We start from the raw sequence: 72,089 nt of genomic DNA on the forward strand, positions 1-72,089 counted from the left end.
GAATGCGTTCCTTTTCACTTCTCTTCTTCAATCTCCCTCCCGTCTCCCCGTTACCTTACTGCCTCCTCTCACACCAATCCCTTCCGGCGGGGAGGGGGTGCTATTTCCTGCAGATATCATGGAAAGGGAATGAAACTTCTGGTCTTCTTGCCCAAAGACAAGGTTTCCACTGTTATTTCAGATCTTGCTTCACTGAGCTTCCTAAGAATACACTAACAGTTAAATGCAGATGGACCAAAATGGTTTGGATACGATTTGGACACACTATTGCCTTGAACATAGAGGTGAGAGCTCAGAAATCAAGTGAAATCATTCTCTGAACTGCTAGAGGTTGCCCTGAGATCTCAGGGATTAGTTATGCTTGGTATTGCTTTTATATTTCAGTCACAAGAACAGATACCCTTCTACAAGATGCTTTTAGCAAGTGATAAATTTATAGCTGTTTGGGAATTAATGTTTCTTTGTTAACCCTGTGCTCTCCTTAGGAAATTATAATCTGCAATCACCACAAAAGTCATGATAGACCCCATCTACCTGGCACTGCGTAAAGCAATGAATTATTAATAAGCAAAGTGCATTTTGGTTGACTTTCCATGTTGGCAACTATCCTATTTTCACTTCATGTAATGTGAATCTTCAGAATTAATTATTAAGGAAAACATATTTAGCGTGACAGCATTTCTCATTTTATGTTACCAACCTGTTCATTGCTGGTCTAGATTTGGGGCACATCCGTTTCGAATGGAAGTAATTCTTTGAATTTTTATTGACTGTTTTTTCCTCTTGCTCTTTGTTGCTATGGAAACCTCCCCCTTTTTATTCTTAAATCATTTGTTCCTAACATTTCCCATTAAGCAAATTCACATTTCTCTCACAGTTGCAGTCAGGCCTTGCTAACAACTGTTTCCCTAAGTGATCACTGACCAGGCATGACCAGGGGCTTTTACATATCTTCATTACACCAGAGAGAGAAAACAGTGACATTCCCTCAAAGCAACTTTCCTTGGCAGCATACGTGTGCTAAGATAGGTACAGCTCTGAGGGCTGGATTGTGCGCGTCTAGTGTGACCTCCTTCATAGCACCGGCCATAGGACTCCCTGAGTTAATTCTGGTTTGATCATTTAGAAACACATCCAATCTGGGTTTAAAAATTGCCAGTGATAGAGAATCCACCACAACAGCTGGTAAATATCTCCAGTCGTTAATTACACTCACAGTTAAAATTTGCATATTATTTCCAGTCTGAATTTGTCCAGCTTCAACTTCCAGCTACTGGATCGTCTTATACATTTGTCTGCTTGATTGAAGAGCTCATCTATTATCAAATGTCTGTGCCTCGTGTATTTATTTATAGAGTGTGATCCTCACGCCTTAACCTTCTTTTTGATAAGCAAAATATATGGAGCTCCTTGAGTCTATCACTGTAAGGCGAGTTTTCCAGGTTTTTTTTTATCATTCTCATCTCCTCTGAGCTCTCTCCAACTTGTTAACCCCCTTATTGAATTGTGCACACCACAGTTGGACACCATGTTCCAGCCATGGTTGCATCAATATTCTTTCACCTCTTTTGGCCACAGTGTCACACGGGGAGCTCATGTTCAGCTCATTGTCCACCCCAGGCAGTACTCCAATTTCTCCATTGATGGTTGCTCACTAGTTGTGGTTATTCTTCCCAGGTAATGCCAGTCCATTCAATATCTTATATCACTCTCTTCTGCCAGTTCCTCCTTGGTCTTTCCTCCCTCAGGTACCCAGTTCAATGCTTGCTTAGCATGTCTCCCATCTTCCACATGGAGAATGTGTCCCAACCACATGGCCCTTCTTTCTTTGATTATATTTTCTGTGTCCTGCTCTGTCAGCTCCCTTACTCTCACATCTGTTATTTTGTCTTTCCATAAAATATGTAGTATCTGCCTCAGCCATCTGTGATGGGCAGCCTCCAGTCTCTTCTTGTTAGCCAGGGTCATTTGCCAAGTCTCTGCTCCGCCCAGGAGTGTGGTCAGTATGAGGGCATGGTTTAATCCAACTTTTAGTTTGGTGTGGAGACCTCTGTTTGGCCACACATTATTCATCCTTCCAAACATGGTGTTTGCTTTTCCTAGCCTCCTATGACTCTCTCTATCGCAGCCATCTTCAACTGTCATCACACTCCCCAGAAAGCAGAACTCTTCTATCTGTTCAATTTCTTTTCCAGCCACGTACACATTTGCATCTGTCGTTCAGTTTCCTACCTTCATAATCTTGGTTTTCTCTGCAATCCAATTTTTGCTGCTTCCTGTTCTACTTCTGCTGTAAGTAAATCATTCCATCCACGTCATACTTAGTAAAACAATGTTGTCGGTAAATTCCAGGTTGTGTAACTCATCTCTGCTAACTCGTTTTACATCGTCCATGGTGCCCTCTATTGCTAGTTTCATCAACAGTCTATTTCTAGTGCAAAGACACCTCCCTGTCTCACTCCAATTACAATATCAAATCACTCACCCAGGGCTGTAGCTGATCTTGCTGCACATCTACTTCCATCATATAAACTCTTTATTATGTTGATCAGCTTGTCTGGTATCCGATAGCATCAAGCAATATTCCACAGGATCTCTCTGTGGAAACTATCAAATGCTTTCTTAAAGTTGATAAGTTTATTAAGATGGCTTTTTACCAAGCAGTAGCTTTTTCGGTGGTCTATTGAATAATGAATGTCCGTTCACAACATGATCTAGCTGGAGAGAACCCAGCCTGTTCTTGAAATATTTCATCCACTGCCTTCTTTATTCTGTTCAGAATAATGTAACCAATACTTTGTCCAGGATTGAGAGCAGTACAACATCTCTGCAGGTCATGCACTAAGCTCACCTTTCCAGACTCCTAGCACTTGTTTTTTCACCCATATTTTGTTACAGCATTTTGTTAGATGTTCAGTCATAATTTGTCCTCCTGCCTTTTGTACTTCTGCTTGATTTCTGTCAATCCCAGGTGTCTTTCCTCTGTTTGAAACCTTTGATGTCTATTTTAATTTCATCTGATGTTATTGGTCCCTCTTCTAACTTAGCATTGGCATTTCTCTTGCATGTGTACAGGATCTTCAGCTCTGGACAGTTTAATATGGAGTGAAAATGTTCTTTCCGTTGTCTGGCTTGTTCTTGTGTTTTCCGCCTCTGTCTGTGAGACTCCCTGATGGACGTCAACTGTGATCATTTGGTTCTTCCTGAAATGTCATTCACTATTCTATATAGCTGCTATTTCTGCCTCAGCAGCCTTCTTCTCAACCCAGCCATTTCTATCTTGCCTGCATCTCTTCTTTATTTCTTTGTATTTTTCTCTGTATCTTACACTTGTCCCTACGGGATCTGCCTTTGTCTTTCACGGTTCCCTTTTTTCCTTCAGCACTTTTCACTCATCCATTGCTGACCGTGTTCCAGAGGTAATGCATGTATCTTTTTTCACCCACTTTGGAGGCCCACTACTTCTCCTGCTGTCTTGACTACTTCCACTCTGACCATCTGTCTTCCAGACCTTCATCAGACTGGTCCTGTAAAACACTGGACTGGTTGCTAAGTGCAATCTGATCTGTGTTTTTTGTCCCTGAATTTCTTTATTGCCATAACTCTTTTTTATCCATCTTTGCGAGCTTCTGGAGTTCAAGTTAGAATCATAGGACTGGAAAGGACCTCGAGAGGTCATCTAGTCCAGTCCCCTCCACTCAAGCCAGGACTAAGTATTATCTAGACCATTCCTGACAGGTGTTTGTCCAACCTGCTCTTAAAAATCCCCAATGATGGAGATTCCACAACCTCCATAAGCAATTTATTCCAGTGCTTAATCACTCTGACAGTTAGGAAGTTTTTCCTAATGTCCAACCTAAACCTCCCTTGCTACAATTTAAGCCCATTGCTTCTTGTCCTATCCTCAGAGGTTAAGAAGAACATTTTTTCTCCCTTCTCCTTGTAAAAACCTTTTATGTACTTGAAACCTGTTATCATGTCCCCTCTCAGTCTTCTATTCTCCAGATTAAACAAACCCAATTTTTTCAATCTTCCCTCATAGGTCATGTTTTCTAGACCTTTAATCATTTTTGTTGCTCTTCTCTGGACTTTCTCCAATGTGTCCACATCTTTCCTGAAATGTAGCACCCAGAACTGGACACAGTACTCCAGTTGAGGCCTAATCAGCCTGGAGTAGAGCGGAAGAATTACTTCTCGCATCTTGCTTACAACACTCCTGCTAATACATCCCAGAATGATGTTTGCTTTTTTTGCAAAAGCGTTACACTGATGACTCATATTTAACTTGACCCCCAGATCCCTTTCTGAAGTACTCCTCCCTAGGCGGTCATTTCCCATTTTGTATGTGTGCAACTGATTGTTCCTTCCTAAATGCAGTACTTTGCATTGGTCCTTATTGAATTTCATCCTATTTACTGCAGACCATTTCTCCAGTTTCTCCAGATCATTTTGAATTTTAATCCTATCCTCCAAAGCACTTGCAACCCCTCCCAGCGTGGTACTGTCCGCAAACTTTATAAGTGTACTCTCTATGCCATTATCTAAATCACTGATGCAGATATTGAACAGAACCGGACCCAGAACCGATCCCTGTGGGACCCCACTCATTATGCCCTTCCAGCATGACTGTGAACCATTGATAACATGTTACCAAGTTGTAACATGGCCACTAAAAGATAATGATTGGAGCCTATATCTGCTTGTCTGATGACTCTGACATCCCTCAAAGAAGATGCACGTTTCTTAGAGATATGTACAGGGTCTATCTGATTGACAAGTCACATTATCCATGCAAAGTCAAGGGAGGGATATGGTTTTTCCATCTAACAATCAGTTTTATCATTCCGCTTTAAGGTGAAACTGAGCCATTTTGAATTTCTTTTGAAAACCAGAGAATGCAAAAGAGCAGAATAGCTGGGAAATGGGAGAGCCAGTTTCAAGTCTCTGCAATACCTAATTCTGAGCAGAGCCTTGAATGTGCATCTCTGTCTGAGTGTTCTAACCACAGCCTACAGGGTCAGTCTCCCTCTTTTGCCCTGTGATTATTTGTACATAGTGGGAGAGTTCCTGCATGAGACACTAAGACTGATAGACTGACTTTATAGCCTGGTGATTAGTGCACTCACCTGGGATGTAGGAGCTGTATGTCCAGAAAGGAGCTCCCTGACTCAGAGCAGCAACTTGAAGCTGCATAGCCCACGGGAGTGCCCTACCCGCATAGCTATTGGCTATTCCAGAGCCGGATGAGTCTCACTCTCTCTAGTTCATCTTCAACCTCAGAAACCTTCTGCGGAAAGTTTTGTTACAACTGTTACATGTCTGCGAAATGTTCCAGGTTTGCTGACCAGCATTTTCCAACAACAAAGAAACAACATTTTGTTGAAAAATTCCCCATCAGCTCTAATGCAAAGTCACATCCTTCATGGGAAAATTCTTCAATGCCTTTATTGCTTTCCTGTCTGTGCTGCTTCCCTGGCTGCCATTGCACATGCACAGAAGGGGCATGTAACAGAACAGCAGGTCACTCTGCTTCATCAACAGCACAAATGTGATTAAGGAACAGGAACAGAAAATGCAGACCTCTCAGAAAGTGTTTTAAATGTATCCAAACCACACCACAATACTGTACGTCCTAACAAGAGCTTGCTAATTGTACTTAATGGGCCTGATTCCAGTCTCACGTGCACCACTGCTTCCTCCATGGAGTCACTCTTGATTTACTTCTGTGTAAATGCCGAACCTGGTCAAATCATGTGATAGTGTTTGGTGTTATATTGTAAGCACCAAAACGTGTTCGAGGTGCTTTACAGAACACGTAGAAAGACCTGGTGCATGCCACAAAGAGCTTACAGCCTAATAAGGGATGTGATGCAAAGAGTGGGGGTTAGAACCGGAAGGGAGGTGGAGGAGCAGGAGAAAGGCTAAGGGATACATCAATAAGATGACCAGGTTACTCTGACACACCTACATACATCATGAGAGTTGGACTGAAAGGTTGGGGTTTGGAAATTTTCTAAACATTGTTATTATTTTATTGAATCATTTCTTCTGGGTCTCACACAAGAGGTGAGTTTTCGCAGGGGTTTTAGGTTCTGATCCAAAACCCATCAAAGTCAAAGGAAAAACTTCCATTTAACTCCAATGGGCCAGGCCCTTAGAGGAGACAGCATCTAGATGAACCAGGTGGAAGGACATCTGAGGCACAGGAGGAGGTGTGAAAAAGGGACTTTACTAAGCACATTTCCACAAGCATGGCTGAAGTACAGAGTGGAATCGGAAGGCAGGTGGGTTTCATGAAGTTTTGGTGTGGGTTGGGAATGTTTCACACACCAGGAGGCACAACATGCCAAGGAAAGCAACCCTTGCATAAATCTTTGGTCATCTGAAAAGAAAATGTTGAGTGCTCAAAATTGCCTTTCTTTCTAGCTCATGTACAGATTTGAATTCATACCGGAGTTGATGTCTGCAGTGTTGTTGTAGCCATGTGGGTCCCAGATATTAGAGAGACAAGGTGGGTGACATAATATCTGCTACTGGCCCAACTGCTGCTGGTGAAAGAGACTAGCTTGATGCCGCTATTCCACTAGCTTAGACAGTAGCATTTTCAGTGCAGATTGCTTCTGCTATGCCCTGCTAATCTACTAATTATTTTGTCCTCAGGGCTTGCTGCTTCCCTGATGTAGTCTGTGTGCCTGTGCATTCCTTAGAAAGGATGTCATGCCGTCTAGGTTCAATTCCAGCACATTACTATGGAGGGAGTAATAGAGTTTGACCTAACCTGGCTGACAGTAAAGAGGCTGAGAGCTGGTCTGACATTACAGGGAACCGCTTTGGAAGTTAATTACCCACAAAGCCATGTGCTCCCATTAATTTTCATTTAATTTTTGAACAGTGAAGATGAACTGGGTTGATATTATTTAATTTTGTCCACATCTCATTATTCCCACTGACACTAATGCCATTGAAGGGCCAGTGACCCAAGAGAATTTTGCTGTCACTAACCTCACTGCTATCCGAGCCATTCACAGAGAACACTCCAGGGCACACAACCTTGCCGAGATAAGGGCTTGCTCCAGGGAACAAGCTGAAGCCAAGGACTCAGACAAGCACTTTCAGCTACCTGAGGAAATGGTTTTATCTCTTGGAGGCCACAGGTGCTGGAGTGCTTTATTTGCATGTAATTTTAAAGTTGGGTATAATTGTATTTGAGGAGTGTCAGAGACAGAGAAGAAAAAAATAAGGCCTATAGGTTTAAAGAAACAGTCACTGAACATAGGCAAAGATTTGTTTCCAGTCAAAAGTCAATGGTAAAAAATTTTGAGATTGACAATAAGTCTCGGACAGCCAGAATGTGCTTAATTATAAGCCAGTGGGCTAGGCACATGGTTTTGTTGTTTGGGTCAGCATAGGTGAGAAAGGTAGCACAGAGGGCTGGCCATTTTTAGCAAATTTCATACACAAGTATGCTTTCCTGTGGCCAGTCCACCCCAGACTTTATGGTACCAGCTCTGTAGAATGGGGCTGAAGGGCTGCACCATTGGGCTGGCTGCAGTGAGGAGCCAGTGCCGACAGGACTGGTGTTTTTTGGTGGGTACCCACCGTCTCGGCGCAGGAACCTAGACTAAGGCTCCTCTGGCTGGTACTGCCCTGGGTACTGCTCCGGCCAGGTACTCCTCCCCAGGACCTGGGTACTGCACTGGGTACTGCTCTGGCTGGGTACTCCTTCCCAGGCCCTGGGTACTCCTCTGGCTGGGTATGCCTTCCCAGGCCCTGGGTACTGCCCTGGGTACTGCTCTGGCCGGGTACTCCTTCCCAGGCCCTGGGTACTACCCTGGGTACTCCTCTGGCTGGGTACTCCTTCCCAGGCCCTGGGTACTCCTCTGGCCGGGTACTCCTTCCCAGGCCCTGGGTACTGCCCTGGGTACTGCTCCGGCCGGGTACTCCTTCCCAGGCCTTGGGTACTGCCCTAGGTACTCCTCTGGCTGGGTACTCCTTCCCAGACCCTGGGTACTGCCCTGGGTACTCCTCTCGCTGGGTACTCCTTCCCAGGCTCTGGGTACTCCTCTCGCTGGGTACTCCTTCCCAGGCCCTGGGTACTTCTCTGGCTGAGTACTCCTTCCCAGGCCCCGGGTACTGCCCTGGGTACTCCTCTCGCTGGGTACTCCTTCTCAGGCCCTGGGTACTGCCCTGGGTACTTTCCCGGCCTGCCAGCCCTGAACAGCTCAGTTACAAGTGCCGTGTCCATTGTTGTTGGCTAGCAGTGGGGAAGGCGAGTTGCTGGGCGTGAGGACCATGAGTCAGAGGGAGGAACGGGTGTTCTCTGAGAGTCAGGCTGTGGGGAGGAGTCAAGTGGATGGTAGATGGAGGCATGGACAGGGAGAGCTGCTGCAGTGCTGGCTGAATTGGAAGAGTGAGTGGTGATTTCCCCTCCTACCTGCATCTAACTTTGTGGTGAGAGAGTTCCTGTCTGCCTGGAATTCCTCCCGGCCCAGTGTCAGGGTGGCTGGCCTGGTTAGCCACTGTACTGAGTCATGCCCCCTGCAGTAATTGGAGATATTTAACATTATAGTGGGAGGGGGTGAATCTGCTAGTGATCTTTTCCAACATATTTCCCCAAAATGTTCCATGCAAACACTCTTCAAGCCTTTTGGGGGAGATGTGAGCACACAGACACAGACAGACACATACCTAAACACTGGCTGAAAATGCTCGACTTATTAGACATGAAGGACCCTGCAAACTTTCAGAGTTCTAGGAACAGTCTTGTGAAAAATCTGAGCAGAGTGAAAGCATCTGCTGAGGTGTATGTTCCCTGAGACACAGAGTTCTGGAAGGGCCGTGACAGCTTCCTCTAAACCAGTCCAGTATTTACCCCTCTGTAATGAGCTCTAGAACCTTCCCCATTCATCCAGCCACCAGTACCCAGGAGGACTAGATATAAGTTCCTCTTCATGCATGTGTGTGCATTCTCCAGCCTCTGTGATGAGAAAACAGGGTGTCTTTAGCTTTACAAAACAAACACAGAGGTGATGAAAGGCTAGGTTCTGTTTTATTCAGATCCCCAAAGTTTGGGATATGGAAGGGTTTTGCAAAGAAGGCATCTCTTGACAAATTCCTACTAGTTATGCGTAAACCCTTGTAAAGATGTGCCTGATATCAAGACTCCAAAGCTTCCTTGACACCCATATTTGCTATAGGATACAGAAAGGTCCCCTCCTTTTCCATTGCTTAGCCTGGTTTGAAAAAGAGCCTATGTTTTTATGATTCGTTACTTGAGAGTAAGTGCTTCCATCTGGTACCACAAAAGGTATCTGTTGATAACCCCTCTGAAGCTGCATCCATTTCTCTCTCTGCACCCTCCAGAAACAGCTTGGCTGGATTATGAATGGAGGCGATGCTCTTCCCAAGGGGTATTTTGCCAGTCAGTCTGCAGAGGCAGGTTGCAGGTGGAATGAGATGCTGCCAGTTGCAGATGAGGGTAGGAATTCCATGCTATATTTAGAAATCCATTCTTCACATAGCTGCTAATAAAAAAGATATTATGACATTTAAACAAAGCAAGGAGCAATGAATAATGACTCACCAAGGCAGCAGAATAATTGTGACTTGTTTGTTTCAAACATTCAAACTTAATTTAAAAATTGCCAGTGATGGGGAATCTACCATGACCCTTGGCAGGGTGCCCCAATGGCTAGTTACCCTCACTGTTCAAAATGTAATCCTTATTTCCAGTCTGAATTTGTCTAGCTTCAACTTCCAGCCATTGGCTCATGTTAGACCTTTTTCTGCTAGATTGAAGAGCCCATTGTCAAATATTTGTTCCCTACATAGCTACTTGTTATCTAGTCACCTCGTAACCTTCTCTTTGTTAAACTCAGTAGATGGAGCTCCTTGAGTCTATGACTCTATGGCATGTTTTCTAATCGTTTAGTCATTCGCTGGTTCTTCTCTGAACTCTATCAATTAATCAACATCCTTCTTGAATTGTGGGCTCCAGAACTGCTTCCGGCAGAGCTTGCACCAGTGTAAAATACAGAGGTAAAATACTCTCTTGAGCCTCCAGCCCCTGTGTTCCATTCATGTGCTAACCGAATCGCAATGGGCTGACCTTCATTTAGAAGAGTGGGTTGATATTACCAAGGGATAAATCTCTGGATATAGGGAATTATTCCTATTGTACTATTTGTATGTATCTGACTGAATGTTATTGAAAGTTGGTGGTAGTCAGGTGCCTGTATAGGCCCGTTTCTATTGTTGAAAATTTCCCCTGAAAAGTGATGCAAGAAAAGCAGGACTCAAATCTATTTGTCCAAAGCAGCAGAGACAACCCTTGTGAAATGTACAGTGGACATGTCCTCATAAGACACTGCTAATCTCCTGCTCAGAGTGGAGGTCTAAACCATTACATACATGGGGGTGGCCCTGACCTGGGAAGGGTTGGAAGGACCATGCTAGGGAGTCCTTGGTACTGCTGTCCAGTGGCTCCCTTTGGTTGACCCAGGAACAGCTGGGACAAATTTCATAGGGAACAATTTACTCCCTTATTTACTGGGAGGAAGGTCTGGAGAAATGGTCTGAAGAAAATAGGATGTAATTTGGTAAGGACAAATGCAAAGTTCTGCACTTAGGAAGAAAATTGAGTTGCACACATACAAAATGAGAAATGACTGCCTAGGAAGGAGCACTGCGGAAAGGGATCTGGGGGTCATAGTGGACCACAAGCTAAATATGAGTCAACAGTGTAATGCTGTTAAAAAAAAAGAGAACATCCTTCTGGAATGTATTAGCAGGAGTTTTGTTAGCAAGACACAAAAAGTAATTCTTCCGCTTTACTCTGCACTAATTGGGCCTGAACTGGAGTTTTGTGTTCAGTTCTGGGCATCACGTTTCAGGAAGGATGTGGACAAATTGGAGAAAGTCCAGAGAAGAGCAGCAAAAATGATTAAAGGTCTAAAAAACAAGACCTATGAGGGAAGATTGAAAAAATTGGGTTTGTTTAGTCTGGAGAAGAGAAGACTGAGAGGGAACATGAGAACAGTTTTCAAGTACATAAAAGGTTGTTACAAGGAGGAGGGAGAAAAATTGTTCTTCTTAACCTCTGATGACAGGACAAGAAGCAACAGGCTTTAACTGCAGCAAGGGAGGTTTAGGTTGGACATTAGGAAAAAGTTCCTAACTGTCAGGGTGGTTAAACACTGGTATAAATTGCCTAAGGAGGTTGTGAAATCTCCATCTCTGGAGATATTTAAGAGTAGGTTAGATAAATGTCTATCAGGGATGGTCTAGACAGTATTTGGTCCTGCCATGAGGGCAGGGTACTGGACTAGATGACCTCTTGAGGGGCCTTCCAGTCCTATGATTCTATGATTCTATCCCACAGAGCCACCTCCGCCTCCATCTTCCCCCAGATATTCTAGACCTTCCTTGGGTAGTTCAGAGATGGGGCCACGTGTCTGCTGTAGATTGTCTGAGCTCCGTTGAAGACAATAGCTGTTCCGTTTGATGCCAGTGGTTTCCATCAAAATGGAAAGTTCTCTGCACAGTTGAGACAGGGCAGGATCTTGTCTAGCCCGGCACCTCACAGTGCCCAGTGGAGGCTGGACATGTGCAGTGTACAGAGGCTGGAAACCTGCAGCAGGTATTGAGCCACTGCTGATTAAAGAAACTGTCCAGTTTCAAACAGACCCCAGACAGTCCTCTATTATTTTGGAAATAGTCATTTTACAGTTCTCAGAGTATGATGATGACAAACCGACGGCTCCTAAGGAACTGCTGACTTCCCCATTGGCTATTGAATTCAGAATAAATGATTTCCAGCTTTGGAAAGTCAGTGTGATATTTGAGGACCAAGCACTCTGAGATGCTATTGATTGTGCAGAGACAGCTGTGCCTTTGGTTTTGCTGGCTTGTCTTTGAGACATGAATGAGAGAGAACTTTGGCACAACCAAAACATTTGAAAAACGTTGGAGTAAAACTAGAAAAAAACAACAAAATGACACCTAGCCCAGGGAGTGGGAAAAAAAGATTGCTCTTCCCCTTGGGCATTGCATTGTCCTCTCTCCCATTTATGCACCCCAAGATTACATTAGTCCTTTCAGCCCCAGGTCTAATAGGTCTAAAAAAATGCATAGGACTAATAAAATTCTAATTGGCAGCTACGTTTATAGCCATAGAGTTACCTTTGGGGGGATCTCAAGTAGAAGGAAGGAGGTAGGAGGTTATTTTACTCTGTATTTGCTACTGGTGCTGACATATAGAGCCCAGTTCTGGGACCATAATTCATATGGAGAGAAGGAAATAGTCACACTTGAGCTTTCCTGTCTCTGCTATTCTATTTTATTTCCATCTACATTTAAATCTGTTTTGATCTACTGCTCTCTCTCCAGTTTCCAGCCATTTGGCAGAGGGTACTGCAGACAGTCCAGTGTCCCACTGAAATTGTCGTGCCGACTCCAGCACTTGTAGTCAACCCTATGTCTGTGTGCAGTGTGGAACCTGACTGCGAGCAGCTCACCTGGTTGAGGGATTTGTTACAGATTTGCAACTGAGAGTGGGTCTGGGGAAAAAACCTCTAGGGTTCATCAGCCTTGCAAGCCAGCTTGGTCCCAGTTTATGGCTTCTCATTAAACCGGGCAAAGCTTGTGGTTCTGTTTGCTTTAGGTTCGATGTGGGACTTTAGTTGTGAATGTCAGGTTTGGCTGAAAGCAAACTTCAATGAAAAGACTTCCTTGGGGGGATTGAAATCAAGGGAAACATTTGCATAAACTCCTGTGAAGGGAAAATTACATGTTTTCCACTGCTCTGGTCAATACTCATTTCCGGATCTCTATGACGATAGATGGAGTATGAGCTAGAATAAAAATAACAGTGGTTAGTTGGCAGCCCACTGGGCCAGTCCCTGGCAGCGGGGTGGTTTTGTAATCCCTCAGAACCAGTGGAAAGTATTGTGTCCTTTGCATTTTTCTGCCGCAGAAGGAAGGAGAAAAGAAATTAAAACACAGAATGAAAAAAAGGTAAATAGACAAAAGACAAAAAACCCCTCTCTTAATTGTGTTGTGAGCCTTCCCTGTTTAATGGACCCCTTTGTGATGCCACAGCTGGATGGCTTATACTGTGCACTTATCTGTAGGGCACACAGAGGCTTGTAATCACCAGCAAAGAAGAGCAAAGATTTCTCAGCTTTCCCTTCACTCCAGGGACCCTGCACAAAGGCCATGTGCCTCTTTGGCATTAATTCGCCTCCAAAAATGCTTGTTGCTTGAGCCAGGGCAGCTGTTACCCTGAATGAGTCACTGTTATGATCCTCCTCTGCCCTGCATCGTGTGTCTTCATTGGCAACTGTGCAATGAGAGCAAAGTGGTTGTAGAAAGCTGCCAGACCAGAATGGTCACATGCTTACGCTCAGTCTGCAGAGAAGGAAATGACAGCACAAGGTGCAGGGCAGCAGGGAATCCGGGCTTCTGTCCTCTTAACAGTGACTAAGGAGGTGATTATTCCTGTGGAAATGAGATAGATACAGCAATTCTCAGCTCCCATGCCCAAGATCAGATGCTATGCATTGCTGTGATCTCATTTAACCCACCACAGATCTAGACCTATAACCATGTGCCATGGAGGAGGAGAAGATAATCACTGGTTTTCCTGGGCTGAGTGTCAGCACTGACACCATAGTATTCTGAATTTCTGCTCTTCCATTACATTGTATTGGAATCTCAGCTAGACTGTGCTTCAGATTAAACAGTCTCTGGCACTGGGCTGGACAAATGAGCCACAGAGACTCTCAACGTGTTAAAAACAGCACTACCAAGGGGCTGCCAGGAGCTCGTCATGAAGTGAGATGGAACCCAGGGTGAAGAAGCACACAGAGAACAAGTGAAATGAGAAGCAAGAGAATAACGGGGTTGTAAATTGAAGAGTGGAGGCTAGTTAATGCAGAGCACTGCTGGTGCATTGTGGGCAACCATTCCAGCAGAGAAAGCGCTTTGAAAGGGTTTCTCATGTCATAGTATACAAAAGTCATTCATCTCATTGACAGTTCTGATTTACAAAAATACCACTTGTTTTATAACTTAATTCTGTTTTCCTAAAATATTCAAATTTGGGGAAAAGTTTAGGCTGCCTAATAATTTAGAAGCTGGTTTTCCGTGGCAGACTTAGTGGCATTGTGTGCTGAAAGCTCAAAAAATCACTTCCTAAAATAGTACCTGGACAGATTTGCACCATGCATGTCCACGGTTCTAGAAGAGCTCCGTGTGGCTCAAAAGCTTGTCTTTCTCACCAAGAGAAGTCGGTCCAGTAAAAGATATTACCTCACCCACTCTGTCTCTCATGGTTCTGGAGCAATTCCTACAACCTATTTACCACCTCCTATAAAAAAAGTACAAATATGTACTAGAGTTTGGGTTTTGAACAGCCAACTGATGTATTAGCAAATATTGCTGTGTTTGCTTTCTGCAAAAAATCATTCAAGCAGTTTTGCTTCATCAAGTGCTCATGTTATTTGTGTTGATGCTAAAATATTTTCTTACACATTATATTTAATTAGTGTTAGCTGGAAAAATATTTTTTTTTCTGTTGAAAATTTTCAGTTTTTTTGTCAAAAAACAAAACAAAATTGAAAGTCCTGAAAGTTTTTGTTGGAAAAGCTTTTTGTTTTCAATTCTTCCTTGACAAGTAGATTTTTCCACAGCAGGCAGACATTTTCCACACAAAAAAACCACCCCCACATTTGGTTAAAAAACAAGAACAACAAACAAATAGTTTTCTGTAGAAAACCAGTTTCAATAGAAAATTTCCACCCAGCTTAAGGAATCATAGAATCATAGAAGATTAGGGTTGGAGGAAACCTCCGGAGGTCATCTAGTCAAACCCGCTGCTCAAAGCAGGACCAGCATGAACTAAATCATCCCAGCCAGGGCTTTGTCAAGCCTGACCTTAAAAACCTCTAAGGAAGGAGATTCCGCCACCTCCCTAGGTAACCCATTCCAGTGCTTCACCACCCTCCTAGTGAAAACATCTTTCCTAATATCCAACCTAAACCTCCCCCACTGCAACTTGAGACCATTACTTCTTGTTCTGGCATCTGCCTTCACTGAGAACAGCCGAGCCCCATCCTCTTTGGAACTCCCCTTCAGATAGTTGAAGGCTGCTATCAAATCCCCCCTCACTTTTCTTTTTCTGCAGACTAAACAATCCCACTTCCCTCAGCCTCTCCTCGTAAGTCATGTGCCCCAGCCCCCTCATCATTTTCATTGCCCTCGGCTGGTCTCTCTCCAATTTGTCCACATCCCTTCTGTAGTGGCGAGACCAAAACTGGATGCAATACTTTAGGTGTGGCCTCAAAGTGCTGAATAGAGGGGAATAATCACCTCCCAGAATAATCTGCTGGCAATGCTCCTACTAATACAGCCCAATATGCCATTGGCCTTCTTGGCAACGAGGGCACACTGCTGACTCATATCCAGCTTCTCATCCACTGTAATCAGCAGGTCCTTTTCTGCACAACTGCTGCTTAGCCAGTCGGTGCCCAGCCTGTAGCAGTGCATGGAATTCTTCCGTCCTAAGTGCAGGACTCCACCTTGTTGAACCTCATCGGATTTCTTTTGGCCCAATCCTCCAATTTGTATAGGTCCCTCTGTATCCTATCCCTACCCTCCAGCGTATCTACCTCTCCCCCCAGCTTAGTGTCATCTGCAAACTTGCTGAGGGTGCAGTCCACACCATCCTCCAGATCATTAATGAAGATATTGAACAAAATCAGCCCCAGGACCGACCCTTGGGGCACTCCCCTTGATACCGGCTGCCAACTAGACATTGAGCCGTTGATCACTACCTGTTGAGTCCAACAATCTAGCCAGCTTTCTATTCACCTTGTAGTCCATCCATCCAATCCATACTTTAACTTTCTGGGAAGCATACTGTGGGAGACCATATCAGAAGCTTTGCTAAAGTCAAGGAATATCACATCCACCACTTTCCCCATAAGCAAGGGACCTCTTGAGGTCCCTTCCAGCCCTGATACTCTATGAATCTATGAAATGCGGTCTCCCCAGGAGAGTGCCTCCTTGTGGCTGGATGTGGTGCAGCTGCTCTCTCATGTGCAGCACCCCCTGCCAACGGTTGCTCCAGGCCAGTGACAATCTCCCTTCCCATAACTTGGCCCTCCAGACAGGCCATGATTTAGTCTCCACCCCTTTTTGGGATGACAAAGTCCAACCAGTAAAAGTCCAGACATCCTTGCAAAAAGGTCTTTGGCCTCAACTCTGGGCCCCGTGGTCCTCACATTCTCTTTGCTGGGCTTTCCAATGCCCTCATGCCCTGCTTCATGCCACTTTCTCAGATGGCTGATAGGGGAATCCATGCCCACGGGGTCTTCTAGTGAGCAGGCAAGGTCTGTCTAGCCCTGCCCACACCTGCCACCGCTCTAGACTTTTTCATACTATAGCCTTTTAAACAGTCCCTCTGTGGAGATATAGGCCCACCTTAGACCTGGGTTAACAATGGTTTTAAATTGAGTTTGGATGTTAGCATGAGTGATAGGCCCAAATCATGTGACCAAAAAGACTAATGAAATCATGAGAAATAAGAGCTGTTTGTGTTTAACTTGTAGTGACCTGTGACATACCAGCATTATCTTATTTAAGATTTGGGCTCAGGTAATAGAAATAAATAAAACATGGTTTGCTTTAATAATTGGCTGTACAGATTCATTTAATGCATTTTTAAAAATGCCTCATCTGGCCTTAGGTAAGGCATGAAACCAGCAATGGCATCACCTGTTTATTAAAAGTATAAAAAAGCAAGGTTTTTAGGGGTTTCTTTCTCAGAACTCTGGAGCCATGATGGGAAGGTATCTCCCAGTACCAATCCCATTTTGAATATTTGGCCAATAGGTAGGCCAGTATTGTTGCTAGGATACAGTGTGAATAGGCTTATATTTGTCCTTTGGATGTAACCAGCATCAAGTGGCCTTTGGACTAATAAAGGAAAGCTTGTGTGGAAAATGAGTCTTGGTAAACCTAATACATGTACCAGGAAAATGATTTCCAACACCCTTTCCTCACCTCTTGAGGCTCACCCATCTTGCAGGGTCAGGAGTCACAGGGCTCTCCCTGGGAATCCTCTCCCCACAAAAAATCCCAACTCAGAGTACAAATGTAAACCTCCTTCTGCCCTCCTTGATCTTGACCTTTCATTCTCTTCTGTTCCCCAAATGGACCCCTCCTAGGGCTCGCTCCCTAGAAGCCCAGATCCTGCTCTGTTATCAGAGTTCCTCACCGCCAAAGCCTGCTTCACCCTGTGGCTCCTGTGATCTCTCTGGGTTGTTTGCCAGACTTCTCTGTCTAAGAGAGGCTACCAGGGCCAACTTCTCCATTGACCCTCCCAGTCTCTCCATTTCAGTCCCAAAGAGTGATCACAGAGTTCATTCCTCTGCTCCCTGCAGCCCCCTTCTGCTCCACACTTCCAGCCTTCGCAGTCACCACCCAGCTCCTCCACCAGCTGGACACTATCCCTAAGTCAGATTGGCCCACCCTCCCGCTGCAGTGAGGTGACGTAATTGGCCTCAGGCCCACAGGAAGCCTTTCACTGCCTGTCGGGGGACACACCCCATGAGGGAGCTCTACATGTAATTTTTTTTTTTACAATGAGCCATAATGTAACAATGCTGGGATGATGCCCAGGCCTGTACTGAATGCATATAGATATGATATGTGTTGCCATTGGTTTTACATTGGCGGTGGTACTCACTGCCTCAAAAGGCTGTCAAGATGTACACTCTGCTTGCATTTTAAATGGGTTGGAACTTTATTAACAAGCTAGGAAAGTGACCTGGATAATCATTGTCCTAACCACAGAGAGCCAGGCTTTGCTCATCTCTAGATTAGGTTATCACAGCTCATTCTGCCTGGGGCTTACTAGGTGGACTGTGTAGGACTGCACCTGTCCAGTGGATTAGTTCTAGCTCTGACTGGGGGGCTGATCTGTTCTCTACCTATAGCATGGGTGTTGGCATAGCAAGAGAAGCACACCTGCCAAAAATGGAACAACTGATCCCATCCCACTTCTGCTGGCCCCCAAACTTTGGGGAAATTGCCATACAGATCTGTATTTTCAGTTCAGGTCCTGCTAATAAAACCCATAAAAGTCCAGAGGCCTTATTTCCTACCACAGAAGGATGTGAAGCACCAACAAGGACTTCTAGATAGCTGGGTTTGTGATGACCGGGAGAACCGTATGGTGACTTGCCTGCCTGGTGCGAAGGTTGCGGATCTCTCGAGGCATCTAGACAGACTTATGTGTAGTGCTGGGGAGGAGCCAGTGGTCGTGGTACATCTAGGTATCAATGACATAGGGAAGGGTAGGAGAGATGTCCTGGAAGCCAAATTTAGGCTGCTAGGGAAGAGACTGAAATCCAGGACCTCTACGGTGGCATTCTCAGAAATGCTCCCAGTTCCACACGCAGGGCCAGGTAGGCAGGCAGAGCTTCAGAGTCTCAATGCGTGGATGAGACAATGGTGTAGAGAGGAGGGGTTCATGTTCATTAGGAACTGAGGAAACCTCTGGGATGGGGGGAGCCTATACAGGAGAGATGGGCTCCACCTAAACCAAAGTGGAACCAGACTGCTGGCACTAAACATTTAAAAGGTTGTGGAGCAGTTTTTAAACTAGGAGATGGGGGAAAGCCGACTGCTGCAGAGGAGCATGTGGATCAGACACAGACTTCTCTTAGGGGAGAGTCTGATGATAGAGAATCTCCAGGTTATAGTCAGGAGCAGAGGACGGAGAGGATAATGTAAGGGCCCGATCAGATGATAAACAGTCACATAAAAAAGAATCTGGCACATCAGAAAAGGGCAGACAAATAAACAGGGACAAGTTTTTAAAGTGCTTGTACACAAATGCTAGAAGTCTAAATAATAAGATGTGTGAACTAGAGTGCCTTGTGATAAAGGAGGATATTGATATACTAGGCATCACAGAAACCTGGTGGACTGAGAGCAATCAATGGGACACAATCATTCCGGGGTACAAAATATATCGGAAGGACAGAACAGGTCGTGCAGGGGGAGGAGTGGCACTATATGTGAAAGAAAAAGTAGATTCAAATGAAGTAAAAATCTTAAGCGAATCCACATGTTCCATAGAATCTCTATGGATAGAAATGTCATGCTCTAATAAAAATATAACATTAGGGATCTATTATCGACCACCTGACCAGGACAGTGATAGTGATGATGAAATGCTAAGGGAAATTAGAAAGGCTATCAAAATTAAGAACCCAATAATAGTGGGGGATTTCAATTATCCCCATATTGACTGGGAACGTTTCTTTAAATGAAAAAAATAAAATTAAACAGGGAGTTCATAAAGGAGACGCATGGTAGGGGCAGAGGCTGACCTAGTGAGGCAAGGGAGAACTCACAAGGATTGGCAGCAGCAGAGAGGCTAAAATGCAAGGATATAATGACTGAGCAAGACCGCTTGGAAATAGCCCAACACTGTGAACAGCCAACACACAACATAAACAACAACAAAGGGGAACTATACAAAGAAAAATACAAAAACAAAACATTAGTTAAAAACAAAAGTTAAAAAAAAAACAAAAAAAAAGGTAAAGAAAGTTAAAAAGCAAGTATAAAAAGATGCATGGGCCTTTGATAGACCCCATAATAGAAACCAAAATAAAAAAAAAAAAAACCCAAAAAAAAAAAAAACCAAAAAAAAAAGAAATAAAGTAAAAACAAAGAAAAAAAGTTAAAAAGGAAAAAAAAAGAGATAAAAAAAAAAAGTCAAGTAAAAGAAAGAAAAGAAAAAGAAGCACAAAGCAAACTTAAAAAAAAGCAGCCAAAAAGAAAAAAGAAAAAAGAAAAGCCAAAGAAAAGCCAAAAAAAAGCCAAAATTAAAAAAAAAAAAGTTAAAAAAACATCAGAAAAAAGGAAGCAAACAACCAAAGGGGAGAAAACCAGTGGGAAATAAAAAAGAGAAAAATACAAAAAGAGCGGCAAAGTCATTGAAAAAAAAGTAAATGGAGACTGCTAAATGGACTTTACGAGCTTTGTGAGGAGGGAGTTCTGAGAAAGCAAACCTGATGACTGGCTTTGTAGAGGACAAATCTGGAGGAACTGTCACATTTGATTAGTGTCAGAGAGGAAGTTTTGGAATTAATTGATAAACTCAACATGACCCAGTCATGACCAGAAAAGAGTTCACCCAAGAGTTAAGAAAAGAGTTCAAACTGAATTAACTAATTTGTTTAAAAACCCTTTGTAACCCTTTGTTTAAATTAAATAATGTAATTTGAATAAAAAAGCTAATGTAAAAAAATTGGCTCTAAAGGTGATCCTGGCAATTACAGACCGGTAAGTTTAACGTTAATTTAAAAATAAACAAGTCAATAAATAATAAAAAATAAATAAAAAAAACACATAGAAAAACATAAACAAAAACATATAGTCAACATGGTTTCTGTAATGTCTAATCGTCTCTTAATAATCTTTTCTAATCTATAAGGGGTCAACAAACATGTGGACACAGGGGTGTGGATAGTGACAGTAGACTTAGTTCAGCAGAGTTCCACAAGGTCCTTACCAAACCAAAGGCTCTAAATTAAGCTCATGTGGGATAATAAAGGGAAGATCCTCATGGATTGAGAGAAGGTTAAAAGACAGGGAAGGGTAGGAAGTAAAAGTAAAAATTCTCAAAATGGAGAGGGGTAGGGGTGTTCCCAAGTGTCTAAGGGTCATCCCTATCCAAAATAATTTTATTCATAAATGATCTGGATCTGGAGAAAGAGGTAAACAAAAGGTGCAAAGTTTAGCAATGGTACTAAACTACTCAAGATAGTTAAGACTAAAGCAGATGAAGAGAAAAAAAAAAAAAAAAAAAAAAAAGTGGCAACAACAACAAAAAAAAAAAAAATAAAAATAAATAAAAATAATGTAAACATTGGAAAAAAAAAAACCCAATACATACAACATACATGATAACATACAAGCTGATGCTAAGAAAAAGAAAAGATCTTGGAGTCATCATGTCATCATCATGGAGATGTCCACAGATGTTGCAGGCAGTCAAAAAAGCAGACAGGATGTTAGGAATCATTAAAAAGGGATATAGAATAAGACTGAGAATATATATATATTATTTATATAATCCCCATGGTACACACACATGAATACTATGTGTACAGATGTGGTCTCTCACCTCAAAAAAAATATTATTCTACTAGAAAGAAAGAGAAAGAAGGCACTAAAAATGATTAGGGGTTTGGAGAGGGTCCCATATGAGGAAAGATTAAAGAGGCTAGGACTCTTCAGCTTGGAAAAGAGGAGACTAAGGGGGGATATGATAGAGATCTATAAAATCATGAGTGATGTGGAGAAAGTGGATAAGGAAAAGTTATTTACTTATTCCCATAATACAAGAACTGGGGTCACCAAATGAAATTAATAGGCAGCAAGTTTAAAACAAATAAAAGGAAGTTCTTCTTCACGCAGCGCACTGTAAACTTGTGGAACTCCTTACCTGAGGAGGTTGTGAAGGCTAGGACTATAACAATGTTTAAAAGGGACCTGGATAAATTCATGGTGTCTAAGTCCATAAATGGCTATTAGCCAGGATAGGTAAAGAATGGTGTCCCTAGCCTCTGTTCGTCAGAGGATGGAGATGGATAGCAGGAGGAAGATTACTTGATCATTGCCTGTTAGGTTCACTCCCTCTGGGGCACCTGGCATTGGCCACTGTCGGTAGACAGATACTGGGCGAGATGGATCTTTGGTCTGACCCGGTACGGCTGTTCTTATGTTCTTATGTTTCTCTTGTCACAATAGTTCCTCTAGTTTCTATTTTGTTTAGAAGACAGCAAATAAAGACAGTGGGTGAGGTTATGAGGCCTGCAATGTGCAGGAGGTCAGATAAGATGATCTTGATGGTCCCTTCTGACCTTAAATCAATCAGTTTATGAGTGCCCAGCAGTGCACTTCAGCTACACCACCTTCCTAGCAAGCTGGGTTTGAAAAACAACTGACTATGTTTTCTCTTGTTGCATTTAGGAGCTCAGAGGTGAAAACTAAACCTGTCTTTCTGAACTGAAATATTTTAAACTTGTTCATGTCCAGAAATGAAATCAGATTTCTGTTTATAATGAACTGAAGAGTGATGTCTGTTTCACAGTCTGACCACTCGAATGCACTAATCCGCTTGGCTGCAGAAAGTTATTCAATATCAAGGAGAGCTTCAGTCCTATATTTATTAATGTCACCAGCAAAGGTCAATAAGGACACTGGAAAAATCACGTAGATGGCACTTGTTAATGGTATCCAGGAGAGCTCTTTGAGCACAGGAGAAAGGTGACTGTGCACCAAAGATCATTTAGTAAAGTTAATAATCTCGGCATTTCATATGTCGTGGGGGGTTATAGGCTGAAAGTGATCTGAGTTGCAAGTGCATTAGCTGACACTCCAGAAGCTGTATGTAATTATTATAAGAGGCATCCAATACGTTCCTCAGCTCTGCACCTGAAGCTCCAGGCACCGTCATACATTTTCTGTCCGTTATTTCACATTCTGATGTTGATGCCCATCACTGGAATATCTGAGCATGGATTTTAGGTTCTGTACTTATGGTGCCAGGGAAAGTTACTTTGATTAATCATTTACATAGGACTAAAAAAGGGAAAAACAACCTGTAACACAGCATATAGAATTGTAATCTCATCACATTGCTTTATGGTCTCATCTGGCAATTCCCCTATAATGGATTCTGTGAGTTTTTCTACTTCTTTCGTGAAAAGATTTATCTGGCTGATTTCCTGCTTTTTTTCCTATTCATACATTATTCATACACATAATTTAATTTGTATTAACTTGTTTGTTTAACACTTGTGTGAATGTATTTGAGGCAAAGGGTTTTTCTCATACTATTCATGTTACCTGTCTTTGGCTCTGACTATTTATTATCCACAGTGTGTGATTGGTCACCTGTTTCCCAGGCTATTATTTCTTCTGCACCCTCTGACAAGGCCACTGAAGCACCGTAAGCAGAGCAGGGGAGCAATTCCAGCACTAGTAGTGAGCAAAGCATAGACCAGACAGGAGACAAATGGGGATTTGTCTGCAGAGGAGCCATTCCCCAAACATTTGGCTGAACAAAACCCCATTTGCATGTGTCTGTGGGAAGCAAACAGAAGGGGCGCAACACGCAGGGATGAGCGGAGCAGCGATTGGGAATTCAAACCGATATTCAGTTCTGCACATGACGAGAGAGCGAGGGCAGCAATGCAGTTTGTAAAGCACTCAGGGCAGGGACTGTCTCTGTCCAAGGACTAGCACAATGGGGCCCAGACCTGTGTTGGGATCGTTAGGTGCTACCACCCTACAATTAATAAATCCCTGCCATCTGGCATTCCAATTAGAAAGGAGCACAATACAAAAATAACCTGCTATATATTAAATGGATTGGAACTTGCTAAGTGATAGATCTTAGCATGCAATTGTTAATGGGTGACCATTAGCCAGGGTGCCATAAATTGGGTCCTGCTGGACAAAGTTCACATCCTTGTGCTGTTTACCAGGGTAGGTTCTCTGGCCCATGCTAGGCAGGAGGTCACACCAGCTGCTGGTGGTGGTGGTCCCTTTTAGTCTTAGAATCTGTGAAACAGAAGAATAGAATGTGAAATAACAAGTCATTTGTCAGGAATGGCTCCGTACCTGCGACCCAGCTGAGCCACTCAGAGCTCTTTTAGTGAGATTTCTGCCATTGGCATGACTTCCAGGACAATTCCTACAGGTTGTCTTTCCCTTTTTCCTCAGGGTTTGTTCCAGGCCAACTGAGCAGTGGAGCTGCTGCCTACAAAGAAGTCACCTGGGACACCACACAGAGTAGATGTACTGGCTGTGCCAGAGGATAGCAAAAAGTGAACATCCAACTAGAGACCAAGCTAGCGGGAAGGTAATGCACAGCCAGTGCAGCATTTCCATGGGAGCATTCAGCAAATCCCCAGCTTGTCTGTCCTCCTCCGGATACAGGTTTCTTCTTCACAAAGGGAGTATCACTTTGATGGGGGCCCATAACTAGGAGTTATATGGAAAGTTTAAGAGAAAGTGTACTAGAATTCTACATGCTCCCACCATGAATACTAATCCATGTCTAGCTGAGGAGGTACTGAAGTTATAATTGTCTTGCTTCAGTCTGAAGCCAGTGGTATTATAGATATCAGCTGAACAGGCCAAAAGGTCATCATAATTTAAAGTGTTCTTTCAAATGCACAACGGATATTTTTAAAACAGTTTTGTTGGAAACGAAATAGAAAATCTTTCTTCTGAACTGTTCTTGTACAGCCGTTGATCACAGGAAATGAGTTCAGAGACAAATGACTCATATCAAAGTAGGAGGTGACCGTTACTGTCACTGGTTAATTTTACCTGCTCCCCAAACAGCCTTGGAAGAGGCTAGGGACAGTCAGTGCAGCAGGTGCCATAGCAGGAATGTTCAATGTGGGCAATGGTGACTCTCCAAATCACACGCTCTCTTCGCAGGTTGAGACGTCTAGAGCAGCTTGGGGGATTTAGAGACATCGTCCATTAGCGGTGAGGGAGGCACCTAGCCCCCTGGAGCGCTGGGTTAATCTCAGCCCAGGAGCTCAGGCCAGCTGCACTCTGGGAGTGATGGCTCACTGGTATGTCACCGCGCTGAGTCATGGCGAATGCTGCCTGCTGTGTTTCAGGCCATGCCCTTGGAAATGACCCCTCCTCCCAACCCCGGGACATGGCAAACTAGATCCTCAGGGATACACCAACAAGGGAGGCTCGGAAGTGCACATGGGGTAAGAATTTAGGGGCAGATCCTCAGCTGGTGTTAAGTGCCATAGCTACCTGCAGTCAGTGGAGCTGTGACTGTTTACCTCAGATGAGGCTCTGCCCCTAGACACCCACAGTTGTAAATCTCTGGGTGCCAGGACGTAACAGGTCCCTCCTCTCTCACACCCACCAGCACTGTGGCCACTGCTTCTCCATCCTTTACAACCCCTTGCCTCATCTTCTTTCAACAAGGGGCTGTCGCCCTCTTTCACCACAGGATTCTGGGCCTCCAGTTCTCCCTTCCTGCTGCACTCTGTTTGCTTCACTTCAGACTTTCCCAGGCATGGATGAGCTCGGTGCATCAATCGGCCCCTGACACCATGGCATAAGTCAGAGAGTAAGGCATTTAAAGGGGAAGTACTTGGCCAATGGAGATAGACAGATTAGTGACTTGCCTCTAGTCAGAAAGTGAATCAGGGTCAGAGCCAAGATTAGCTTTTGGGGATCCTGACTCAAAGTCCTGTGACCAAACAAGACCATGCCTTTTCCAATGTCAGAGTCATCAGGGTGTTCTGGGTGCTAGAGGAAAGTATTTGCCCGTCTGTGAGGGAGCAAAGAGGGTAATTAACCATTGGAACAGGATGTGGGAGATTCTGTATCCCTTGAAGTGTAAGTTCAGACTCGATGTCTATTTAACAGGTCTATTCTACCTCATCCCGAAGTACAGGAACCCCTGGGCGAGGTTCTCTGGTGGTGCTATGGTGGAGTCAGACTAGATAATGACACTGGTCCCTTCTGACACTACCAGCTTGGCTCTATAAACCATGGGAAAGTCAACAGTGTGTTGGGGTCTTGGCAAGGGCTCTGGAGAGAACTGGGAATTGGTAGGCAGCAGGTGCACTGTGGGGTTTTCCTTCCCTACACTGTACCTAAACTCTGAGGGGTGGGGGGAACCTCTTCTGTTGGGAAATGAGAGGAGATTCAGTGAGGTCAGAACTGGGTCACCACCCTTAGTTGTCATTATAAAGTTTCTAGGCCTGATTCTCACCTCAGTCACATTGTGTAAATGGAGTCAGACCAGTGTAAAACTCATGGGAGAGGAGAACTGAGCCCTAGCCTTGAATCCTCTCTAGGCACCATACTTCATAACGATCATGTGATACAGTGCAAGACCCTCTCAGCAAATCCTTACTGGCCATGTGAGCACACTGATGCTCTCTGACAATGATGGCCCGCTAATGAAAGCTGTTGTAAAGATATCAGAACCACATGTCACAATGGCAGGTTACCGAGGTAAAACTGATTGTGCTTTATGTTTGAAAGTGGTGTTAGACCAGCACAATTCATGCTGCACTATTTCAGAGGCTGTCAGCTTTCCTGTTAGAAACTCTGTCACAGAACCTGACATGATAACACAAGCATAACCATCCAGCCTGGGCGGCAGATCAGAGGGGTCCATGGGTGCTGGGGGGCGGATTTAGAGACACTTGGTTGTCTGCTTGCTCAGTACAGTGAAAGCATGAGGGAGCAGGAGAGCAGGCATGGCAGGATGTCCATTAGGAGGGTGTTGGCCACTGTCTCCCCCAGCCTGTGAGACTGGGGTGAGCTGTCCTGCAATGACAAGATTGGACCCCGAATAGCCTGAACAAAAAGTGGGACCAACATTCTAGGTGAAATCCTAGCCCAAGTGAAGTCAATGGATGTTTTGACATTGACTTTACCACAGCCGGGATCTCACCGTCATTCACCGATGGTTGGCTGTCAATGGGACTTAGTGGGTACAGGGTCACGCCCTACCCATAGCTGTACAAATGCATACTGGAAAGGTGCTGTGTACAGAGCTGTCAGCTACCCAGCCTAATAAGCAGATAGACTCTGGAGCAGCTAGCACCCTGAGGTAACCATAAATCAATGGGCTAAAAGATGTCATTGACATTTAATTCAACAGGGCATTGCATTTTCTCTGTGCTGAAAGTTTGATAGCTCTGGTCCTTTGGAAATATACAAAATATGCTTCCTGCTTTCTATGGGGAAGGTAACTATTTTCAAAGGCTAGCTATTGGCCTTCAAAAAGTCCAAAAGTCCCACTCATCTGCCAACAATGCCAGATATTACATTTTTGATTATTTGTTTTTCCAGTATATCTTGTTTCATATAATACGTTAATTACGGTGACATAAAATAGTTTCCGTTCTCATTCACATACTGATTTCTCCATTTTTTCTCAGTAAAAGAGTATCTGTATTTTTCTTCTTAAAATAGGCCAGAATCTTAGTAAAGAAAACTGCCAACAGTTCCCCAGTGCCTTTTATATTCCTCCTGCTCCAAGTACAAGGAAGTCAGTTATGTGCATTTATACTCTTTTATTTGATTGATGATAATCCACAATATACCATGCAACACCATGAGGCAAATTCTTTGTTGGTGTAAATCAACAGAGTTTATATTTATATAAAAAAAACTATATATTTCTGACCAACATATGAAACTTGAACTGAAGGGACCAAAAACCATTAGAGAGCATTATTTTCAGTCAAACCTGACATTACTTTTTGATATTATAGCTTCCTGTCTAACTTCAGGTAAAAGTTACAAATTCAGCTTCTGCTATTAGCCCTTCTGTATCCTCATTATTAAATATTTATGCTTTCTGTAGCTTCTCTCTGTGTATAGGTTATTAAAGCTCATAAAATTAGCAATAGTTACTATATGATCAACTCTTGGTATTAAAGATAAAGTGCTTTTAAATTTTGCTTCTTTATTGGCTCTGCTAGTCTAGTACCAAAGAGAGAGCTTTTGCTACACAATTTATATTAAGAAGTTGAATTTATAACTGGGAAGTGATCTCCATCTTCTCCCATGCTCTTTAAAAAGCAGCACACTCAAGTTCTGATATATATCAGAACACTAGGAAGGAGCTATCTCTGTATCTCTCTATAGATATATCTCCTGCCTAGAACTGCTGTCATTTGCTCTTCGCATACTAATTATTCTCCAGACAGATGATGCTCTAATTTTGTCACTCATGTGGGACGGATCCTGTGTATATGTGACAGGTGCCATCCTGGCCACCTTACCAGGGAGTGCACTCAGAGCAGAAGTCTCTACGGCTTGAGCTAATGAGGCAGGCTCTGAAACCGGAGTCACACTTGAGGGGACAGTTCATCAGACACTGCTCCAGGGGAAGCTGTGGGCCTTCCTACCCTTTTTCTGCTCTCCTGGGCCCATTTCTCCGGGTGGGCGAGCACTCTTTTACAAATAGACATGAAAAGCGCCGGACGGCTTTTCTCCGTAGATCCGCAAGGGGTGACCCTGAAACGCTGTGGCAACACGAGCTCGCTGGACACAGAGATTCCACTGGCATCCTGACAGTCAGGCACAGCTGACAGCAGGGCATGTGATTTGCCTCTCACTTGAGTTACATTGGGAGAAATCTCTCAGCAGATGGAGCCTCGAGGTGATGTGCTACTAATTCATCAGTCCCTGGGCATGAGGATCACAGCCCCGCTCTGCTCCCAGAGGAATCATTCTGGGCTTGAGTAGTTTGTCAGTAGAACAGTTTCTGAGCAAAAGCTCCTTCGTGCTTTGTACCACCCCTCCCCGCCCCATTGTGCTCATAGACTCATAGACTCATAGAGTTTAAGGTCAGAAGGGACCATTATGATCATCTAGTCTGACCTCCTGCACAATGCAGGCCACAGAATCTCATCCACCCACTCCTGTATCAAACCCCTAACCTATGTCTGAGTTATTGAAGTCCTCAAATTGCGGTTTGAAGACCTCAAGCTGCAAAGAATCCTCCAGCAAGTGACCCGTGCCCCATGCTGCAGAGGAAGGCGAAAAACCTCCAGGGCCTCTGCCAATCTGCCCTGAAGGAAAATTCCTTCCCGACCTCAAATATGGCGATCAGTTAAACCCTGAGCATGTGGGCAAGACTCACCAGCCAGCACCCAGGAAAGAATTCTCTATAGTATCTCAGATCCCAACCCATCTAACATCCCATCACAGACCACTGGGCATACTTACCTGCTGATAATCAAAGATCAGTTGCCAAATTAATTGCCAAAATTAGGCTATCTCATTATACCATCCCCTCCATAAAGTTTCTGCAACTTTGACTTGAAGTAATTCCAGGCCTCCTCCACCTTTAGCTCCACAAGTTCTTCAGTCCAATCCACTTCCCTAACTAATTTCCTTAATTCTTTAAAGTTAGCCCTTTTGAAATAAAAAACCCTAGTCCCAGATCTATTTTTGTTTATCCTTCCATCTAGTTTGAACTGAATTAGCTCATGATCACTTGAACCAAGGTTGTCCCCTACAACCATTTCTTCGATGAGGTCCTCACTACTCACCAAAACCAAATCTAAAATGGCATCCCCTCTTGTTGGTTCTTCAACTACTTGGTGAAGAAATCCATCAGCTATCACATCCAGGAAAATATGAGCCCTATTATTGTTACTAGCACTTGTCCTCCAGTCTTTATCTCAGAAGTTAAAGTCTCCCATGATCACACAATTCCCATTAGTGTTTACTTCATTAAAAACATTAAAGAGGTCTCTATCCATATCCAAATCAGATCCCGGCAGTTTGTAGCACACTCCAAGCACTATCTCAGGGGAGGCTGTAGTAGATTTCTTTCCCAATGTGATTTTTGCCCAGACAGACTCTGTCTTATCCATTCCATCACTTCTTATTTCTTTACAGTTAACCTCATCTTTGATATACAATGCTACTCCACCACCTTTGCCTTTATTTCTGTCTTTCCTAAACAGCACATAGCCTTCAATACCTGTCCTCCAGTCATGACTACTATTCCACCATGTTTCTGTTATCCGTATAATATCCAGTTTCACTTCCTGCACCAGTAGCTCTAGTTCCTCCATTTTGTTACCTAGGCTCCTCGCATTAGTGTACAGACATCTTAATTTTTGCTGTTTGGCTTCACTGACATTCTTTACCTGGTTAAGCACAGACATTCTACCACCAGTATCACCTATTAGACTGGTATCTACACTACCCTTCCTCCTTATGTCCATTCTTCTGCCCACAGCTGTATCCTCTCTTACTTTGTTTTCTTCCCTCTCAATGTTAAATTCTGGCATAGAGATTACCTGGACATCTCCCAACCAAAATGCTAAATGTAACAGGAGTTCCAAACCAAGGGGAAAGTCGCTATTTTGACGAGGAGATGAGGAGATCGACAAATGATCTTTGGTCTTCGACCCGGGTGCATTCATTTGTACAATAGGTTAAAGTGCACATAACAGGGTGGCCCATGTGAAGGTGGCCACCATCGCTCCAGAGACCAAGTGGTTGCATGGCCTGCACATGTCGGCAGCTTTAAATGGCTTCAGATTTTATCGACTTGTCGTCAGCCTATGACACCTCCTGCTGAAGCCATCCAACCTGCTTCAATGCACCCAGACATTTTCAACTCATTAGGTCAGTGTGTAACTCTGACAGACCCTGGTTGTCGGCAGGTAGGATCGAACCTGGGACCTCTGGAGCTAAGTGCATGAGCCTCCACTGCATGAGCTAAAAGCCACATGACTTTTCAAAGACACATGGCAGTTAGCTAAGACTCAGACTCAGTAATCTCTCTCTAAGTCATCTCGGTGCCACTAGATAGGACAGAAAACCACACCCAGAAGGTGTGTGGGTTACATACTTCCCCTAGCTGAGGAATCCATTCCTGATCTTCAGAGACTTCTCAGCTGAAATCCCAGATAAGCCCCCACTTATAATGCTGGCAGACCCCAGTCATCAGTGGGTGGGATCAAACCTGGGACCTGTGGAGCTAACTGCATGAGCTAAAAGCCACATGGTGCTTAGCTAAGGCTGTAGAGCAGACTCATGAATCTCGCTCAGTGGTCTCGATGGCACTAGCTGGGACCAAACACCACAGCCAGACGGTGTGTGGGTTACAAGTGCTTTCAGACCAAACCCTCCATGTCCATCTCAGAAATCAATGTAGCCAAAAGCAGAGTGTGCACAATGGCCTCCTGCAGGGATCAGTATCAGCACCAGACCTTTTAAACTTATATGTAAGTAATGTGCCCAACATGACAGTTCATTCATGCCTACAACTGACACTAATGACCCAAGCCATGACACTCAAGAAAGTGGAAGAAACCCTTAATGCTGGTCTGAAGAGAATGGAAAACTATTTTGGGTACTGGCAGCTCAAACCCAATCCATCAAAAATGGTGCCGTCAGCTCCCCATCTCAGCAATTCTGAAGCTAAGACGATGCTAAACATAAACTTCTATCACAAGGCAAGGAAGCCACCCACAACCCTAACCCCTGCTACCTAGGAGTCTCTCTCAATGCAGCCTTAACCTGTTAACAACTGAAGCAGGTGAATCACAAAGTGAAGAATTGCATCAGTTGCATCCAAAAACAAGCAGGTTCTCACTGGGCTTCTGATGCTCGAAGGCTACGAAGAGCAATGCTGGCTTTAGTTTATTCCATGGCCAAGTATTGCACACCTGTTTGGGGACGAATCTCACACACAGAACTCTTTGATATCCAGCTAAATGCAGCTCTGAGACTTGTAACTAACACCCTGATGTGCACTCTACTGTCTTGGCTTCCAATCCTTGCAAACATCTTTCCCCAACCACGCAGCGAGAGATGGCTATATTGCACGAGTACAAGAAAGCTCTCACTAGCCAACAGCTCCTGCTCCATGAGAAACTTACTCACCTGCATTGCACCCGCCTTAAGTCCCGCTGACCATTCTAGGGGGCTGGAGAAGCTCTTCTGTCATTCACCTTCAACGCAACAGACACCTAGCAGATACAATGGGCAAACTCTGATGTGAACAAGTACCTCATACATGGTCCCACCACTGAACTGCCTGATTTCTTGCTCTGCTGAAGATAGTGGACCACCATCAATGGTATTAGGACGCTACATGAAAGATGTGTGCACCCCAGGCACAGATGGAGAATCAAGGATTTGCTACCCTGTGAATGTGGAGACCTCCAAACCATTGAGCACATTGTGAACAAGTGCCTCGTATTTCATCCCCAGGAGATCTGGCAAAGGTACAATCGATGTCTCCTGAAGCCCTTGAATGGATTTCAAACCTTTCTTTTCATTTGTGAACGTTGTTATTTCCATGAGAATGAAGCAAGCCATGGGAAAGGCTATGCGCGCGGTACATCTCTCAGAGCGTGACAGCACATGGAGAAAATGCATTGCTGTGCAATGGCCCTCCCTGATGCTCCTTTGCCCTCCCCCACCCTTTTGACATGGCGGCTGTAATTTAAAACCTAGGGGGATCTTGATTGTCTCAAAATGGACTGAAAGGGTTATTCCAGCTGTCTGTATTTCTTAAGCTGAAAAGGGACAAATTCAGTGAATAATTAGGAGCATTAGCCAGTTATGGAATCACTATATGAAGGATCAAAGGTCTAGACCCAACTTCAAAACTGAAAGAATCTCCCGCAAGCCCTAATTGTGTTATACAGGATGAGGCGAACAATGGGATTGTTACAGACAGGGCAACTGTTCTCAGTACAAACTGTGTATCCTGACGGGAACCAAGCAAACACCTTTGTGTTTTAGAACCCTTCAAGTTAAGGTTCTACTGTACCTGCCAAACCCAACATTTGCCCACAGTAATGCGTGATAATTGCATCTAAAACGAGGTGTTTCCATGGGGAATTACCAAAACTGCCTGTACAAACTACTGCTGGAATACAGGAAAATAGAGGGTTGTAAATGTGGCTAGGGACACGTTGCAGCTTCCCTAGAGTGTGGCCCTTTTCAAAATTATCCTCTTCATATTTATTTCAATGTTTTTGCCAAACTATGTACTTCAGTATTTATAGATGTAAGAAACTAACAAGTCCAGTGCGGATCGATGCTCTCAGTCCCCTGGTATTTCAGTTCTGGGCTTTTCCAGAAGTAAATTGCAAAAAAAAAAAATAAAAAAAAAAATAAGGAGACTTTGAGATGTATGAAAATGTGCATTTAGGACTAAAATAAGATCACAAAATTCATTTACCCTATAATCTTAGGCAAACGTGAGGCCAGGTTCCCAGAGTTGGAGACAAGTGCAGAGCAATTCATATTTGAATATAGATTAAATTTTGTTTGCTTAACTTGATAAGGGGAATTTTTCATTCTCAGTTTTGAAAGACATGCATAGACAATTTTCAAAATTGACTGGCTAATTGGTTCAAAGTCAGAAAGCACAGAAGTTGAGAGCTAAATCTAATAAAGAATTGTGTAATAAATTATTAACAACTTTCTCATCCTCTTATATTATCACAGATATAATGTAACCAAAATATACATTTCTAGTGTATTCTGAGAACTAAAGTATATAGAAGGGGGGAAAAAAACTTGAAGTAACATTATGGCTGAGTTTTTAAACACATACATTTAAGAGATTTAAAGTTGCAATTCAGTCATGACTGGAACTCACTGCACGGCATACACATAGATAGTGGTTTGTATCATTGTTATAAGGAGCAATTTGTCTGTGCAGTGATGTTGAGTTATGGGATGAGGATTATCCTGTGAAAGGTTCAAACTTTAGTACATGAAACGACGTGACAGGATCATGGGCCATCCTCTCTGCTGGTGTAAAATGGCACAGCTCCATTGAATACAGTGGATGGGCACAGAAGAGGGCCCTTGTCTATATCGACTCATATACAAAAGTGACCACTTTCATACTGCAGTCAATTATATCTGACATTCTGCACTCAGATACATGCACTTATCAGTACACAGGGGATGGCACTCACATCCTTTCTTCAAGGGTCCTGGCTGGGGTTTTTAGGATGTTAGCATTAGTATTGCATTAATGCCTCATATTAATAAATGCATTTAGCTTCTTTATTAGGGAAGAAAGAGGGGCTGGTGCCTTTGTTTGCAACTGCAGATACAGGGAGACTGTGTGTTCCTAGGTGGGCTATGTCTGTTCCCTATTCTGCTGAGTACATTGGTCCCCTGAGGTGCTGCGTCAAAGCCTTGGTGGAGTGCCTTCTTGAGGCACATGAAACAATGCGTTATTCAGGGAAATCACCCTACTTCAAACCAAATGGGGAAAGTATCAGGGGGTAGCCATGTTAGTCTATATCCAAAAACACAACAAGGAGTCCAGTGGCACCTTAAAGACTAACAGATTTATTTGGGCATAAGCTTTCATGGGTAAAAAAACCCACCTCTTCAGATGCATGGAGTGAAAATTACAGATGCAGGCATTGTTATACTGACACATGAAGAGAAGGGAGTTACCTCACAAGTGGAGAACCAGCGTTGACAGAGCCAATTCGATCAGGGTGGATGTAGTCCACTCCCAACAATAGATGAGGAGGTGTCAGTTCCAGGCGAAGCAAAGCTGCTTTTGCAGTGAGCCAGGAACTCTCAGTCCCTATTCAAGCCCAAATTAATGATGTTACACTTGCAAATGAATTTTAGTTCTGCAGTTTCTCTTTGAAGTCTGCAGCATGAGCTTTCGTGGGTGAATACCCACTTCTTCAGATGCAAGATGCATCTGAAGAAGTGGGTATTCACCCACGAAAGCTCATGCTGCAGAACGTCTGTTAGTCTATAAGGTGCCACAGGATTCTTTGTTGCTTTTACAGATCCAGACTAACACGGCTACCCCTCTGATCTTTGAAGTCTGTTTCTAAAGTTTTTTTGTTCAAGTATGGCTACTTTTAAATCTGTTATAGAATGTCCAGGAAGACTGAAGTGTTCTCCTACTAGCTTTTGTATGTTACCATTCCTGATGTCCGATTTGTGTCCCTTTATTCTTTTATGTAGGGACTGTCCAGTTTGGCCAATATACAAGGCAGAGGGGCATTGCTGGCACATGATGACATATATCACATTAGTAGACGTGCAGGTGAATGAGCCTCTGATGATTGGCTGATGTGGTTGGGTCCTCTGATGGTGTTGCTAGAGTAGATACGGGGACAGAGGAAGCAATGAGGTTTGCTTCAGGGATTGGTTCCTGGGTTAGTGTTTCTATGGCGTGGTGTGTAGTTGCTGGTGAGTATTTGCATCAGGTTGGGGGGCTGTCTGTAAGCGAGGACTGGCCTGCCTCCCCAGGTCTGTCAGAGTGAGGAATCGTTTTCCAGGATAGGTTGTAGATCATTGATAATGTGCTGGAAAGGTTTTAGCTGGGGGCTGTATGTGGTGGCCAGTGATGTTCTGTTATTTTCCTTGTTGGGCCTGTCCTGTAGTAGGTGGTTTCTGGGTAGACGTCTCGCTCTGTCAATCTGTTTCCTCACTTCCCCAGGTGGATATTGTAGTTGAAAGAACGCTTGATAAAGATCTTGTAGGTGTTTGTCTCTGTCTGAGGGATTAGAGCAAATTTGGTTGTATCTTAGGGCTTGGCTGTAGACAATGGACCGCGTGATTTGGTCTGGATGAAAGCTGGAGGCATGTAGGTAAGTATAGTGGTCAGTAGGTTTCCGGTATAGGGTGGTGTTTATGTGGCCATCACTTATTTGCACTGTAGTGTCCAGGAAATGGATCTCTTGTGTGGACTGGTCCTGGCTGAGGTTGATGGTGGGATGGGAATTGTTGAAATCCTGGTGTAATTCTTCAAGGGCCTCCTTCCCATGGGTCCATACGAGCTTTGTGACTTTGTCCTCACCCACAACCATTTCAGATTTGGGGACAACTTATTCCTTCAAATCAGCGGCACTGCTATGGGTACCCGCATGGCCCCACAGTATGCCATCATTTTTATGGCTGACTTAGAACAACGCTTCCTCAGCTCTCGTCCTCTAGTGCCCCTGCTCTACTTGCGCTACCCTGATGACATCTTCATCATGTGGACCCACAGGAAGGAGGCCCGTGAAGAATTACACCTGGATTTCAACAATATCCATCCCACCAGGAACCGCGGCCAATGGGAGCTGGGTGGGGGGGGAGGGGAAGCAGTGCCTGAGGGCGAAAGCAGAGTATGGAGTCTGCCTTATCCCTGCTGTGCTGCTGACTAGGAGCCACCCGAGATAAGTTCATGCCCCAACCTCTGCCCCAGCCCTGAGCCCCCCCAAACCTGGAGCCCCCTCCTGCATCCCAAACTCCACATCTATGGCCTCACTCCAAAGCCTGCACCCCCAGTCTGAACCCTCACCCCCCACTCCCCCTGCCCCAATCCGGAGAGCCGCCTCCTGTACCCCAAACCCCTTATACCCATCCCCAGCCCAGAGCCTGTACTCCCTCCCACACCCCAACCCCCTGCCTCAAACCACAACCCCTCCCACATTCCAAATCCCTCAGCCTCACCCCCCAGCCTGGACCCCCGTCCTGTACACCAAACCCCATTCCCAGCCCCTGCATCCCCAGCCAGAGCCTTCACCCCCTCCCACACCCCAACCGCCTATCCCAACCCAGTGAAAGTGGGGGAGAGTGAGCCATGGAGAGAGAGGAAGAATGTAGTGAGTGGGGGTGGGGCATCAGGGAAGGGGTGGGGGAAGGGGTGTGGCCTTGGGAAAGGGGCAGGTCTAAGGTGTTTGGTTTTGTGCAATTAGAAAGTTGTCACTGCTACTTTCTACCAGACATGGGAACTGATGTGGGATACACAGCTGCAGCTCCCAGCCCTCCACCCCCCACTGCATCTCATGATATCCTCTGCCCCCCCACCCCCACTGTACATCACTGCATCCTCAGTCCCACAGTGCAAAGGACACCGTCCCCGCACTGCACAGACTCCGATCTACTTGTATTTTGCAAGGAATTTTGCCCACCTGATTAGGATAAGCACATACAAAGGGGTGTTTTCATGTATGGGCGTGAGACATGTAATCAATGTGTGTTGATTATGCTGGGTTATATCTGTTGCAGGGGACAGTTGCAGGGGACAGTTTGTCAGTTTGGCAGTTGGACCATGTGCTTCATTGTTTGATTGTTTGTTTGAACAGTGTGAATTGGGAGAGCTTTGGTCCGAATTGGGAGAGCTTGAATGGGCCTGACTGCTATAAAAAGGCAGTCAGCAGCGAACCAGCTGAGCGGCAAACAGCAGAGGCGAACAGAGGGAGTTCACCTGGGGAGAGCCCACTGAGGCTTTCATCTTGCGGGCTTCTGTGAGTTGCTGCAGCAGCTGAGGAAGCTCTTAGAAGGAAGAAATTATGGAAGGTGAGCATTCAGCTGTTGTAACCTGCACAGGATGTGCCATGTTTGTCTTTTTTCCACAGGACAGAAGCGACTTTGTCTGTACAAAGTGCAAGATGGTCTCCATATTGGAAGAGAAGGTTCGAGGTATGGAGCAACAAGTATTGACCCTGCATTGCATAAGAGAAAATGAAGATTTCCTGGACAGACGTCAGGATATGCTTCTATGGGCACAACGTCCTGAAGAACCGGAGCAGGCTGTGCAGAGGGGAGAGAGGGACGGTGAAGAAATTTGGCAGCATGTGACCTCCAGAAGAAGAAAGAGGAGCCTCCATGTACCAGCAATGGAGATACAGGTGAGCAACCGTTTTCATGTCCTTTCCACAGGTACTAATGCAGAGAGTGGACTAGATGGTACATCTGACAGAAGGGAGCAGAAGGAGACTCCACTGATTGGAAGGTATGAGATGCACTGTCCTAGAGATGTGGGTTCCACAACCACCGCTCCCAAGAGGAGGAGGAGGGTGGTGGTGGTCGGGGACTCTCTCCTCAAGGGGACTGAGCCATCTGTCTACTGCCCCGACTGAGAAAACCGAGAGATTTGCTGCTTGCCAGGGGCTAGGATTCACAATGTGACAGAGAGACTGCCGAGACTCATCAAGTCCTCGGATCGCTACCCCTTCCTGCTTATCCACGTGGGCACCAATGATACTGCCAGGAATGACCTTGAGCGTATCACTGCAGACTACGTGGCTCTGGGAAGAAGGATAAAGGAGTTTGAGGCACAAGTGCTGTTCTCGTCCATCCTCCCTATGCAGGGAAAAGGCCAGGGTAGAGATCGTTGAATTGTGGAAGTCAACGAATGGCTATGCAGGTGGTGTCGGAGAGAAGGCTTTGGATTCTTCGACCATGGGATGGTGTTCCAAGAAGGAGGATTGCTAGGCAGAGATGGGCTCCACCTAACGAAGAGAAGGAAGAGCATCTTTGCAAGCAGACTGGCTAACCTAGTGAGAAGGGCTTTAAACTAGGTTCACCGGGGGAAGGAGCCCAAAGCCCTGAGGTAAGAGGGGAAATGGGATACCGGGAGGAAGGATGAGCAGGAGAGCACAATTGGGGAGGACTCCTGTCTCAGACCGAGAAACCGGGACAATCAGTGAGTTATCTTAAGTGCCTATACACAAATGTAAGAAGCATGGGAAACAAGCAGGGAGAACTGGAAGTCCTGGCACAGTCAAGGAACTATGATGTGACTGGAATAACAGAGACTTGGTGGGATAACTCACATGACTGGAGTACTGTCATGGATGGATATAAACTGTTCAGGAAGGATAGGCAGGGCAGAAAAGGTGGGGGAGTTGCATTGTATGTAAGAGTGGGGTATGACTGCTCAGAGTTCCAGTATGAAACTGCAGAAAAACCTGAGAGTCTCTGGATTAAGTTTAGAAGTGTGAGCAACAAGGGGGATGTCATGGTGGGAGTCTGCTATAGACCACCAGACCAGGGGGATGAGGTGGATGAGGCTTTCTTCTGGCAACTTGCAGAAGTTACTAGATCGCAGGCCCTGGTTCTCATGGGAGCCTTTAATCACCCTGATATCTGCTGGGAGAGCAATACAGTGGCGCACAGACAATCCAGGAAGTTTTTGGAAAGTGTAGGGGACAATTTCCTGGTGCAAGTGCTGGAGGAACCAACTAGGGGCAGAGCTCTTCTTGACCTGCTGCTCACAAACAGAGAAGAGTTAATAGTGGAAGCAAAAGTGGATGGGAACCTGGGAGGCAGTGACCATGAGATGGTTGAGTTCAGGACAAGGAAGAAAGTAGAGCAGCAGAATACAGACCCTGGACTTCAGAAAAGCAGACTTTGACTCCCTCAGGGAACTGATGGGCAGGATCCACTGGGAGAATAACATGAGGGGGAAAGGAGTCCAGGAGAGCTGGCTGTATTTTAAAGAATCCTTATTGAGGTTGCAGGAACAAACCATCCCGATGTGTAGGAAGAAAGTAAATATGGCAGGCAACCAGCTTGGCTTAACAGTGAAATTCTTGCTGATCTTAAATGCAAAAAAGAAGCTTACAAGAAGTGGAAGATTGGACAAATGACCATGGAGGAGTATACAAATCTTGCTCAGTCATGCAGGATTGAAATCGAGAAGGCCAAATCACACTTGGAGTTGCAGCTAGCAAGAGATGTTAAGAGTAACAAGAAGAGTTCCTTCAGGTATATTAGCAACAAGAAGAAAGTCAAGGAAAGTGTGGGCCCCTTACTGAATGAGGGAGGCAACCTAGTGACAGAGGATGTGGAAAAAGCTAATGTACTCAATGCTTTTTTTTGCTTCTGTCTTCACAAACAAGGTCAGCTCCCAGACTGCTGCACTGGGCAACACAGTATGGGGAGAAGGTGACCAGCCCACTGTGGAGAAAGAAGTGGTTCGGGACTATTTAGAAAAACTGGACCAGCACAAGTCCATGGGGCCGGATGCGCTGCATCCAAAGGTGCTAAAGGAGTTGGCGGATGTGATTGCAGAGACATTGGCCATTATCTTCAAAAACTCATGGCAAATGGGGGAGGTCCCAGATGACTGGAAAAAAGGCTACTGTAGTGCCCATCTTTAAAAAAGGGAAGAAGAAGGATCCGGGGAACTACAGGCCAGTCAGTCTCACCTCAGTCCCTGGAAAAATCATGGATCAGGTCCTCAAGGAATCAATTCTGAAGCACTTAAATGAGAGGAAAGTGATCAGGAACAGTCAACATGGATTCACCAAGGGCAAGTCATGCCTGACTAACCTAATTGCCTTCTATGAGGAGATAACTGGTTCTGTGGATGACGGGAAGGCAGTGGATGTGTTATTCTTTGACCTTTGCAAAGCTTTTGACATGTTCTCCCACAGTATTCTTTCCAGCAAGTTAAAGAAGTATGGGCTGGATGATTGGACTATAAGGTGGATAGAAAGCTGGTTAGATCGTCGGGCTCAACGGGTAGTGATCAATGGCTCCATGTCTAGTTGGCAGCCAGTTTCCAGCGGAGTGCCGGTTTTGTTCAATATCTTTATTAATGATCTGGAGGATGGCATGGACTGCACTCTCAGCAAGTTTGCAGATGACATTAAACTTGGAGGAGTGGTAGATACACTGGAGGGTAGGGATAGGATACAGAGGGACCTAGACAAATTAGAGGACTGGGCCAAAAGAAACCTGATGAGTTTCAACAAGGACAAGTGCAGAGTCCTGCATTTAGGATGGAAGAATCCCATTCACTGTTACAGACTAGGGACCGAATGGCTAGGAAGCAGTTCTGCAGAAAAGGACCTAGGGGTTACTGTGGACGAGAAGCTGGATATGAGTCAGCAGTGTGCCCTTGTTGCCAAGAAGGCTAATGGCATTTTGGGCTGTATAAGTAGGGGCATTGCCAGTAGATCGAGGGATGTGACCATTCCACTCTATTCGACATTGGTGAGGCCTCATCTGGAGTACTGTGTCCAGTTTTGAGCCCCACACTACAAGAAGGATGTGGAAAAATTGGAAAGAGTCCAGCGGACGGCAGCAAAAATGATTAGGGGGCTGGAGACATGACTTCTGAGTAGAGGCTGAGGGAACTGGGATTGTTTAGTCTGCAGAAGAGAAGAATGATAGCTGCTTTCAACTACCCAAAAGGGGGTTCCAAAGAGGATGGAGCTAGACTGTTCTCAGTGGTGGCAGATGACAGAACAAGGAGTAATGGTTTCAAGTTGCAGTGGGGGAGGTTTAGGTTGGATATTAGGAAAAACTTTTTCACTCAGAGAGTGGTGAAGCAGTGGAATGGGTTACCTAGGGAAGTGGTGGAATCTCCTTCCTTATAGGTTTTTAAGGTCAGGCTTAACAAAGCCCTGGCTGGGATGATTTAGTTGTGGATTGGTCCTGCTTTGAGCAGGGGGTTGGACTAGATATCTCCTGATGTCCCTTCCAACCCTGATATTCTATGATTCTATGATATCGGATGATTAAGAAAATGGCTGCCCATAGATTTCATATTTTAATAAGTTACCTAAAGAGCCCAGCCCAGGAGAGGCGGGACGTCTGAGCACCAGGGTCTCTGGGATGGCCTTGTGTTTACAATTGTTGCGTTGCATGGCGGACGTGGACAGAGCTCAACAATCAGTTTGATTGGTAACAGAGTCATTTATTTCTCTCCAGCATACATCTTTATACTTTTGAAGCAAGCAAGCAAGCAATTGCTAATTGGTTAACAAAATACACACAGGCACTGCTATAACTTCATAGGGTAACATCATCCTAGACAGCTTCAAATTTATTATCCTATTATGCCTGCTAGAGAGAAGCTAGCCAAGGCCAACTTCTCATAACAAAACTCACAACTTAATTAACCTAACCTAAACATCCCAGGTTTCCCACACTATCTCCTAAAAACCTAAACATCCTAGCTTCCCACACTACCAACTGCCAAGCTAGCAAAATATTCCCAACATACAATGACGATAGTTGAAGCTTTTATTAGCTCGCTCTCTCATTACCATCTTTGTCACACTGCAACTGGATTTTGGTAGTGTCAGTGTCTGTTCCAGTCACAGGCACTGTCTCAGGAGGCAGCATTATAATGTTAATTCCTGGTAAAGCTTGAAGTCGCTGTAACGCAAGGTCCTGTGCATTGGCCAGGGAGCTGTAGCAAATGGCACTGCTTCCCTGGGAGGGGGAGGAGACCGGGCAGTCATTCCTGCTGACGGGCCATGCAGACACAGAATGCAGCTGCTTGCCGCACGATACACTAGCCATTACCATTCCTATTTGGATAGTCTCGTGGTGAGGAATGAGAGCAGAAAATGATAGAACATGAATTCATGCCTATGACACTCATATTTCAGTGACCGTGGAGAAACAGAGACTGCTGAACCACCCACGTTGTAAAACTTGGAGTCCTCTAATTCTATCTACACGACGACAACAGCTTAATGCCATTATAACAGATGCATATTTGTCTCCTTTGTAAGAAGGTTTTATGGTCATATCCAGTGCACGTCCAGCTTTGCTAGGTGGATCAAGTGCATTCACTTCACATTTACAATACATTAGTTATACTATGCAAAAGTAATCACTGCATGTTAATATTTATAGAAAGCCTGTTTGTAATTCTGATGCCTTGGAGGAAACAAATGAAATGAAGGGAAACTAGTGGCCGGAGAGGGTGAATGATAAGTTGCAGGAAACATGAAAACACATCTTGAAAACATTTTCACCAGCTGCTCTTCAGAGACAATTGAAATGGGGGGGTTCTCAAAACATGCAAAGATTCTGCCTATTCACAGCCATGCCCAGTGCTGCTCAGGAACCAGACTGACTGCCTGGCTACACTTCTCCCATCAGTGTCTGGTCTCCACCTCCCCGAGAGGCGGTAGCTATGGCGACAGGAGAAGTAATACCGACATAAGTTGCTATTGTAGCCCAAGCCTGAGAGATGTCCAGAACATAGGGTGATCAGATGTCCCAATTTTATAGGAACAGTCCCGATTTGGGGGGCTTTTTCTTATATAGGCTCCTATTACCCCCCACCCTCTATCCCGATTTTTTAGACTTGCGATCTGGTCACCCTACCAGAACACAAGAGACATAGCAAGTCATCTTGCCATCCCTAGAAAGCAGGACTGTTCCCTGGGTGTAGTTTCTAGTGCTCTGTTAAACCTAGTTTCATAACAACATTAAAATATCCTTTAGCATCAGCTTCTGGAGAGAGCACTGGTTTTGAAGTTTACGCAGAAATCTTAGTTGTCTTTGTAGATTGTAAGAGCTCCTGGGCCTGGGCTGTGTACTTAGCTGTGCTTGTACAGTGCCTGACCCTTAGCGGGGTCCCAATCCGCATTGGGGACGTTGCGCAATATTGCAATATAAATATTTATTAACATTAACAAATCCCCTGCCACCATAGAGCTGTGGCTTTAGGAGAAAATGTTAACATGTCATGCTGGCTTGAGCCAGTGGAGGCTCATTTTTGTGATGCTGCCAGCTGGATGCAGTTCGTTGGGATCTGCAATAGACTGGTGCATCAGTCCCCCTTAAGCCAGCATCTTATAAAAGCACATTCATTAAAGCCTGGCTGGTGCTGTGTAGCATGCAGGTGTGGTGGAGGTCTACCCTCAGTGCATGTCCATAACTCCCCCCAGCACCTCGGGGAGGTGTGAGCACTGCGGGGCAGAACCCCTAAGCCTGAGACACATATTAAAGAGAAGCAGTATGCCGTTCTGAGAGTCAGACATGGAGTTACAGGCTTGCTAGGCAAAAAAAGTTCTCATTTCCCACAGATCCTTAGCCACATCAAAGGTGTTCACTTGGCAGGCTGGGTTATCCTAGTTCTGTCAGAGACCTGGGTTCTCTGCACTGGACGCGGGGATGGCAAGAAGGATGTTCAGATATGGCCCCATAATGTGGACACACCCGCACTGGGGGTGGGCGATGAGCTTCAGGCAAGAGACAGGCCCTCGGTGGGCTGGGGAGACACTCAGGCATTAGGGAGAATGATGGAGGCAGGAGACAGAGACAAGAAAAGGAGCTGATGGGCGCTCTAGTGGGTGTGACCAGCAAAGATGCATCTTCATCCACATTCTTATTATAGCAACCACTTGTACTGGCACCACACAAGAACAAGAGCCCGTCCGTTACACCTTGGTACGGCCCCTTACTGGGATGTTACCAGCATGGCAACCCTGCATCACAAACCGTGGGCCAGTCCCCCAAGGCATGGGATGGTCAAATATACTCTGCCTGGGGTCCCTTGTGTTTGCACTTCTGGGTTTTTAGACTTTAGGTTCACATTTTGAAGCTTTTCTTTGCAACCTCAGTTTGTTAGTAGCAAGAGCTAGGAACTTAAGTATGTTTAAAAAAATGAAAGCTGAGATTCTCTCATAATCACACTGGGGCCTTAAGAAAAAACACCAAATATCCTGAGACTCAGGATAAAACTGCAAAAGTTACCAGCACTGTGTTACTTACGTCACTATTTTCATGACCTCAGCATGTGTGTTAGCGTGTTTGGTGCAGTCTGCTTTCACATGCCTTCAGGGCTTGTCCAAGTCCTGTTCCTGATGCAGTGTCCTGTTGAACAAACTTGACATCCAGTGACTTCGCTCCCAGTCGGCAACGTGCACCACATGCAGCTAGAGCCCCGCCACACTGCCCCAGCTCTAGCTCAGAGATGGCATTGGGGCACCACATGGGTCTGTCCACCCACACAGAGCCCTGGATTGGTCCTTTAGTTCTTTTGATGACAGTGTCACGCTGCCTCACAGTAAGACGATGTGAAGTGTTGACATTTCTTCAAGCTTACCCCTCACTGCAAGTCAACAGGGCATGTTACCACCTTCCACAGGAATCCCAGCTGTGTATAAACTTTACTTAACTTAAAGGAACAAATACCACATCCACTTTTTGGCTGGCACAACAGATGACAAAGAAGAGGCATGACTCCCTGGCTTGGCCACTAGTCTGGGACAAGAGTGGGTCGGGAATTTTTCCATGAGATATTTTGGCATCCGTGATCAGTTTCAATATTTTCAAAACAAAACAATCCGGATTTCGATTTGAATTTTCATTAAGAATTTCAGCTAAGTATATTTAAAAAATCTAAAGGCCTAAGTGGAAAGGAAATGTTTCAATTGACCTCAACTGAAATTTGGGTGGCGGGGAGGAGGGCAGGGATTGTCGGTCCATGAAAATGTTTGAGATTTTAACTTTTTGTCCTGATTCAGGATGGAATTTTTTTTGAAATCTCAAAAATGTTCCTGTGGTGGGAAACCCATCTTCCACCCAGCTGTGTCTGGGACTTGGGGGCCTGGGCTCAATCCCTGTCCCAGCACACAGATTCTGTGTGCCCTTGGGCAAGTCATTTAGCCTTTCTGTGCCTTAGCTCCCTATCTGTAAAATGGGAATGGGAGTCCTGGCCTACCCCAGGGGCGTTGTGAGGCATTCAGAGACTACATAGGTACCTGAGATAGACAGACTGTAGAATACACACTTCGGTGTTGTACTACAGAACACTGAGGGGGGAATTAAAGTTACACCATGCCAGTCTGGAGTCTTTGATTGCACCTTAACACATCCTTCAACTTCCCTGTAGCTTCACTACCACAAGACCAATGTAAACTAAACAGGGTGTATTTTTGCCAGGGAAGAGACTAAATGAGCTACAGTCTTGGCTCATAGAACTTAATCACTGTTTGGAAAAATGGACGGGTCTCTCAAAGCCAGCGCAAGCAATGGCAGCATCCATTTAATGTCGTTCTCATATATGAAAAAGAATCAATAAATAAAAAGAGGAACTCAGGCCAGACTGTCTAAGCAGAAGGCATGGTATGAAAGATTTGCAGTTACTGTTAAACCTTGTGATAAGGATTTTGATACTGATATGAAACCTTGTGATAAAATAGATTATGCACAGTTTTGGGGAAAAGCCTTTGAACATGCTAGGAATGGTAACTGGACCACCTGTAATGTTAAGAAACCTTCCGATAACCCTGCTTACAGCTATTATCTGTAAAGAGACTTAAAGCTTATCACAGTAGAGAAACCATAATGAATGTGGACTACTGTGTGGAAGGAGAAACAGAGGCACGCCCCTTCCACCCCTTCTTGCCTTTATTGGCTGGATGCCAAGATACCTACACACTGGAAATCTTTAATAAAGCTAATGTCAAAAATATATATAATACATTGCAGGGCTGGAGAATATAGTATTCTATAGTATTGCAACTTTTAGGCCCTTGAATCCTCTGGGCAGCCCTGATAGTCTGTACATCTGGGTATAGTGCTTAGATTATCCACAAATATAAAGTATCAGAGCAGATGTTTTGCAGCATGAGCTAAAGTTAGTTTTTAAAAGTCACATGATACATAAAGTACATAATCGGCAATAACCCAAATTTAGGTGAACAGATTTAACAATACAGTTTAGATATTAGAATCCGAGTATTCGGGTACATCACTCATGAAAAGTTGTACAGAGATTTGGTTATGGAAAGCAAAATATACCAATGAGTGGAGATTGTCCTTCAGTAATTGAGAATTAGGTAGGTTGTCCATTTAGAAAATACAGTCCATGAAGAAAGTATTTCAGTTATTTTCCTGACTGTGCTTCTACACTGAGTTAACACCAGTTAGGAAAGCTGAAGTGTTCACAGTGATGCAAAAGTACAAGGAGAGGCTTTCTAGCAACAACTGGAAATTATGTTGTTAAAACCTGAAAGGACCATGACACACACTGCCTTCAAGGCAGTCAGTGACTAACCCTGTTGCAGTGAACTTAGGCGGATGTGTGGCACTCTGTACCTCAAAGCAGCACCCTGAAACCCCCATATTCATCACTGTCATATAATTATGATATGTTTCATACAAAGCATGCCATGTAAGATATCATATGAAAGGTCATGATCTGCTGAAACCTGTTTTTCTGTTCAAATATGTATATTGTTGGTGTGTATCAAGTTAAGGGATTTTGCGTATGGTTGTTACTGAAATATGCTGTAAATTTGCTAGCACATACAAAGTACCCCCGCCCGGGAGAGTGTTCAATGACTGTTAATTAGCAGGCGCATTGTAATCAAGGGATTTATAATTCAATGAGGGCTGCCCAAGCACCACACACTGGGGACTGCTCAGCTCTATGACTCAAAATTGCACAATATCACCCTACAGGGATTGCTCAACTCAACGAAGCCTCCAGGACATGTTTGGGCAAGTGTCTTCGAGGCACATGGACCAAGGATATAAAATAGGGGACACTGGCAGGCTGCTTTTGCCTTTCTCCTCACCCACCTACGCTGGAAGCAACAAGAACAACTGAGAAGACAAAGACTTCAACTGCAGAGACTGGTCCAGGCTTCAGGGAGAAGTCTGTGTATTAAGAACTGTAGCAATCCAATGGGGTGAGAAAATTACTTCATCTAAATAGTGCCTAGTGTAATAATGTTTAAGATTTATATTTTTCTTTCATTTTCTTCTGACCTTTTTATGCCTACCACTGATAATCACTTAAAATCTATCTTTCTGTAGTTAATAAAACTGTTTTATATTTTACCTAAAACAGTGTGTTTTGGTTGAAGTGTGTGGAAATCTCAGCTCAGTTCACCAAGGCTGGTGCATGTCCTCTCCACATTGATGGGGATCAGACTGGGTCATAAACTGGTCAGGCTTTTGATCAGGGCAGGATGATACAGCTCTGGGGTGCAAGACTGGGGGGAATTGGCTGGTGCCTCTCTGTGTTTTTCATGAGTGGCTCTGGGAGCAGGCACACAATCTAGCTGGGTGTGGAGCTCCACATGCGGTTGTGCTGAATGATAACAGCACCTGCAGGGGTTTGCTCATTAGCAAACCACTATGAGAGACAGCCCAGGTTGGAGAGTTAAGGGGGCACAGAGATACCCCAATTCCAGGTTGTACCCTGAGGATCCCATCACAATAAGGAATGTAACCCATCCAAATGACTTTGTGGGAGGAGATACAAACCCCATTTCAAAGGTTTTGCTTTCAAGTTTCAGATAGTTCACTGTTTAGTAGCTTAGATAAATGCACCCTAGTCAATGATTTCATCCTGGATGCTCTCCCTTATTTTGTGCATTGACAAAGGCTGCCCTGCAATTTGCTATTTACAGTATCCTGTACACGTCCGTTACCATGGTAGCACAATCAAAGTCAAACTATCTAAACCCCTTCAATTTTTAAAACCTCGATCGTGTTTTACAGGAATGATTAACTGTATATGACAACCTTGTTGATATTTTTTTTTTGGTAGAGATTTCTCCAAAGAAACCCTGGAGGAAAAAAGCAATTGACTAATGCTGGGTTGTCAGAGAGCTGTAATTATTTTCTGTGAGACTGAATGGAGTGCAGCATTAACTTGCTTCTCACGCAGCTAGAAAGAAGGACACTAGTGGACAAATTGGCTTTTTTATAATAACAAAAAAAAACAGACAACGCCCTTTCGTTAAGCCAGACCAGAGTCAGGGTTTACAGAGTATTTCAGAATGTGAGCGTGCCTCCGGCCCTGTGTACTTTGGGGCGGGAGCACAAACTCTTATAGGCATATTTCCAATTTTCCAAGAGTAAACTGGCTCCTTGGAGACTTTCTCCAGAGAAACGTGGCCGAATTCTCATGGATCTGGAAGTTGGTTGACTCCTGAGTTTAAAAGCAGAAGATACCTTCTCCACAATCTCCGCTCTGCCCGATGGTAGCGACAAGGAAGCCACATGATTGTATTCATGAAGCTGAGGAGCTAGGCTGACCATATCTCCCACTGGGGCCGGGACAGTCCCTTTTTTAAGCCTTGTCCTGGCCATCCCGATTTTTTTGGTGAAGCCGGGCATTTGTTCATCAGTTGGCAAGAGCAAATGGGACAAATGCCCAGTTTTGTCAAAAAAGTGGTGGGTGACCCCTGGTGGGGATGGGGGAACATGCGGGCAGAGGCGGGAGAGCAGCATTACCAGCCCTGAGCGCAGGGGAGAGCGGCTTGGGCCGGGCCAGCAGCCCCATGAGTGGGTGGACAGAGGGTGGGGGGCCTCGGGCCAGCCTTGTGCAGTGTCCCATTTTCCTTTTGGGAAAATATGGTCACCCTGTTTGTAGCTGAACCAAAACCCCATGACTGTGTTAGATTCAGGCTTCTCCAGGAAGCGAAGGGCAGCCCCACATTTTTCAGCCATTACGGGCAATACACTGATGCACTTGGCTTGATTCTCTGCCCTCAACTGCCTTTCGCTCTCGTCAGGGCCGGCTCCAGCTTTTCTGCTGCCTCAAGCAGAAAAAAAAAAAAGATGAGTGGCGGCACTTCGGCAGCAGCTCAATCACACGGCTTCTTCTGCGGCACTTCGTCTTTGAGCTGCCGCCGAATCGAGAGGGAGGATCCGCTGCCGAAGAAAGGGAAGGAGGGACCCATTGTCGAATTTCCGCCGAAAGCCCGAACGTGCCGCCCCGCTACCGGATGGAGTGCCACTCCTTGGAATTGGCTGCCCCAAGCACCTGCTTGCTACGCTGGTGCCTGGAGCCGGCCCTGGCTCTCGTGAGGCTAGTGGCACGTAGCATTTCCCAGGTGCTGTCCAGCCCTTCACACAAGAGGCCCCCAGTTTTGTGAGTGTGTGGCTGCCCTCCCCCCCCAGAGTGTCCCTGTCCCTCTCCCTCCCAGGGACTCAAGTTACCCAACATGCACACGCAGAGAGGGCAGCGGGTACCTGGGTGAGCGGGCACCGTAACGATGCAACTCCCACGGCCCGAGTCCTGGAACTGGAGCTGCCGGCACATGGCTGCCGTCTCAGGCAGCAACCCACCTCTGCAACCCTCTTGCAATCACTGCTCTCCTGGGGCTGGAGTCAGCCCAGAGGAGTGGGCAGGACCCGCATGGAGGAGACGGAGCCAGCCTGCCAGGGATGCTCCTTGCTCCAATGGATTCTCAGTGAGCCTCCAGCTGCTCTCCTCTGTCAGGCCTGCACGCTGCTCCGGAGGTGAACCCGGGATGGGAACCGGGGCCCCTGCGGATAAGAAGGGTTCACTGCAGTTCAGATAGAGACACCCGCAGCCATGCGGCCAGGAGCAGGGGTGCACGGAGCTAGCAACACAGGTGCAACTCCCCTGGAAGACGAGCCACCCGGGCGGCAGGGTGTCAGTGTTGGGGGATCGCCCCATTGTAACTGCACCTACAGAGATGAAGTTCTTCCCCAGTCAGGACAAGCTCCAGGATCTGCCCAAAGCAGCCTCTTGGGACCTCGAGACGAGAGAGGGAAAATAAATAGTTATGACTATAAATTGTTACAAACAAAGTTCTGAGCAAAGCAGTGAGAGGCTGGGGGAGCAGGAGCTGAACAGGGTGAACATGAAATGCAAATGAGCAGTACCGGGCTCTCGGGCTGAGGGTGTTTCAGTGAGTCGCAATCTCTCCGGCTGAGTTACACCATTGTAGCATTATCCAGACAAGACAGCGGCCTGAGTCACACAAACAAACTGGGAGCTGTGGGTCTGCGTTGACACATTCTGACCCAGTTCTGGAACTAAGGGCAGTGCACAAGTCCGACGACCCTTGCCGAAGTTTGGATAGCCACCTCGCTGCTTTGAAGCTGATAGGAACTTTCTGAATAACTTCTAGCTGCGTAAGTTGCCTGGGAGTCTTATGAAACAGATTTTTTTCCCAGAGATTTCTGGTAATTTCTGCTCCCCATAAGGGCAGAAATTGTGTAACAGCAGATCGTGTTGCCAGGATTTCTGTTCTTTCTTCCCAGTAGAGCTGTTCAAATAATTGATTTTTCAGTTTGTTGGTTGAACAGAAAAAGATTTTCCATTTTCTCTGCAAAATGAGTGATAGTGGCGCCCGTTGGACCCGCTAGCCCTGTGGTCAGCGCACTCATCAGGGACAGGGGTGTAGAAGATCCAGGATCAAGTCCCCACTGGAGCTGAGTCCAAGCAGGGAAGTGAACCAGGGTCTCCCACCCCCTACACAAGTGCCCTGAGCACTGGGCTCTGGGATATTCTGGAGTCAGGCTTGCTCAATATCTCCACTTTAGTCCTTGAAGAGCAAGTGAGACTGACTCTATTGCCTAGTAGTTAGGGCACTCACCTGGGGTGGGAGGCAGGGGACAAAGGGCACAGCTGCCTCCCAGTCCCTGCTGCAATGGACACTTGTTTATTCCAAGCTCCCTGCTGTGCTTCCTGTCCTCAGCCTCTGTCCCCCATTTGGTCCTTGGTGAGGATTGCAACTTTTCAAATCATAGGAGAAGTGTGGTTGGAAGAGCCATGCTCAGGCATAGGATGAACCTGCTGAACGGAGAGAAAATGGCCAACAGTTCATAGCAAATGGAGAACATATGTTCTTCCACACGCAGGAGGATAATCGACAATAAGGGATACAATCCCTTTCCCTCCTCTCAATTGCAGCCAGGGACAAAGGCCTTGGACTTGTCATTGCTTGAAAACAAAATAAAAGCAAACTCCACATCCCCATCGAGAGGGGGAGAGGGCTCCTGGAGGAGATGGGCCCTTTGTAAATTGTTTGTATTGCAGTAGCACAGAAAAGCTCAACCAGGACTGGGGTCCCCTTGTGCTAGGGGCTCGACAGGCACACTGAGAGACTGTCCCTGCCCAAAGAGCTTTTATTCCAAATAGGCAACACAGGCCCAGGGTGGGAAGGGAAACTGAGGCACAGAGTGGTGAGGTGACTTGCCTAAGGTCACCCTGCAGGTCAGGTCAGTGGCAGAGGCAGAAACAGAAGCCAGGTCTCCTGCCTCGCAGCCCAGAGTGCTGGTCACTCAACCACACTGTCTCGCTGCAGGCACCGAATGTCAGTGGAGACGTGCACTGGCAACAGCGGGAAGCCAGCTGTTGGCCTCTGTGGGTGATAGATCAGCTCCTGGATGGGTTGGGGCTGGGCCAGCCTAGGAATATGGCAACAGTTATTGTCTGTGATGAAGCCAATAAAGCCGCTGCGATCCTGACGTTTGCCGTGGAGGGGGCCCTGCCAGGCAGAAATGGCAATGACCACATGAGGACCCTGTCCTTAGGCATGTCCGGGCCTCACCCACGCGGTCGCCATTGCTCAGTTCCCCACCTGAGGCCGTGCCAAGCAGCTTGTGATTGTCTGGTCCTTCCTCTCCCTGAATGCCGTGGCTAGCACTGGCCCTGCAGAACATCACAGCCACATCAAGAGCCAAGTGAGGGTCCTTCCCCCTGTCCACCGCCCCAGCCGGGAGATGCCAGGGACTCTCTGTCAGTCACAGGCACTTGTTTGATTCCTGCTTCTGCCCTGGAAGTGCTCAGAGCAAGCTGGTGGCCTGCAGCCAAGGGGCAGGTGGGAGCCGTCCCGTCCCAGGGGAGCCATTGTGCCTGCCCTGAGCTCTCAGCTCCACCAGGCCAGTGCTCTGCCTGCTCTCTCCTGTGGCAATGCATGGAGCCATCAGTGTAAACTAGAGTGCATGGGGGGAGACAGACCGAACTGTGCTTTGCTTTTCAACAGGGATACATGATTAAGGACTTGCCTACACAGGGAACTATAGCAGCAGAACCACAGCAGCTTTGTAGCACTACGCTGGTCTTGGTACAACTCCCCTGTTGCTCTGCAAACTGTATAAACAAACCCCGAAAACGGCGCTTTGCCTGCTGAAGAGGAGTGGTCACTTGGGGAGGTGTCGCACATCACTGTAGCCCTCTCGTTCTGCTGGAACATTTCCCCATGTCGACTGACCCCAACAGAAATGGTAAGTTAAATGATGCAGACTTGGCCTTCTTGGGAGATGGGGGTGCATACAGATTATTCTCCACAGTCGCTCCATCTATGCTGCAGCCTTGTGCCATGTGGTGTGCTGGCCAGGCTGTGCCGTGCATTGTGCGAGCTGTAGGAAGCACTGGGAAGTTTGGATGCTTTCCCACCCTACAGAATATTATCGTATGAACAGCACAATCCTGCAGGTGCCAAAGTTTTGCAGATGAGTAGAATGATGGCATAGCTTTCAATGGAGAAGATCCTAGTTCTGTGAGGGCTTTGCTCTTAAATAATCCTATGACTTACTGGGCTGTGCACAGAAAGAAGGAAATGAAAAAGGCATGGGCCTGTTTACAAGTTGAGGCCAATAAATCTTGTTTTCAAGGAAGGGTGTGAAGTGTGCGTGAAACATCCAAGTAACAGTGTTCCTTTGGAGCAATATGTATAAAAAGTTAATTGCATCTGTCTACACTGCGTGTGAACAAACAATTTCCCAAATCCACTTGGAATGTTTCTGTTTTTACTGCAATTGCGTCTATTTTCTAATTCTCTTTATAATACCAGGAGAAAAGGGCTAAAATGATCTTTCAGCAGTCTCTCTGCTAACTATAGAAAATACTTCATTTAAAGCTTTCACTACTCCTTATCTATTCCTTTCTGAAGAGTTTGATCATGAATTATACATTCTATCACAGCATGAAATATTCAGCTCATGTTCTTCAATTTCAATTCAAGCCACCAGACAAAGAAATGAGCTGTTGAGCACAGAAAGGCCTGGGTGCATAGATATGACTCTCCCAGTGCTTATAATAGCCTTCCTCCTGCTGTAGTGCCAGATCAATAGACCAGCAGCCCTCAGAAGGCTTCAGGTGGCCAGCGCTACTCTGTGTGTGCCATTCAATTAATTACAGGACAAACCAGAGCTTAAGCAGATGGACAGAGCAAATATGAATTTAGCCTGAGTGTCACTGAGAATGTACCTGCAGCGTTCTAAAGGTTAGGGGGAAAACTATAAAAGAAAAATGTAATTATTGCTCCTGGAAAGTAGTTATTCCTTCATTTCTTCAAGTTTCTAAAGGCCTTCTTGAAAGGTCACAATGGAGTATTGCAACTGCAAAGTGTGAAGGAGATGACGTAGCCTCAGTATCAAACAGCGTTAGCAACTAGCTCAAAATAGAGTGCATGCAGTTCACATACAGATGAATGGAAATGTTGTGGTCTGGAATATGTATGGCAAAAAATAAGGGGTCTGATTCGTTACTGTTCGACTGCAGTTTAATGCTGACTTTTCAATGCAGTTATGCCATTATGAAACTGGAGTAAGATAGCGGCGAGCCAGGCCAAGAGTTGAAAACAAAGGCATTCAATTTCATTGTGATCCAATCACATATTACTATTGCTATACAGCAAATAGGAATTAGAGCTGAATGGAATTTGGATTTGGTTTCTACATTTATTTACAGCAGTCAGTGGCTGGCCAGCACACAGTGCCATTCACACTAGTTGTCCAGCGTACACCATGGTTATAGACTGACTGCCATGGTCTATGAGAAAAATAAGAACAAGGAAGGCTCAACCAGCTTCCACTTTCAACTACATTAATTTTGTTGACTGTTGTTTCATTCATACAGGGAACATATAAAACAATTTCTGAATGAAATCTTTCTAAGACCTGTTGAAAACTCTCCTGTAGAGTTAGAATGTCACAACTGCACATCTTAACCTGAGCCTGAAGTTTTCAATGACATAAAACACATTTTAAAAATACAAAAAGGTTTTCTTTGAAGTTTTCTTTCCTTCTGGTGGCTGTCACTGGCTGGTCCACTTTCTGTCTGTTGCAGCATTTAGTATCACATACAGCAAGGCACAGCAGATATGTTACTTCAAGAAGGACTGTCTTTCAGATTCTTTCTCCCCTATCTGAAGTGACATGGAACTGTAGAATCTTGTAGCAATGTCTAATTTCATCAAATGCTACCATATTGCACTGTATCACTTCACAGACATGCCACCATCTTCAGAAGCACATCAAATCACGTATCTTCTGGTAGACTCAGAGCACTGTGTCTGAAGCCAGGTAGCCAATGCTGGAAAAATAGAATCTCCAAGAGTCAGACTGGGCTGGCTCAGCAAACCCATGTATTTTCTGGAGGCTCAAATCCTACCGCCCTAACCTAAGCTTTCAATTAAAAAATAAGCCTCTAGCCTTAAGGTTTGAAAAGTAACTTCAAAATGTTAAACGGGTGTGAACGACTCGCGTGATAGCTGTGCAGGTGTTCAGACAGCCTGAAAACACAGCATGAAGAGGGGTGAACTGGCTCTACTCACTTCAGGGTCTAGCCTTGAAGTCTAATGTTGACAAGTTAAACATTAACACTTCACTATTGCACTGCCCAGTGCTCACCCAGCCATGCTGTGGATTTCTACTCGGAGTGGAGTCTCATATGAGAATCTCAACTGCATGGAGCTCAGGAGAGTCCAGCCACTCATGCCCTGTCACCCCCATCATTTCAAGCTCCAGTTGTTGGGACTTTCTATCACCAACGAAAGGCCCCAGAAAGGAAGCCAGGCATTGTGTCATAGTGCAATGCTGGGATTGATACTATGGAGTCAGGGAGGCACATCTCTGAACAGTGCATTTGATTAGCAAGGCACAGCGGGTGCAGGACAGTTTGTGTCAGATATTTACGTTCTGGGCCCAACATGCAGTTCATAGGACATTGGCTCATCAGAGTCTAGCCCATGCCTCTGGCACTTGCTTCTCTAAGCAGTCGGAGTCAGTTTTTTTGCCAGAAGTGGGGAGCAGCTTCCATTAATTTCAGCTAGTCTGGGATTAGTGGGGGGTTGGGGGGGGGGAGAACCCTTGGAGCATGCTTGGTAGGACATCTCCAAAGGTGGGGCCAATCCCATTCCCAAGTGGGTAAAAAGGCACCAAATTCTTCAGTTAGTTCAGCCAGACCCAGAGGGAGAGAGCTGCACAAGAGGGCAGGTGAGGGCTCTGCCCCGAGGGCTGATGCTCCCAGGCCTGCTTTTACCAGCTGCAGCAGGAAGATAGCCCCAAGGAGAAGGATTCCAGCCTCTGCAAAGAACCAGGCATGTTCAGCTCAGGATGGCGAGGGGACATTAACACATGGCCTGTAATGAGAAGATTGAATTTAGTTTTATAAGGCCTCTTAGCTAACCCTTAGTTCGTCTTCTTATAAACGTCAAGGGTTTTCTGGGTTTCTTTGTTTTAGTCTGAGCAGCTTTACTGCACTGTGGTGCCTTTATTCCAATCTGGAGCAAGGCAGGGTAGGGCATGCACCCTTTACCTATGTATCTTCTGTGTTCTTATCCACAGGGGGGAGAGCCACTCTCAGAACAGACTGATCTCGCTCACGCTGGAATTTCAGTAGGTACTTGTGTAATCAGAGGTTAGTGGGCTGCAAGTGCATTTGTTCGTACCGTATTTATTGATTTTAGGGTGAGCTAGTCTAAAAGCTGGATGAATTGGCCTCAGCAGACTTTCAATTTCAGCGTGTCACTGACCCTGGGACGTATTGTGAGCTATGGGAGATGTGAGATGGGGACAGAGAGAAGAAGCTTGATTTGTGTTTCCAGATCTTTGTCTTACTATCTCGGTATTTAGTGCCAGGTGAAAAATGCACGAGAGTGCAGCTCTGAGGAGCATCAATGATAGCCATTGCTCACAGTGGCTTTCCACTGCAATCTTAGCACATTGATAGGTGTCTCCTGCCCACAAGTGTTCAGCTACTTGGGGTGTTTTTTTGGTTTTGTTTGTTTGTTTGTTTCTGGGGTGTTTTTTGGTTTTTGTTTTGCTGAACCAACTAATTTCACATTTTTAAAAAACATTGAAATGAGATTGTTTACACATAGCAATTCATAGACCTGTCTCACTGCCCAGCTGCAAGCTCTCACCTTTCCTTCTGAGGGATGGCTGAATCTCAAAGCATTTATAAAAGTTCATTTTAATTTCAATGATTATCCAAGTGTTGATGGGCTTATCAGACACACATCCAAACCACAAACCATTTGGATCTGCAAGATGAGATTAGCCTGCTGTCACAACACCACTTTATTATGGGATTCCCACCCTTCAACTGCTTCTCAAGGAAAGCCCTGGGAACCACTGGAACATTTGCTAGCATTGTGCTTTGGCATGTTCATTCTGATCCTGGCCTGGAACCAAGTTGTGCAGGCCATATAAAATTAAAAATAATAGAAAACATTAGCCAACAGCTTCACTTCAGGGTTGGGCCAGTCATCTGGGGGAAGTTTGACTGGTCTCTCATTTATCTGAACCGGTGCCCTGGCCCAGAATGGAAATGTCAGAAACGCAGCTACCTTTCCACCCCTGTGATGAATCAGGATAACTAACATCTTCAGTAGTCACCAAAAGGCCAAGATCTCATGCTGGCACCAGCAACCAATTGGCACAAGATTTATTGAATTAAATCTGACATATGGAGATTTTTCTATCAGGCTTCAAGATTGAGCTTGATAAGTTTATGGAGGGGATGGTGTGACAAGGCTGCCTACGTGGCATGCAGCTGATCTGAGACTCCTAGCAGCAAATATCTCCAATGGCGAGAGACGGGACATGTGATGGGGAGGGCTCTGAGTTACAACCGAGAATTCTTTCCCAAGAGTCTGGCTGGTGGGTCTTGCCCATATGCTCAAGGTCTAACTGATCATCATATTTGGGGTCAAAAAGAATTTTCCCCCTGACTTAGATTGGCAGAGACCATGAGGGTTTCTCACCTTCCTCTGCAGCTTAGGGCACAGGTCACTTGCAGATTTAAACTAGTGCAAATTGTGGATTCTCTGTAACTTGAAATCTTTAAACCATGATTTGAGGATTTCAGTGACTCAGCCAGAGGTTAGGGGTCTAATTGCAGGAGTGGGCAGGAGAGATTCTCTGGCCTGCAAGGTGCAGGAGGTCAGATTAGATGATCATGATGGTCCCTTATGACCTCAAAGTCTATGAGTCTACAAAAAAAGTGGGGTTGAACTGAAAGTTTCGGAAAGCTTCAGCTAGGGTTGTGTGCATCCTGAAGAGCAGTACCCTGAAATCACAGTCAGCATTAAAAACCAAACCAACAAGAAATATGCTTTGTTCTGTCTTGTTTCTTATTAGCAAGACTTGAAGAAATACTTGATTTCAGACAGAACGTTGCCTTGCATAGCCAGGTCACTTGAGCAGAAAGGCTCATTGGGACAGTGAGTTAAATGATGTTGATAAAAGCTAATTGAATGAGCAAATGTTTTCAATGGCATTCTTCAAAGATGCATACCCTGGGGCAGGGAGAAGGATGCACACTCTGGGGCAGGGAGAAGGATGCACACCCTGGGGCAGGGAGAAGGATGCACATGCTGGGGCAGGGAGAAGGGTTACTAGGGTCATGCAAACCTTCTGCACATTCCTCTCCAAAGTCTTCTCCTTGACCTTGGCTTTCTGTTCATTCAGAAATTCATTACACATACCTGGGTATTTTGGTTCTGTGAGTGGGTAGAGGTGGGTAGGGGAAGTGTCCTGTCGCCAGCATCAGCAAGCAACCTCTATTCGCTGGAATGGGAGACACAATAGCTCTGAGCCAGATCCATGAGGCCATTAGAGCCACAGAACTACTGATCCCTTGTCCTCTCTCCTGGCCTGCCTCCATGAAAGACCCTTTCGGGGGCACACTGGGGTTAGCAGCACTCCTGTCTGAGCAGTGACACCCAACCCTGATCTATTCCCTGCATGGCTGAGGAGGGCCTGTCACTGGGCAGCTGGCTGACATGAATTTTACCCCTGTGAATAGCTATTTTTTTCTGTGCAAAACTGGCACCACATGCGGAACTGGTTTTCCCATCAGTCCAGCAAGAAATCATTGCCGTTCACACAGCATCTTTACAAACATTGTACAGCAGCAATGGCAGCTACAAACACAAAAACCAACTGGAAACCCAGTGCAAAGCTCAGCTGTTAGCTTGATTTTCAACACAGCCTGAGCCTGCATGGCCAAGGTCACCGGGACGGGCATTTGCATACATACAATGACAAGGCAGCAGCCCCCCAGACCAAAGACTCAGAGCAGAGATCAACTGGTGTCCTTTGTGCACGAATGTAAATCAGTAGGCAGCTTGGTAAGTGCGTGCAAAGTAGTGAACAGGAAACCTCACAAGGTTTAGTTCGCAGACACATCCCACAGTCTGGATGTTTATCCAATGCTTTCCTCTGGTATATGAGCAGAATGAGCTTTCTCTCAGAGATTGTGTGCTAGCCACAACAAGAAAGCTGTAAAGGGATCAGAAAAATGAAACAAAAATAGCTAAATTCTGAAAATTCAAAAAGTTCCAGTTTGGGTTAACTTGGTCTGTATCTTGGCTAAAGGGCTCAATCCCAATTATAAAATGTATCACTGGTTTAAAGTCATCTAGCAACCAAGGGAAAGCAGCCCTCTGTGGATAAGAACATTCTCTCAAACATACTGGCCTCAGTTTCTCTATATTCCCAGTTTCTCTGTCTTTCCAGTGAAGTTTTGCTTTCTGGATTTTCTTAATGCAAGTCAGTCGATTAAAGTTTTCAGCATCTTTCACTATGTAACTTGGAGCAGTAAGAGGGTGTGTGAGCTACAGCTGATTCCTCCCACCCCATTACCTGCGAATTCCAAACACTATAGACAAGAGAATGAAAAGCAGCCTAGCTCCCCTGTTAGTCACACTGGGGTAATATTCGACAAACGATTGCCATATTCTTGATGATTTTTGCAGGGTCCAGCTATATGCAAACCAGTAGATTTTACACCCTTGCAAGCACTGTTTAATTTCTCTACCCTAGAGTGGGATCCTAGGGCAGTATTTTAAATTCACAGCTTTGTAATACACAATATAGCCACTGGTATTCCTGGGTCAGCTCATTTCTGCATTCTTGTTCTATGTCAGGATTTTGTTTTAGGACAGTCGAACCCGATCATACAACCCCCCAGCTCAGGCAGCTGGGCTCTGGCACTGTGAAGTGTCACAGCGATTAGACCTAGAGTTTATGCCCTCTTGGCAATGACATGGAAACGGAGATGTTAAAGAAACATCAGCGTATTTTGTCTTTTGTGGCATACTGCCTCTTGGAGATCCCAGAGCTCTCTCCCTGATGTTTAATTACAGTAGTCTACACTGATTGCATTTTTCAAAACAATTTGCTTGCCACTGGGAATATATTCAGTGCTTGTGAAAGGTATCAGCTTGGCAGCACTGGCATTTATCCGCAGAGCAGGTACTGACTGATTTGTGCCTGGAAAGACTCCCTTGGGGCTCCAGAGAGAAGTCCATGCACTTGGCTCGTCCAACCCTGACCACATCTCATTGTCCAATCTCAGTAGTTTAACAGGGATAGAGCTAGCGCTCTCCATTTCTGTTAGGACTAGGTAATGTGTGCTTTTCCATACAGCCAACTATTTTTAACACGATTCTAAATATGGATCTCATTAACCCCAATGTAAAGAAACACCAGGGATGAATATATCGCTGCCCCACAGAGAGTGCTGGTATCAGACAGGGATAGGCTCCATGCAGGTGCCTTGAAAGGGGCAGGAGAACATGACTTGCACCTTGGGAGACATTAGCATAGCAGGCTGCAGTTAAACTCGATGGGATATTAAACCAAGTGGAAGGGAGAACCATGCCTGGGATGAGTGGAACTGATCATTATTTGCTTTAATGTGTCTGGAAATGCTCTAAGCAGGTCCCAGGCCAGTATGGCTGTTTTGCAGGTTTGTTCACTCACATTCAATGTCCTTCTATCTTTCTTTCTCTCTCCTATGGTGGAAAATAATTAATTGTGGTAAAACTCCAGTCATAACTGGGTACAGCTTGACATTCAGGTTATTTAACTATTGTAATGTAGCACAATGCTGTATGTTCTCAAACTATCAAAATCTCACCGAACACTTTCCTACAAGCCATAAAGTGTAGCTCTTAGCTGAACCTGCACATCTAAGAGAAGCCCAGATTCAATGACATCAAATACCACTTTCCCTAGAGTGCCCCTTCTGCAGCTGGTCCTTGAAGTTCAGCTCATCTCTTTCTTTCCCTTTCCTTCTTTATTCTTTGTGGCTTTGTGATGCGGCTGGGAAGGGTGAAGATAAATAATGTCAGAGCACTGAAAAAATGTCATGCTGTTCCAAACAAATTCATAACATTTGTTTTGGGAAACTCTGGTCATTCTAAACAATCAGCTTCACAAGGAGACCTGGTTTGGGAGGCCATGGGCCTTTGAGATGGTCTCTGGGAAGCTCCATGGCTATGAAACCAGCTATGAAATCCAAACGCCACTCTGGCATAAATTTTCCATGCTCAGAACATTCTAATGGAAATGGGATGATCTTAGACAGTCATGTTGTAGGTGGAGAGTGGCTTAGAGAGATCAGGATCATTGTTTGGAAAGCACCAACAAGATACTTTAAAATAAAATAATATAATAAAAATGTGCCAAAGAAGACATTCCCCTGCACACACGTCTTGCCCTTGCGGGGCAGGGGGCTGAGAGAACAGAAACGTGACAGATGTTGGTCTTGTTGCTTCATGCACGTCTGAAAGGCACTTAGGTGCTATGGTGAGGCGCACGATACAAGAACCTAAACCTAGCTAGAACAGAGCAGAATAGAATACTTGGCACTGTGTAACACTATCTGCAAACCATCTCTGACCTGCAGAGGTTACTGGGAGGGGATAGTTAGATGTAAATGATTATTCATGCTATTGTTGATCGCTTCTGGTGGGAGTTGCAGCAATGGTGAGTCTTTGGGGACATCTGAGCAAAGAGAGGTTAGAGGCTTGAAGGACTAGAATAGGGCGCCTATTCCACGCATAGGGGTAGATGATTAGCTTGCTTTTGGCCATGTCAATGAATCTCAAAGGCAGTAGAACGTTCTTTCAGTCTCTTCCTACTATTGCTTGTATATGAATATGTTTTATTGAAGTTACAAGGCTAATGCTGCCCTCACTTGTCCCCATGCATCCCCAAAGTTAACAGGGATGCAGGGGGAGAGCGGTATCAGGATGTCTCCTTGTATTTCTCTGCAGAATGGTTACTTGTCTCTGCTGACACAGCCTGGTATCCGGAACTTCCTGAACAATGATCTCTGGCTTATATTAAAACCACCGTGTGTGGCCTATTTTCTTAGAGTCGTAGATTTATAGATGGACGATGGACCATCTTGCTATTTCTCAGAAATCTTGCCAGTTCCAGAAGAAGTGCACAATGGTTTGCAGTGTTGCCAGCAGCCACAGATCAGCACATGTCCTGTCATTTTTCAGGTTCAAAGCCATGTTCATTGAACTGAGTTAGGTTTTCAACTTAGTCACAGTATGAACATCTTGGGTGGAAACCAACATAGTCATCAGGCAGTTGCCCTTCCACTGTTGGTGCTATTCTACCAATTATCATCTATTCACATAATGTGTAGGCTGAACAGAGTAAGGATATTGGCCGGTAACTCTTTGCAGAGTTAGGTCCTTTGGGTGATTTGAGTAGTGGAGCCACTTTGGCCTGTCTTCACAACCGAGGCATCGTCTGCATTGTCTCCATGCAAGAGTTAAAGAAGTCAAGCAGCCTCTTTCATCCGCTTGTTTTGAAGTGTAGTAATAGTTCATTAGACAGACCATCAAGTCCAGTTGCCTTTCCACATCTTAGGGTTTTCATGTCTATTGTCACTCCTCAATGTTGAGTTGCTCATTGTGGACTTTGCTGCCTCTGAGGAGTGAGCAAAGTTCCTGTTTCCCTCGTTTCTTTCTGCTCTTTGCTGTGTGGTCTGTTTTACCATTTAGGATGAGTTGGTGTGCAACTTAGCTGGGACACGGTGCAGTGGTGTGCTTTGGCTGTTGTCCATCAGGGTTCAGCTTGTGAACGTGGTCCATGCTTTTTTTTTTTTTTTTGCTATTAGAGCACAGGTTTGTTGTTTCAATCAGCTCCTTCCAGCGGTTCTGTCACTCCATTCCGATGTTTCTCATAAGCCTTTCCCTGAGCCCAGAGGGTTTTTCACCAAAGGGATCTGCTTCTAACAGTTCTGAATATCTCCTATATTGTTGGTATGTCTGTTCTAAAATCACAAGTACATATGGTGTTCAACCTTCCCTAGGGATGTGCTTTTGGACAGTCTGCCACACCAGGGAGACAAATTCTCCATAGAGCTTTGTGTTAGAGAAATATTACAGATAGTTTCACCCAATTCAGAGGTAAAACCTTCCCAGGCAGCCCAGTTGAATCTCGTCAGATACTTTGTTTTCCTGGGTTACACTGCAGCCTCTGTTGTCACTGTCACTTGGGATCGCTGCCATGGCCTCCCTTCTGAAGTTGCCTAGTTCCATCATGTGCTTTGGAAGGTCTATTTGTCCTTGAAATCATAGACTGAGGTCAAGTTGTTTGTTGCTGTCCACTTCTTCCCCATTGTTGTCATTGTTGGGGTATCCCCAGATGGTGCTGTGACTGTTGAAATCAGCTTTGAGAAGGCATGGTTTTTCTGACGGGAAATTTAGTTGCCCATGCAAACTGTTCACCCTATGGTTTTTAAACAGAAACTACTGCTAGTTGATTGAGTTTCACCATGATAACATGTTCCATTGTACCGTGGTGTTTCACAACAGTCTTTTGTCATGTACAAGCATGGTGCTACCATAGCTTTTACTTTCGATGTTCGCAGCCATATGCATGACAGGGATATATGGTGCTATTGTCTCTTGCAAGCACATAATGTCTGCTTTCATGCGAGACAACATTTCACCCTTCTCTGCAAAGAATCCCTCTATGTTGAAACCGATGGTTCTGAGTGCTGTCTTTGGCTGAGGCCCTGAAAGGGACCATTTATGTCTATGTCTTCTATTCTATTGCGGTCTTGGTGCTTATTGTCAGGTTTAGTTTCTTCCATGGGTAGTTGCAATGGGAGATTAACAGAAGTCACGAGATGAACAAAGTTTGCCTCAGCCAAAAACGGGACTCAAAACCATTGATTTCAATGGGGAGGGATTCTCTGCAGAGAAGGATGAAATTCTAGCTGGCATGGAAGCAGACTTTATGTGTTGCAAGAGACACACCGATTAACAGGGCACACATCCTGGGCAGTGTGGAGGGCGACTGCCTCAGCCATTTCCTGGCCACATCCCCATTTTCTCCCAGTAGCCCCTCTAAGCCAAGCCACCAAAAAGTGATGCTCCACACCCTGGTCCCACCACATCTTTCTGCCACCCTTTGAGCTAGCACAGGCCTGAGCTCTTCATTTAGGCCTTTGGGTTGTAATGTCTAGAAGACTGTCCCTATAAGAGCAAGTCAGCATCCACCTATGTCCAGAACGACGCAGATCTTTTCTTGTAACCCCCTCTTTGAGACAAGACAACACTGTAAGAAGTGCCCATACCAGAGGTCTGATGGAACTTCTCCATCACTGTTATTCATGGTAGCTTTCTAAAACCATCCCAAATATTGTTGGGTTATTGACAATGTGTGCCATAGCATTGTAGGGGCTGGTTTACAGTTCTCTCATAATAATTTCCCCATATTATCATTTTAAAATCCTTTAAAGAATTATTTCTTCACATGCTGCTCATATTTTTTTTTTTTTTTTGGCAATGGTAATCTCTTGCTGTGTATATGTTAAAAAGAATGACTAAATTAAAGAACCTTGTTACCCATGGGTCAGTTGGTACCCTTGTGAAGCATACAGACATATGGTGTTCTGGAACATCACATTTACTCAGCGTCTGAAGAATGAGGAACTCACCCATTCACCCAACAGTCAAGTCCATAAACTGAGCACACCATATATTCAGCCTAGGAAGCTGAGGGCCATTCATCACCAAGTAATTTGTTCATGTACCATTCCATACAAATCGATTTGTCTATTAGAATCCTCACTAATTAGAACATAAGAACATAAGACCAGCCAGACTGGGTCTGACCATGGTCCATCTACCCTAGTATCCTGTCTCCAACAATGACCTGTACCAGAGCTTCAGGAGCAATGTACAGAACAGGGAAATTATGGAGTGATCAACCTCTATCTTCCACTCCCAGCTTTGGTTAGTCAGAGCTAAGAGCCACCCCAAACATGAAGGTGAGTCCCTGACTCTCTTGGCTAATAAGTTCATGGAGGATAGGTCCATCAATGGCTATCTAATTATTTTTTGAATCCAGTTTTACTTTTGGCCATTGCTACATCCCATGGCAATGAGTTCCACAAGTTATTTGTGCATTTTGTGCAGAAGAACTTCCTCTTGTTTATAATAAACCTGCTGCTGGTTGATTTCACTGGGTGATCCCTGGTTTTTGTAGTGTGTGAAAAGGTAAATATGACTTCTTTATTGACTTTTCCCTCACAATTCCTGATTTTATAGACCTCTATCATATCCTCCTTAGTCATCTCTTTGTAGTCTCTCCTCATATGGAAGCCATTCTATATCCTTAATCAACTTTATTGCCTTTCTCTGAACCTTTTCCAGTTCCACTATATTTTTCCTGTTCTGCTATTTAATACACCCTGATCTATGATACTAATTTACCAGTTTAGTAATTCCTACAGTATGTAGAAATAAAAAGTAAAAATAAAGCAGTCATATGGGACAAAGATAGCTCTTTCCCATCATTGCTTCTCTCTTTATCTGTATCAGGAATTTAAACACTGAAGTGACAAAGAAATAATTTAGAGGTCAGTTCTTTGCCCTGAAATGATCAAGGAGAAGTGTGAGGAAAAATAAAGCTGAAAAATGGCATAACATAAAAAAAGAAGCCAACCCAGGATTTACATATGAATGAACAAAAATACAAGGAAATAATCTGAGACTTCATCAGACACCATTGTTTTAAAGCTCTGTTCTTATCTTTGATTGGGAAAGAAAAACCCATAATACTTGATTAATCCCACTGAAAGAAATACAGACTTTTCTTCCAAACAGCGTGCTGAGGCCATGTGTGAAGTGAATCTCCTGCTGGTCTTTGCTGACATGTGTTAAATTGAACCGGCTCTTGGATGGGTGAGCTGCTTTGCCTCATTTTTTAATCCAGAGGAATACCATGGGGCAGAGCAGGTCCCCCTGTCCTTTGCGCTACATTCCTGTTGGGTAGAATCGGTCTCTGCTCAGAGCAAGTGAGGGGGCAGAATCTGGCTCCATGTCTCAGAAATTCCACTTGAGTTTGAAGCTTTTCAAGGGATTTTGGAGGGGTGGGATAGGAGCAAAGGTGAAAATAAGCTGGCACAGTCTGGTACGACGTACCGGCAAGAGCCAGTACACTGTGCCAGACTGGACCGACTTCCGCGGCAGTGATTTAAAGGGCCCAAGGTCCCATCCGCTGCAGGGAGCCCTGGGCCTTTTAAATCCCCACTGGAGCTCTGGCAGCCGGGCTCGGGCAGTGATTTAAAGGGCCCGGAGCTCCAGCCGCTGCAGGGAGCCCCTGGCCCTTTAAAGCACCACCGGAGCTCCAGCAGCCGGGCTCCCATGGTGATTTAAAGGGCCTGGAGCTCCGTGGCGGCTGGAGCCCCGGGCCCTTTAATTTGTCTCTGAGCCCCGGGGCTCCCAGCCGCCTCTGCAGCTGGTAGCTCCGGGGTGATTTAAAGGCCCTGGGACTCCCAGCCACAGCTGGAGCCCCAGGGTCTTTAAATCTTGAAAGGCCCCTCCTCTTCTAGTTGAGGCCATGCCCCCGCTCAGGACTCCGGCATAAGTCCTTTAAGTTACTTTCACCCCTTGGTAGGAGCAGGGTGAAAAGTTCCGATGAAACAAGAGTATGAAAAATAGAGTTGTGGAGGTGCAAAAACCAACAGGGGGAGCTTGTGAAAAGTGGAACATAGAAAAATATTCACAGAACCTGGTGCACTTTCTGCCCTCTCTCTCCCACTCAGAATATTTAAGACTCCCCTTTCCCTGGAAATACCATTAATACACTGTATTATCCTTGGAGAAAAACTAAAGGCTAGAAGAGAATTGAAAAGTGGTTCGCAATTTCTCACCCTCGACGGGGCTCTTATGTGAGTTCATGGGAACCCAGCTCAGTGTCCGCTTGCTGAGCCTGGCCAATGGGATCACTCAGCTGACTGACAGGAAACTCCCCCCATGGCTCTTCCTCTCCACTTCTGTGAACCTCTCTGAATGTGAGAGCAGCATTCTGGGACTGCCATGTTCCGCTGCTAGGCATGCTAAGCCTCCTTTGTTCCTGTTAGCAGAAGGGCTGGACTCATCCCTGCTAACAGGGCCGGATTTAAGCCGATTCCCCCAATTCCTGTGAATCGGGCCCCACGCCTAAGATGGCCTTGTGCCTGCGCCTAAGTGGGCCCCGAGACTTAGGCGCATTTTTCCCCCTCTCCCGGTTCCCGCGGGGGTGGGGGAGGAATCCAGGTTTTCGGCAGCATTTCGGTGGAGGGGGGTCCACTCCGGATCTTCACTGGCATTTCGGCAGCTGGGGGGGGGTCCGCTCCGAGTCTTCGGCAACATTTTGGCGGCAGGGGGTCCTTCAGTGCCGTGGAATATCCAGAGGGGACCCCCCGCCGCCGAAGTGCCGCCGAAGCCCTGGTATTCGAATCAGGCCCCGCAGTTCATAACGCCAGCCCTGCCTGCTAACCCGGCATGGGGCATGCATGCTACCGACACCGCCTCTCATCAGGTCTGTGTGCAGCGGGTCCGGGCAGGCCACTAGGGAATGGGACCTCCTGGGTCTTGCAGTCTGAAGGTGCCCCCCTCATGTAAACCTCCCGATGAACTCAGCAAGCTCCTAGTTACTCTGTTGCCCTCACTTCTCCTACTGGGAAGCTGCTGCAGAACCTCACTGCTCTGAGGGCTAGAAACTTTGTAATTGATTCATGGCCATGTGATATGCACTAGCCACCCCCTCCTATCTCCTGTACTAGGGGGCTCCATGGCAAAAGACAGAAGTGGCCTCAGCTGTGATGTGCCCAGGGCATGCAGAGTGCCCACGATTCATGGCAGCCCCACACCCTGGAGATGTCCCATTGCACAGGGCCAGCAGCCGTGCTGTTGCTCCAGCATACAAAGCTCTGTACACCCTGGTGCCACTCATGTATCATTGCTCCTATGGATTGCAGAGCAATAAGAGACAGCAGAATCTGATGCAGGGTGTTCCACAAACACTATTGGCTCTGCATGAGTACTCAGAAGGAAGAACCACCACATGTCCTACTGCTGCCATGAAATACTGTCCCTGGCCCTTCCGTGGGCAGCGTTACAGACTGAATCGCTAGCCCTTCCAGAACACCTGGCACTGTCTGAGCTCATAGCAAATAAACATCACTACTTTGCTTCATTCCTGATTCATTATTACTCTAAAGTGAGCCTGAAGAAAGTTCCTACAGGCCTTGCTAACAAGTCATTAAATGGGCTTTTATTATGCAGCAGAATGCCATATTCTGCAGGGCAAACACTGTCAGGAGAAGTGCAGGATCTGTTGGGGGTTTTCCTGCTATCCAGAAATTGCTTTTGTTGTGATGATTTATTTAGACTCCATGAAATCAATATGGTTTCAGTGCTAACCCTTCTGTTACCAGCTCTGCCAAAGCAGTGCAGAGACAAAGCAGAAAGCAATGCACTGAAACACAACACACTCAGTCCTAACTCTCCCTCACAACAGAAATGATGGACTGTTGGCGGTTTGGTCTCTATCGCTCTGACCCCTATCTTCATTCCCAGGACCTGTTGGAGAGCGACTGAGAAGAATCCAGCATGCTGCTCCGGTAGCTCTGTTAAAAGTGTGTCCATTATGGAGTTTGTGTGGCTACTAGGGATGGGAAAAGCCCATCGATTGTTTGCTGCGTGTCTGTGAGCTTGCCCGAGGGAGCTTACACTAGTTCACAGGAGTTATGTGAAATTCCTCCTTGTCAATAAGAGCACCCCGTACAACCCGAGAGGGCTCACACTGCTAGGCTGGCTCACAAGTCCTGCACAACTGCAGGAATTCAACTGAGTAAAGCAGCGGTGCTCCTTGGGTGGGAACACCAGTTAATGACTCCGGCTCATTGCCCAAGTTGACCTTCCTTGGTAGCTGTCATTAAAGGGGGATGTCAATCATGGTAATTTGCAACACCTGGCACCAGGTGGATATTTCACCATTGTTGATTGAGGCTGTGTGGCACAGGGCAATGGCTGAAGCCTTTTCTCCAAACTTCAGGCTGCCTGCCCTCTAGGGCTGGAAGTGGAGAGATGGGGAAACCAGGAGAAAGGAATGAGGGTGAGGCCTAGAGAAGAGGAGAGAGAATGGAAACTGCAGAGGTTTTTATGTCTTGCTGTCATATTGGAGAGTGCACCTCCTGCAAGCTCACCAAGCAATTTCAGACAATATCCGTTATTTAATACCAGAAATTCAAGTAAAAAAAATCTCAAGATTATTCTGTCCTCATCTGCAAGTGCAAAGTACTTCAGTGGGAAGGAAAAACCCAATGTACATCTACAAACTGGGGGAATAACAGACTAGGTGGTAGTACTAGGGGGTTATAGGTGATCACAAATTGAATATGGGTCAACAGTATGATGCAGTTGATAAAGAGGCTAATATTCTTGGATGTATTAACCGGAGTGTCATCTGTAAGACACGGGCAGTAACTGTCCTGCTCTACTAGGCACTGGTGAAGCCTTAGCTAGAGCACAGTGTCCCATTTTAAGCACCACAATTTAAGAAAGATGTCTGTCTGTCCATCCATCATTTTGCTGCTCCCGGGCATATACAGGGGGAGCAGGGACAATGTTGCCCAGTGGGATTTTGGCCAGCCTGTCCACAGGGGTGGTATGGGGAGAGCAGAAAGTTTCTTTCTGTCTCTCCCCCACTGAGCATGCATGCAGGGGCTGCTCAGAATCTGGCCCTTTCCCCTGCTTTTCACCCCCAGACCACTGACCGATCCCTGTGTCCTGGCAAAGCCCCACTGGGTCCAATTGCAGGTCGGGGACTCGAACTAATCATAGGGTACGGTCAGTTTCCAAATGAACCTTGAATTCCGCCTCCCCTTGGTAGCCAATCAACTGCTTGGCATCTGGCTCTGGAATTTCATCTGTCTTGTTTCTCTCTGTGGCAGGGCTTTCAGCTAGAGCTCCCCTCCCCCACGGTCTCCCCTCCCCCCATATTGTAACGCAACATAAACAACCCGCATGTTAAATCTAAAATAAAGGTTTTATTAGGTGACTATTGCTAAAGATCATAGGATAATTCTGGTTATGCAATTAATTCATAATCTATGGGGAAAGACATCCTCACATTTCACAAATATTACTGGCTACATCTGATGACACTTACCAATGCTATAATTACAGAAGAATCTCTCTCTTGGAGAAAGAATGAAGCCCAAGCACCAGCTATGGAAGGCTTGTCATGAGGAACATGGCTGGAGGAACATGCAAAAGGGGCCAACTGAAATAACCCCTCCATCGAACACTACTTGGAGAGTTTGACGAAGTGGGGCTGGTTTTAATGTTCCCTTTGAATATTGTGTGGGGGCCTCAGCTCTGGCTGACCCTCTGTCACCTGGCAACTAATGGCCAGGCCCTTGCCCCCTGCAAGGGGATGCTAAAGGTGTTGGAGACAGAGAGATCAGGTGACCTTCTGGCCTGGGAAAGAGACACAGCCAGAGAGGAGGGGCTGGAGGGGGTTGGGGAGTTTTTGGCAGCTGGCTGGGAAATGGAGGGGAGCCCTGAGGAGGCTCGGGCCTCCCAGCGGGGCTGTGGCCTCCCTGGGGCCCCAGATGGACCTAACTAAGGGGGATCTTGTTTTCTGTACTGGCAAGACCTGTTTTGGACTGTTCCTGTCATCGAATAAACCTCTGTTTTACTGGCTGGCTGAGAGTCATGTCTGACTGCAAGGTGGGGGTGCAGGACCCTCTGGCTTCCCCAGGACCCCGACTGGGTGGACTTGCTGGGGGAAGCGCACGGAAGGGCACATGCTGAATGCTATGTGTGAGCTTCCTGCCCTAAAGATAGTCTGCTCCAAGGGAGAGGAGGCTCCCCAAAGTCCTGACTGGCTTTGTGGGGAGCAGTTCCAGACCATCGCCCGGGGACTCTGTGACAGAGAGGGAAGACTTAAGGGACTGAACAACACCGAAGATTCAAAGAGTGTCCCATGGTAGACAGGGATGGCGGAGCCAGTTCATGGCCAAGTGTTGGCTGATGGCGCCGGAAGGATTCTGATTCTGAGATTCAGACACATTCTTTTTCTTGCTCTTCAATTATATCAGAAAGTTAACCAAAGAATTCCCGTCTGTCAGTGACACTGGGGAACCCATTTCAGGCTGGCCGGCATACGCACAGGGTTTAACTGAAGGAATATGCACTGTGGGTATTAAGCAGATGTGATTCTGTGTTATGAAAATGAGTGGTAGGAAACTGGATGAGACAAGAAAACTGCCAGGTAGAGTTGAGTAGTTCCAGCCCACAGACTGAGACGGAGATGACATCCTTATTCCACCCACACACCCCGTCCTAGCAAGAGTTAGCATCTGCTAAACATTGCAGGTGCTTGGCAGAGCTCGTTATTTTTGCATGTACAGTGCTGAAGGATGGCACAGGCTGGAAGCCTGGTAGGCACAGCAGGTTATTGTTTGGAGTGGCACCAGCGTAACTGCAGGTAACTGCGCTGGCCTCAGATGACTGACACCCCCCACATACCGCAGTGTCCCCAGTCTAGCCGAGGTCAGAGAGTATGAGTGTGTTCACTGAGGTTTTGTCATCTAGTCCCTACTGCTCAGATGGCCAAACCGCCAGTCCTAGGGCCAGTGAACAGATGGAGCACTGCAGTGTTCCCTCCCTGGCACCAATCCCTGTGGCGCGATCTCTGCCCCCTCCTCGTCTCTCTCATTCCCACCCCTGGGGGCAGGTGCTGGAGCAGCACAAAGGGGGCAGGGGGCGGGGCGGCAGTGTCTGGCCATCCCAAGGTTTGCCCAGAGCTCTTTGCTCTCACAGTCCCACACACCTGCAGCTGTAGCTATTTTGATTTATTACTTATTGTGCTTCAGCCGGGGGCAGGGAACAGAGATTGAGGACGCCATGTGTGCTCCCCCAGAGCCTCGGGCCCCTACCTCTCTGCCAGGGGGAGCTCCCACACTCCTAGTTTTCAGGACTGGGGGGCTGGAAGGGAGTGCAGTAGAGATTCACAAGCTGGGAATTCCCCCAATCGGTTAAAGCAGTTTTACACCAATTGGATCCTGCGCAGGGATTCAGGCTCTGGCCCCATACGGCTGCTCTGTAATACGCTGCATCAGCTCTGCCTGGTGAAACAGCAGCTGCCATCTGCAGGCAGAGACCTGGAAATTTAAAGGTGCACAACAGGAACAAAGCCATACCCAGCAGTTACATCACCACGTGCACCCCAGTCTCAGAGCCAGTTTGAATTAACGGAGTAGTCTGAGCACCAAGCAAGTGCTAAAAATCAAAAGGATTTGAACTATTGCAGTCCCTTCAGGTCGTTCTTTGGCAAGTCTCCCAAGATGGCCCTGCTCTGTTCCCTCCATGATATAGAGGTGCACACCCTTGAGTTCTCATTTGGTTTCAGAAACATCTCAGGTTTGATGAACTCTTCTCAAATCACGGGCGGGGTGGTTTCCTGGCAGGCTTCCAGGGTCCTTGGCTCTAGGGAAGCCTGGAAGCCCTTAGAACCCTGCAAATCTGGGCTCCAGGCTCCTCAAGCTGGGGTTCCAGCCCCCTGAATAGGAACAAACCAAATTTCCAAATATCAAAATGTCCTGGATCCGGAAATCCTGAGTGTCAGCCAAGCCTTTTGGCAACAGTGCTCTGACACACATTGCATTAACTCAGCAATGACCCTTCTAACAGACTTTGGAGAGGCAGTGGCTGAACTCCAGACCGAGGATCTCTTAGCCGGTGTGTGAGATTCAGGGTTTTACAGGCACAAAACATGCCAGACTAAAATGAACAATCTTGCAGGAGAAATGAATCTGAATGAATGCTGCCAGCTTCAGAGCTCCCGCTGCTCACGATGGGCTTAGAAGACATGCACTAAGTTGGTGACTGACTCATGAC

This window comes from Mauremys reevesii, linkage group 4 (assembly GCF_016161935.1).
Source record: "Mauremys reevesii isolate NIE-2019 linkage group 4, ASM1616193v1, whole genome shotgun sequence".
Classification (NCBI taxonomy): Eukaryota; Metazoa; Chordata; order Testudines; family Geoemydidae; genus Mauremys; species Mauremys reevesii.